Source organism: Arachis ipaensis, chromosome B4 (assembly GCF_059453495.1).
Source record: "Arachis ipaensis isolate K30076 ecotype BB chromosome B4, ASM5945349v1, whole genome shotgun sequence".
Classification (NCBI taxonomy): Eukaryota; Viridiplantae; Streptophyta; class Magnoliopsida; order Fabales; family Fabaceae; genus Arachis; species Arachis ipaensis.
The window spans coordinates 93,862,922-93,935,010 of record NC_142439.1 but is presented as its reverse complement, the minus strand read 5'-3'; the positions used below and the strand labels follow the sequence as shown (position 1 = coordinate 93,935,010).

The window sequence follows — 72,089 nt, the reverse complement described above, 5'->3', positions numbered from 1 at the left end:
CAGCCAGCTTCAAACCAGCTAGCAGTGCTTCGTATTCTGCTTGGTTATTCGAAGCCGGGAACCCGAACTTGAGGGAGAGCTCAACTTGGGTTCCCTGGTTGCTTTCTATTATCACTCCTGCGCCGCTTCTAGTTTTATTTGAAGAACCGTCCACATAGAGATTCCACTCTGTGAGGGTTTCCAGGGCATCTGTGAATTCTGCGATAAAATCGGCCAGATATTGTGACTTAATGGCCGTCCGAGCTTCATATTGGAGGTCGAACTGTGACAACTCGACTGCCCATTGTAGAATTCTACCTGCTAAATCTATTTTCTGCAATATTCCTTTCAAGGGCTGGTTGGTGCGAACTTTGATGGTGTGGGCCTGGAAGTAAGGGCGGAGTCGTCTCGATGTTAGAATGAGAGTGTATACAAATTTTTCTATTTTCTAGTAGTTCAGCTCGGATCCCTGTAGTGCTTTACTGATGAAGTAGACGGGTTGTTGTCTGTCTTCGTCTTCTCTGACTAGTGCTGACGCTACTGCCCGGCTTCCTACTGCGAGATATAATATGAGTGGTTCTCCTTTTTGTGGTCGGGAGAGGATAGGTGGCTGTCCTAAGAACTTTTTAAAGTCTTGGAAGGCTTGCTCACATTCTGTCGTCCACTCGAACTGCCTTCCCTTTCTTAAAGTAGTGTAGAAGGGGAGAGATCTTATCGCGGCTCCTGCTAAGAATCGGGATAGGGCTGCCAATCTCCCGTTGAGTTGCTGCACTTCTTTGACACAAGTTGGGCTCTTCATGTTGAGTATGGCCTGACATTTGTCCGGATTTGCTTCAATTCCTCTTTGTGTGAGCATGAAACCTATGAATTTGCCTGCTTCTACCGCGAAGGTGCATTTTGCTGGGTTGAGTCGCATGTCATGCTTCCTTATGGTGTCGAATACTTGGGCTAGGTCAGACAATAATGTCTCTTCACTTTGTGTTTTTATTAACATGTCGTCGATGTAGACTTCCATGATCTTTCCGATGTGATCCAAGAAGACTTTATTCATTAGCCTCTGATAAGTAGCTCCCGCGTTCTTGAGACCGAAAGGCATCACAACGTAGCAGTAGTTTGCTTTCGGTGTTAGGAACGAGGTCTTTTCTTGATCTGGCGGATACATGGGGATCTGGTTGTATCCCGAGTATGCATCCATAAATGAGAGATATTTATATCCGGAGGAAGCGTCTACCAGAGCGTCGATATTTGGGAGTGGGTAAGGGTCCTTTGGACAAGCCTTGTTGAGATCGGTGTAATCGGTGCACATTCGCCACTTCCCATTTGATTTTTTCACCAAGACAACGTTGGCTAGCCGTAGTGGGTATTTGACTTCTCTTATGAATCCTGCTTCCAGTAGTGCCTGTACTTGTTCTTCCACAGCCTGGGATCGTTCTGGCCCAAGTTTTCTTCGTCTCTGCTGTACCGGTCGAGATCCCGGATAGACCGCCAACTTATGACACATCAGCTTAGGATCTATGCCTGGCATATCTGCGGCTTTCCATGCAAAGAGATCGACATTATCTCGTAGGAACTGTATTAGTAATTCCTTTGAGTCTCCTTTTAGGATTATGCCAATATTGGTTATTTTTTCCGAGGTGTCCCCGATCTGAATCTTTTCTATCTCGCCCTCTGGCTGGGGACGAAGTTCTTCTCGTCGTTGAACTCCGCCCAGCTCGATTGTGTGGAACTCTTCTCCTTTGCCTTTGAGGTTTAGGCTTTCGTTGTAACAACGACGTGCCATTTTTTGATCTGCTTTTATCGTGGCTGTCCCCTTTGGTGTTGGGAATTTCATACATAGGTGTGGGGTCGAAACTATCACGCCGAGTTTGTTGAGTGTTGTCCGACCTATGAGAGCATTGTAAGCCGAACTTACGTCGACCACGATGTAATCTATTTTGAGGGTCCTGGATTGGTTCCCTCTTCCGAAGGTTGTGTGTAGTGGTATGTATCCTAGTGGTCGAACCGGGGTGTCTCCTAGTCCAAACAGACTGTTTGGATATGCTTGAAGTTCTTTTTCCTCCAAGCCGAGTTTATCAAAGGCTGTTTTAAATAAGATGTCGGCAGAACTCCCTTGGTCTATTAAGGTGCGGTGTAGGTTGGCGTTTGCTAATATGATGGTGATGACCATGGGATCGTCGTGTCCTGCGATGATGCCGGATGCGTCCTCTTTAGTGAATGTTATTGCTGGGATGTTGAGTGCTTCCTCATTTCCTTCGACATGATATACTTCTTTGAGATATCTTTTGCGAGAGGATTTGGAGATCCCACCTGCTGTGAATCCACCATGTATCATGTGGACATGTCTTTCTGGTGTCCGAGGTGATCGTTCTGTTCGTTCAGTATCCTCATCTCTTCGTCTCTTTCTTTGATCATCATCTCGAGTGGCCAGGAATCGATCTAACTTTCCTTCTCTCACTAATTTTTCTATGATATTTTTTAAGTCGAAACATTCGTTTGTGGAGTGTCCTCGGACTCGGTGGTATTCGCAATATTCTTTCCGGTTTCCTCCTCCCTTTTTGCCTTTGAGTGGCCGTGCTGGGGGGATTTTTTCTGTATGGCATACTTCTTTGTATATCTCGACCAAGGATGCCCTGAGAGGAGTGTAATTATGGTACTTTTTTATTTTCTCCCCTTGTCGATCTTCTTTCCTCTTGGATTCCTTGTCTCTGTCTCGGTAGAAGGCCCCCGATTTTAAGGTCTCTCCTAACCGAGCGTTTTCTTCCATATTGATGTATTTTTCTGCTCGTTCCTGCACTTCATCCAAGGAGGTCGGGTACTTTTTTGATATAGATTGGTTGAAGGGTCCTTCTTGTAGGCCGTTGATGAGCCCCATGATGGCGGCCTCTGTGGGTAAACTTTGTATTTCCATGCATGTTTTGTTGAATCTCTCCATATAGTTGCGGAGGCTCTCCCGATCTCCTTGTTTGATCCCTAGTAAACTGGGAGCGTGCTTGGCTTTATCTTTCTGAATGGAGAATCTGGCTAGGAATTTTTTAGCTAGGTTGTCAAAGCTTGAGATGGACTTTGGGGGTAGGTTGTCGAACCATCGAATGGTTGTCTTTGTGAGAGTTGTTGGGAAGGCTTTTCAGCGAACAACATCTGGGGTGTCAGTGAGGTACATTCTGCTTCTGAAGTTACTGAGGTGGTGGTTGGGATCCGTGGTGCCATCATACAGGGTCATATCCGGGAGTTTGAAGTCTTTTAAAATTTTGGTTTTCATGATTTCCCTGGTGAACGGGTCTTGCTCTTTGCGTGAGTTTTCTTCAAGATTGGCCCGGGGAGCTTTTAATTTGAGATCGGCTTCTAATTGCTGTAGTTTTTCTTCCAACTCCCGATGTCGCCGCATCTCTCTTTGTAGATCCCTTCCAATTTTCCGTTGTTGTTGAGTTTCTTTTTCCAGTTGTTTTAGGCGATCTAGGAGCGCTTCTATTGCCCCTGAATTTAGTGAGTCGCTGTCTTTGTTGATTTCCGGAGTGTCTTGTAGTGTGACATCCGCATTCTTGTGCGGCGTTTTCTCTTCCAGACCTGAATCGTGGTCGTTGTTATGGTTGTCCGCCATGGTGATGGGTTGATTTCCAGGTTCCCCGGCAACGGCGCCAATGTTCCGAGGGTTACCTGAAACTGGAGGTCGATCTCGGATGAGATCTTCCTTACTAGTCGGAGATAACGTGTCCGGCTGGCCGATGACTGCCGGAGCTGTTGTATCCGACTTGTTGGACTTGCCGCACTGCTGATCCTTGGCCACCGGAGGGTGGGGGTACCTGCAAGAGACTCCGATGCTTAAGTTAACACGGGTATTAAGCAGGTTTTATGTAGAATCAGAGTATGAGTTATACCTGGGTGCTCCAGTGTATTTATAGTAGATGGGGCTGACCTTTCTGATAAGATAATTTAGTTATCTTATCTTATCTTTATCTTTATTTTGGGTGAAGTCAGCTTATCTTCAAAGGAACCGCCTTTATCTCTATAGGCTTGGATTGCCTTTGGATTTGGGTCGTGTTCCTCTATTTGGGCCCTTTTTTGGGCTCTCCTGTTGATTTGGCCGACCTCCTTGAGAAGAGGTTGGGTAGCCTGACCTGAAGAGGTCGGTCGCTTTGTCGCCAGTCATCCCAGGTCGGGTAGCTCGACCCAGGGTATGAACAATACGCGATTAAAAATATACGCAGAGGGTTTGGTTAGACCCTTCCACTTAGTTATAGAATTTGTCATGATTGGGCTAACTTTGAGAGATGATTTGTCAGAATCATAACTTTGATCTAAGGAAGACTCATTAGAGTCTTGGCCAAGGGCATTAATGGCCTTGGAGGAGTGGGTTTGTATACGAGATGTGGATTCACCAGAATTTGTAGGAGTTTCAGGGATAGTACTAAGACGATTTAAAAGTTGATCGATCTTTTGCATGACTTCAGAATCACTAGGTTCTTGTTTCAAAATAGAAGTTGTAAAACTCTGTTTAGCCTTGCTACTCATTTTGAAAGGTTTAAAAAGGAGTTTTTCAATAGTTTTAGAAGTAGAGGCTTCAGGAACATTTTTCAAAGACAAAAGAGATCCTGAAGATGAAAGGTTGTCACCCAAACATTGTAAAAACCTATTAGTGTAATTTGATTGTTCAATGAGATTTTTAATGTCTTTTGGGGCGACAGCTTCATCTTGGTTTTTTTGTTTTAAATGGAGAGGCCATAACTGGGTTATGTCCTTCCGTATTTGAAATAATGAAAGATCCTTTTGGAGGAAACTCGTATCTGATTAAATTTCCATCTTTAACTTTTCAGGTTGAAATAACATTTGCTGATGACGAAATTTTTTTATTTTTAAAAGGATAATTGATATTGTTTTTGTTGGAATAAGCATGAAACCATTCAAAGAAAGGAATATCCATTCTGACCTCATTGAGAAAGCTGTAATATTTTTCTTTAAATGATGAGATTTGAGAAGCTATATATGTATGTAAATACCATTCTCTATGGAGATCATACTCTTTAGAGTAAATATTTTTACGTAGGGCTTCTTTATTTATAACAAATTCTGTGCTATTCATGGGCATCATCATTCATAGAAGAATATGTTGGAGATTGAATAGATTGTTGGTGGACGAAATTGTGATCACATTAATGTAGTACTCTTTGTTATTGTATGGAATCATTATTATGGCTCTTTACTATGTGTGGACACAACTCCGTTCAACTAACCAGCAAGTGTACTGGGTCGTCCAAGTAATAAACCTTACGCGAGTAAAGGTCGATCCCACAGAGATTGTTGGCTTGAAGCAAGCTATGGTCACCTTGTAAATCTCAGTCAGGCGGATTTAAACATGATACTTTATTAGATTAAAATAAACAATAAAAGGGATAGAGATACTTATGTAGATTCATTGGCAGGGATTTCAGATAAGCGAATGGAGATGCTTTTCGTTCCTCTGAACCTCTGCTTTCCTGCTATCTTCATTCAATCAGTCTTACTCCTTTCCATGGCTGGCTGTATGCAAGGGCATCACCGTTGTCAGTGGCTACATCCCCTCCTCTCAGTGAATCATATGCTCACGCACCCTGTCACGGCACGGCTATTCATCTGTCGGTTCTCGATCATGCTGGAATAGGATTCACCCTCCTTTTGCGTCTGTCACTAACGCCCAGCACTCGCGAGTTTGAAGCTCGTCACAGTCATTCAATCATTGAATCCTACTCAGAATACCACAGACAAGGTTTAGACCTTCCGGATTCTCTTGAATGCCGCCATCATTCTAGCTTACGCCACGAAGATTCTGGTTAGGAGATCTAAGAGATACTCATTCTAGCTTAATTCATGTAGAACAGAAGTGTTTGTCAGGCACGCGTTCATAAGGGGGAAGGATGATGAGCGTCACACATAATCATCACCTTCATCACGTTCTTGGGTGCGAATGGATATCTTAGAAGCGAAATAAGAAGAATTGAATAGAAAACAGTAGTACTTTGCATTAATCTTTGAGGAACAGCAGAGCTCCACACCTTAATCTATGGAGTGTAGAAACTCTACCGTATGAAAATACATAAGTGAAGGTCCAGGCATGGCCGAGAGGCCAGCCCCTCTGATCTAAGAACCAGGCGTCCAAAGATGCCTAATACAATAGTAAGAGGTCCTATTTATAATAAACTAGCTACTAGGGTTTACATGAGTAAGTATTTGATGTATAAATCCACTTCCGGGGCCCACTTGGTGTGTGTTTGGGCTGAGCTTAAGTGTTGCACGTGCAGAGGCCATTTGTGGAGTTGAACGCCAGTTTCTGTGCCAGTTTGGGCGTTCAACTCTGGTTTTGGATCCTTTTCTAGCGCTGGACGCCAGATTTGGGCAGAAGGCTGGCGTTGAACGCCAGTTTACGTCGTCAATTCTTAGTCAAAGTATGGACTATTATATATTGCTGGAAAGCCCTGGATGTCTACTTTCCAACGCAATTGGAAGCGCGCCATTTCAAGTTTTGTAGCTCCAGAAAATCCACTTTGAGTGCAGGGAGGTCAGAATCCAACAGCATCAGCAGTCCTTATTCAACCTCTGAATCTGATTTTTGCTCAAGTCCCTCAATTTCAGTCAGAAAATACCTGAAATCACAGAAAAACACACAAACTCATAGTAAAGTCCAGAAATATGAATTTAACATAAAATCTATTAAAAACATCCCTAAAAGTAACTAGATTCTACTAAAAATATACTAAAAACAATGCCAAAAAGCGTATAAATTATCCGCTCATCACAACACCAAACTTAAATTGTTGCTTGTCCCTAAGCAACTGAAAATCAAAATAGGATAAAAAGAATAGAATATACTATAAATTCCAAACTATCAATGAAACATAGCTTCAATCATATGAGCGGGACTTATAGCTTTTTGCCTCTTGAATAGTTTTGGCATCTCACTTTATCCATTGAGGTTCAGAATGATTGGCATCTATAGGAACTCAGAGTTCAGATAGTGTTATTGATTCTCCTAGTTCAGTATGATGATTCTTGAACACAGCTATTTTATGAGTCTTGGCCGTGGCCCTAAGCACTTTGTTTTCCAGTATTACCACCGGATACATAAATGCCACAGACACATAATTGGGTGAACCTTTTCAGATTGTGACTCAGCTTTGCTAAAGTCCCCAATTAGAGGTGTCCAGGGTTCTTAAGCACACTCTTCTTTTGCTTTGGACCTTGACTTTAACCGCTCAGTCTCAAGTTTTCACTTGACACCTACACGCCACAAGCACATGGTTAGGGACAGCTTGGTTTAGCCGCTTAGACCAGGATTTTATTCCTTTAGGCCCTCCTATCCACTGATGCTCAAAGCCTTGGGATCCTTTTTATTTGCCCTTGCCTTTTGGTTTTAAGGGTTATTGGCTTTTTCTGCTTGCTTTTTCTTTTTCTTTCTATTTTTTTTTTCTTCTACATTTTTTTTTCGCCTATTTTTTTTTTCTGCAAGCTTTGTTCTTTGCTGCTTTTTCTTGCTTCAAGAATCATTTTTATGATTTTTCAGATTATCAAATAACATGTCTCCTAGTCATCATTCTTTCAAGAGCCAACATATATAACATTCTTAAACAACAACTTCAAAAGACATATGCACTGTTCAAGCATACATTCAGAAAACAAAAAGCATTGTCACCACATCAATATAATTAAACTGAGTTCAAAGATAAATTCGAAACTCATGTACTTCTTGTTCTTTTGAATTAAAACATTTTTCATTTAAGAGAGGTGATGGATTCATAGGACATTCATATCTTTAAGACAGAGTTACTAACTACTAATGATCATGTAATGAAGACACAAACACAGATAAGCATATAGAAAACGAAAGAACAGAGAAAGTAAGAACAAGGAATGAGTCCACCTTGGTGATGTCCTTGAGCTCTTCTATGTCTCTTCCTTGTCTTTGCTGCTCCTCCTTCATTGCTTTTAGATCTTCTCTGATTTCATGAAGGATGATGGAGTGCTCTTGATGTTCCACCCTTAGTTGCTTCCAATAATTGTGTGGGAGAAAATGTATCCCCTGAGGTATCTCAGGGATCTCTTGATTTGCAGTCAAATGTTCTACCACTGAGCTATAGACCCTTGATGGAAGCTTTTGTCTTCCCTTTCCTCTTTCTAGAGGCTTCTCTGGCCTTAGGTGCCATCAATGGTTATGGAAAAAATAAAAAAGCTATGCTTTTTACCACACCAAACTTAGAATGTTGCTCGCCCTCGAGCAAAAGAAGAAAGAATAGAAGAATAAGAAGCAGATATGGAGGAGATGGAGGGAGATGTGTATTTGGCCATATGGGTGGGATTGGGTGGGAAAGAGATGTTGAATTTTGAAGGAAAGTGGGTGTTTGGATGTGAGTGGTAAAGAGTTAATAGGGAAGAGTGTTTATTGGGAATAGAGGATGATTGAGAAGAGAGAAGAGAGTGAGTGGAGGTAAGTGGGGATCCTGTGGGGTCCACAGATCCTGAGGTGATCCTGTGAGGTCCACAGATCTTGAGGTGTCAAGGCATTTACATCCCTGCACCAATTTAGGCATGTAAAATGCCCTTGCACACAACTCTGGGCGTTCAGCGCCAGGTTGGTGCCCATTTTGGGCGTTCAACGCCCATTTGCTGCCATTTCTGGCGTTGAACGCCAGAACCATGCTTGTTCTGGGCGTTCAACGCCAGGATGCTCCCATTCTGGGCGTTCAGCGCCAGAACTATGCTCTGTTCTGGCGTTTGAACGCCAGACAGATGCTCCTCCAGGGTGTGATTTTTCTTCTGCTGTTTTTTTTTATTCCGTTTTTGATTTTTTTGTTTATTTTGTGACTCCACATGATCATGAACCTAAGAAAACATGAAAAACAATAAAAATAAGAATTAGATAAACATTGGGTTGCCTCCCAACAAGCGCTTCTTTAATGTCAATAGCTTGACAGTGGGCTCTCATGGAGCCTCACAGATGTGCAGAGCTTTGTTGAGACTCTCCAACACCAAACTTAGAGTTTGGATATGGGAGTTCAACACCAAACTTAGAGTTTGGTTGTGGCCTCCCAACACCAAACTTAGAGTTTGACTGTGGGGGCTCTGGTTGACTCTGCTTGGAGAGAAGCTTTTCATGCTTCCTCTCCATGGTTGCAGAGGGAGATCCTTGAGTTTTGAATACAAGGGAGTTCTCATTCCATTGAAGGACTATTTCACCTCTGTCAACATCAATCACAGCTCTTGCTGTGGCCAGGAAAGGTCTTCCTAGGATGATGGATTCATCCTCTTCCTTTCCAGTATCCAGGACTATGAAATCAGCAGGGATGTAAAGGCCCTCAACTTTTACCAATACATCTTCTACGTGTCCATAAGCCTGTCTTCTTGAGCTGTCTGCCATCTCTAGTGAGATTTTAGCAGCTTGCACCCCATAGATTCCCAGTTTCTCTATTACAGAGAGGGGCATGAGGTTTATTCCTGAACCAAGGTCACACAGAGCCTTAAAGATCATGGTGCCTATGGTACAGGGTATTATGAACTTTCCAGGATCCTGTCTCTTCTGAGGCAATGTCAGTTGATCCAGATCACTTAGTTCATTGATGAACAAGGGAGGTTCAACTTCCCAAGCATCAATGCCAAACAATTTGGCATTCAGCTTCATGATTGCACCAAGAAACTTGGCCGTTTGCTCTTTAGTGACATCCTCATTCTCTTCAGAAGAGGAATACTCATCAGAGCTCATGAAGGGCATAAGGAGGTTCAATGGAATCTCTATGGTCTCTAGATGAGCCTCAGAGTCCTTTGGTTCCCCAGAGGGAAGCTCCTTATTGATCACTGGACGTCCCAGGAGGTCTTCCTCCTTGGGATTCACGTCCTCTCCTCTCCTCACAGGTTCGGCCATGGCGCTTATGTCAATGGCCTTGCACTCTCCTTTTGGGTTCTCTTCTGTATTGCTTGGGAGAGTACTAGGAGGGATTTCAGTGATCCTTTTACTCAGCTGGCCCACTTGTGCTTCCAGATTTCTAATGGAAGACCTTGTTTCATTCATGAAACTTACAGTGGCCTTAGATAGATCAGAGACTTGATTTGCTAAATTAGAAGCATTTTGTTCAGAGTTCTCTGTCTGTTGCTGAGTTGATGATGGAAAAGGCTTGCTATTGCTAAACCTGTTTCTTCCACCATTATTAAAGCCTTGTTGGGGCTTTTGATCCTTCCATGAGAAATTTGGATGATTTCTCCATGTTGAGTTATAGGTGTTTCCATAAGGTTCACCTAAGTAATTTACCTCTGCTATTGCAGGGTTCTCAGGATCATAGGCTTCTTCTTCAGAAGATGCCTCTTGAGTACTGTTGGATGCAGCTTGCATTCCATGCAGACTCTGAGAGATCATATTGACTTGCTGAGTCAATATTTTATTCTGAGCCAATATGGCATTCAGAGTACAACCTCAAGAACTCCCTTCTTCATAGGCGTCCCATTGCTTACAGGATTCCTTTCAGAAGTGTACATGAACTGGTTATTAGCAACCATGTCAATGAGTTCTTGAGCTTCTGCAGGCGTTTTCTTTAGGTGAATGGATCCACCTGCAGAGGTATCCAATGACATCTTAGATAGCTCAGATAGACCATCATAGAATATATCCAGGATGGTCCATTCTGAAAGCATGTCAGAAGGACACTTTTTGGTCAACTGTTTGTATCTTTCCCAAGCTTCATAGAGAGATTCACTTTCCTTCTGTCTGAAGGTTTGAACATCAGCTCTAAGCTTGCTCAGCTTTTGAGGAGGAAAGTACTTGGCTAAGAAAGCCGTGACCAGCTTATCCCAAGAGTTCAGGCTATCTTTGGGTTGAGAATCCAACCATAATCTAGCTCTGTCTCTTACAGCAAAAGGGAAAAGCATGAGCCTGTAGACTTCAGGATCTATTCCATTAGTCTTAACAGTATCACATATCTGCAAGAATTCAGTTAAGAACTGAAAAGGATCTTCAGATGGAAGTCCATGAAACTTGCAGTTCTGCTGCATTAGAGAAACAAATTGAGGTTTCAGCTCAAAGTTGTTTGCTCCAATGGCAGGAATGGAGATGCTTCTTCCATGTAAATTGGAATTAGGTGCAGTGAAGTCACCAAGCATCTTCCTTACATTATTATTATTTTCGGCTGCCATCTCCTCTGCCTGTTCGAAAATTTCTGAAAGGTTATCTCTGGATTGTTGTATTTTAGCTTCTCTTAATTTTCTCTTCAGAGTCCTTTCAGGTTCTGGATCTGCTTCCACAAGAATGTTCTTATCCTTGCTCCTGCTCATAAGACAAGGAAGAATGGCCAGAAAAATGATAATAATAATAATAGAGATCCTTTATCCCACAGTATAGGGATCCCTGTGTGAGTGGAAGAAAAGAGGGGGAGATAAAGAATGTGATGTAAAGGAAGAAACACAACTGTGAGGATTGGAATGTGAGATGAGATGTTAGGATATGAATGAATAAATAGAATAGGATGGGAGAGGTATAATTTTCGAAAATTATTTTGAAAAGGAGTTAGTGATTTTTGAAAATTGGTTTTTGAAAATTTGTTAGTCTTTTTCGAAATTTTTTTTTTTTTGAAATAAAATTAAAAATAAAAATAATTAGTTAATTAAAAAGAAATTTTGAAAAAGGGGAGAGATATTTTCGAAATTGAGAGAGAGAGAGTTAGTTAGGTGGTTTTGAAAAAGATAAGAAACAAACAAAAAGTTAGTTAGTTAGTTGAAACAAATTTTGAAAAGATAGGAAGTTAGGAAGTTAGAGAAGATATTTTGAAAAGATATTTTTGAACAAGATAAGATAAGAAGATATTTTGAAAAGATATGATAGGATTAGTTTTGAAAAAGATTTGATTTTTAAAATCACAATTAATGACTTGATTCATAAGAAATCACAAGATATGATTCTAGAACTTAAAGTTTGAATCTTTCTTAACAAGCAAGTAACAAACTTCAAATTTTTGAATCAAAACATTAATTGATTAGTTATTTTCGAAAATTTTATATAAAAATAAGAAAAAGATTTTTGAAAAAGATTTTTGGAATTTTCGAAAATAACTAAGAAATTTGAAAAAGATTTGATTTTTGAAAAAGATTTTGAAAAAGATAAGATTTTCAAATTGAAAATTTGATTTGACTCATAAGAAACAACTTTGATTTTTAAAAATTTTTTGAAAAAGTCAACTCAATTTTTGAATTTGATGAGAGAAAAAGGGAAAGATATTTTTTTTTTGATTTTTTGAATTTTTATGAAAACATGAAAAATATGCAATGCATGAAATTTTTAGATCAAAACAATGAATGCATGCAAGAATGCTATGAATGTCAAGATGAACACCAAGAACACTTTGAATGTCATGATGAACATCAAGAACATATTTTTGAAAAATTTTTAATGCAAAGAAAACATGCAAGACACCAAACTTAGAATTCTTTAATGCTTACGCACTAAGAATTCAAGAATGCATATGAAAAACAACATACAACACAAAACAAAAAATCATCAAGATCAAACAAGAAGACTTACCAAGAACAACTTGAAGATCATGAAGAACACTATTAATGCATGATATTTTCGAAAAAATGCAAGATGCATATGCAATTGACACCAAACTTATAACATGACTCAAGACTCAAACAAGAAACACAAAAATATATTTTTTTTTTTTATGATTTTCTAATTTTTTTGTATTTTTATTTTTATTTATTTATTTATTTATTATTTTTTTTTCGAAAATTATTTAGAAAAAAGAAAAATAAGGATTCAAAATTTTTAATATGAATTCCAGGAATCTTATCCTCTAAAGCTCCAATCAAAGGGTCAGGCATGGCTTAATAGCCAGCCAAGCTTTAGTATGTAACTCAGACATGACACGCCTGACATTCCTTACATTCAACAGCCAATTGGCTAAGAAAGACAAAGAAGCTCTTCTCTTGAGTATAAGAATTGAGACATGGCTTTACAGCCAGTCAGGCTTCAACATGCTTCATGAAACACTAGAATTCATTCTTAAAAATCTTGAATAAAATTTTTGAAAACATTTTTATTTTTTTTTTTTTTTTCGAAAACAGATGAGAGATTTTTGAAAATATTTTTGAAAAATTTTTGAAAATAAAATAAAAAGAAAATTACCTAATCTGAGCAACAAGATGAACCGTCAGTTGTCCAAACTCAAACAATCCCCGGCAACGGCGCCAAAAACTTGGTGGACGAAATTGTGATCACATTAATGTAGTACTCTTTGTTATTGTATGGAATCATTATTATGGCTCTTTACTATGTGTGGACACAACTCCGTTCAACTAACCAGCAAGTGTACTGGGTCGTCCAAGTAATAAACCTTACGCGAGTAAGGGTCGATCCCACAGAGATTGTTGGCTTGAAGCAAGCTATGGTCACCTTGTAAATCTCAGTCAGGCGGATTTAAACATGATACTTTATTAGATTAAAATAAACAATAAAAGGGATAGAGATACTTATGTAGATTCATTGGCAGGGATTTCAGATAAGCAAATGGAGATGCTTTTCGTTCCTCTGAACCTCTGCTTTCCTGCTATCTTCATTCAATCAGTCTTACTCCTTTCCATGGCTGGCTGTATGCAAGGGCATCACCGTTGTCAGTGGCTACATCCCCTCCTCTCAGTGAATCATATGCTCACGCACCCTGTCACGGCACGGCTATTCATCTGTCGGTTCTCGATCATGCTGGAATAGGATTCACCCTCCTTTTGCGTCTGTCACTAACGCCCAGCACTCGCGAGTTTGAAGCTCGTCACAGTCATTCAATCATTGAATCCTACTCAGAATACCACAGACAAGGTTTAGACCTTCCGGATTCTCTTGAATGCCGCCATCATTCTAGCTTACGCCACGAAGATTCTGGTTAGGAGATCTAAGAGATACTCATTCTAGCTTAATTCATGTAGAACAGAAGTGTTTGTCAGGCACGCGTTCATAAGGGGGAAGGATGATGAGCGTCACACATAATCATCACCTTCATCACGTTCTTGGGTGCGAATGGATATCTTAGAAGCGAAATAAGAAGAATTGAATAGAAAACAGTAGTACTTTGCATTAATCTTTGAGGAACAGCAGAGCTCCACACCTTAATCTATGGAGTGTAGAAACTCTACCGTATGAAAATACATAAGTGAAGGTCCAGGCATGGCCGAGAGGCCAGCCCCTCTGATCTAAGAACCAGGCGTCCAAAGATGCCTAATACAATAGTAAGAGGTCCTATTTATAATAAACTAGCTACTAGGGTTTACATGAGTAAGTATTTGATGTATAAATCCACTTCCGGGGCCCACTTGGTGTGTGTTTGGGCTGAGCTTAAGTGTTGCACGTGCAGAGGCCATTTGTGGAGTTGAACGCCAGTTTCTGTGCCAGTTTGGGCGTTCAACTCTGGTTTTGGATCCTTTTCTAGCGCTGGACGCCAGATTTGGGCAGAAGGCTGGCGTTGAACGCCAGTTTACGTCGTCAATTCTTGGTCAAAGTATGGACTATTATATATTGCTGGAAAGCCCTGGATGTCTACTTTCCAACGCAATTGGAAGCGCGCCATTTCGAGTTTTGTAGCTCCAGCAAATCCACTTTGAGTGCAGGGAGGTCAGAATCCAACAGCATCAGCAGTCCTTCTTCAACCTCTGAATCTGATTTTTGCTCAAGTCCCTCAATTTCAGTCAGAAAATACCTGAAATCACAGAAAAACACACAAACTCATAGTAAAGTCCAGAAATATGAATTTAACATAAAATCTATTAAAAACATCCCTAAAAGTAACTAGATTCTACTAAAAATATACTAAAAACAATGCCAAAAAGCGTATAAATTATCCGCTCATCAATTGTAAATCAACATCATCATCAATTTGATAAAATGATTGAGAAATGTTTGAGTTATTTTGTACCCTAGAAATATCAATTCCAGAATTTACAGATCTGGGACTTTTGCTTGAAAAATGAGATTGTGAAGTCACAGAAAAAGATTTTCTTGCTGAAGCAAAATCATTAGATGTTCCTGCTTCAGATCTAGAAGAAAAAGAATTTTGTCTGTCAAAGAAAATCTCTACTTTTTCTGATTCATCCTGTCTTATCTCTCGTAAGAGAGGTGCTTGTCTAGGTTGCGTTGGAATGGCTCGATCAATTGACCACAACTGGGGAAGGTCAATTTCATCCCACTTTATAAGCCTTGGGACCGTGACGTTGGCCTTTGTCATGTCTGTGACGAACAAAGTGGTTTCACGATCTTGGGATTTAAGAAGGACTCTAGAATTACAAGTGTTCATGACCTTGTATTGAATCCTATAGATTAAAGCGGCTGAGATGGATCCTTCCTTCATGTTAAGACCATGAATTCGGATGTTTAGAAAAAGGGAGTCAAGGATGTTGACATCTAACAAACTGACTGTTTTGTTTCGAAAACAGTTGAAGTAAACCGGACCGTGTTCAAGGCTTGTTTCAACTATTCCGATTAAGGAGTCTTGGAAATCATTGTGCCTAATGTCTCTAAGGCACATAAAGATGGAAGCATTAAGACCTTCTCTGATGAGAGGTTTGACAACTACTTGGGCACACCCTATATGAAGATATTTGTAGTGACGGGCATGTTCTTTGACAGATTGTTTGGTTAAAAGATGGAATTCCTCACCGGAGTCAGGTCCTAGAGGAATATTGTTTTCAGCGATTTTGATAATGTAATCCGATTTTCTTTTATTGTCATCAGGGACATATAACTCATATTGAGGGATATTGGGTATTTCCCAATTGTCTATGGCTTGATTGATATCTTCGAAGTGCACTTCTTCTTCGAAGATATTGTGTTTGGGAGAAAGTTCTTCAAGCCGAGTTACTTTCTCAGTAAGAGGATTGTGGGGAGAATGAGGTGAAGAGGTGGAGGAAAAAGGTGAAGAAGATCCCCTAATGCAGAGACGTCTAGAGAGTAAACGGAAGAGATGGGACATAATTTTTAGAAATCTGATATCATTGCCCTCTTCTGGTTCAGAAAGAACATATATATTATTGCTAAACTATCACTCAAATTTTTAGATCTGGGAATTATAACTCTTTTTTTTTTTGAATCTTTAAATCTATAGCCACTAGGAATTCTTATGTTCGGATCTTATCACTGTCAAGAACATCGTCAAATTAGCCTTACTGCCCATCAACAAGGGTCTTACTACTACAGTCCCTTCAAGTGATAAGATTAAACCGCTCATACTTCTAGATTTAAAGAATAGTTTTGTTTGGTATGTACTGAGATCAAGAACATGAACAGTAAATAAGAACATGAATAGTAAACAAAGAATATAACTCACAGATCCATGAACCTTAGAGATAGTTTAATAATAATAAAAGGAGACAAAATTACCCCAAAGTGAAGCTCAATAAAGATCAATGCATATGTGATGGAATTGAAGTTGATACATGAGTATATGTATATATGTAAAAGTGAGATCTTGGGTAGCTAAGCCTGATTTTAGAATCGCTTGGATTGTGTGTGTGTTAAGTAAGAACTTAGGTTAGTCAAAGATTCAAATGATAGCTCACTTGGCCACACATATATCCTCACCCTTACCTTGGCCCCATTACAACCTTCAAAAGCCCTCTTGATATTTGCATATATGCACTAAATATTTGTTAATTGGTTAGATGAAGAACAAACTCTAGAAAGCATGAGTAGAGAAGAATTGAGTGGATTAACCCTAAACACTTGAGCGATTAGAGTGCATATACACATCCGGTGAGGGTTCGATTGCTCAATACCATATGTCCGTCTTTGATCATTGCTTATCTTGCAAGTTTGTGAACTCCTTTGAATAACTCAATTCAATTGTGAATTTGGTTTTGTTTAGCCTTTGATTGTACATACATGATTTCTTGGAGATTTGACTCACTTTGACCACATATATATATATATATATATATATATATATATATATATATATATATATATAGTAATTAGGATAGCTAGATGCATGTAAGTAGCTTGCATTTAAATAGTTGCATTGAATAAATGTTATTACCCCTTTCTTGTCTTTCTTGAGTTTAACATCAGGACATGCTTAGTTTAAGTGTGGGGAGGTTTGATAAACCCCAATTTTGTGGTTTATCTTGTGTTGAATTTATGGAATTTTATCAACTTATCTCACATTTATTCAATGAAATAGCATGCTTTTGTAATTTTCCCTAATTTGTGCTTAAGAGTTAAAAATATGCTTTTTAGACCTTAAAAATAGCTAAATCTAATTCACTTTAATTCTATTCGATGCCTTGATATATTTGTTGAGTGATTTCAGGTTTATAAGGCAATGATTGGATAGAAGAAGTAAAGAGAAAAGCATGCAAAGTGGAGAATTCGTGAAGAAATGAACATTTGGAGGATTCATGGCCACGCGCATGCGTCATCCCCGCGTACATGTGAGAAGGACATTTGCAAGGCCACGAGCACGCTCACACACGTGTACGCATCAGGAGGAAATTTGCCAGCGACGCACACGTATCACAGGACAATCCTCTTTTTTAGCTTCCGTTTCCTTTTCCAGTGTTTTAATAAATGGAAATTCCTGCCAAAATGTTAAAGTCAGTTTCCGCAGTTGCCCTATTCACTAAAATCTTCGAATTAGCCCTGACCGGGCTTTTCAGGTGTGCTAAAATAAGTGGCAGAGAATGCGCTGTGAGGAAGGCCTGGCCTCTTCGGCTTGAAGCCCTCATGTCCTATAGGAAGTGGAAGTAAGAAATCCTATCCATCTTTTTATCGAAAAATATCGAAATCTATAATGAAGAAATCATATCGTGCTTATATATAGCACGCGTGACACTAGTCACGTGACATCATTAAAGGCAACATGCTGGGAGCGATTTCTGAGCTTTCTAGGCCCAAATCCAACTCATTTCTGAGACTATTTGATGCAAAATTCAAGATGGATCAAGGGGGAGCAATTAGATATGTAGGAAGCATGCCTTAGCTTAGTTCTAGAGAGAGAAGCTCCCTTTTCTCTCTAGAAATTAGGGTTCTTAGTTTAGTTTTCTCTTAGATTTAGGTTTAATTACTTATTTTGATTAAGTTTCCTTTACTTTTCCTTGTTGATTTGCTTCAATCTTCTTAGTTTCGCTTGTTAATTTCTCTTTTATGCCTCTTTTTGGTTTATGAACACTTTTGTTGATTTTAATTTCATTTAATGCAATTTCATGTTTTATGTTCTTTTCTTGCTTGTTTGAGTTGTTATTGTTAATTTCTTGCATTTAGTAGTTTTAGATTTTATTATTTCTTGCAATTTACCATGCTTTCTTTTTATGCCTTCCAAGTGTTTGACAAAATGCTTGGTTGGATTTTAGAGTAGATTTTGTGCATTCTTAGCTTGGAAAGAGAAATTAGGTGATCTTGAGTCATTAATACCCAACTTATGTTGGTGATTTAGAGTTGTTAGTTAATATTATTTCTATTGACTCTAATATCTTGCTAATTCAATTAGTAAGTTGATTAGGACTTAAGGATTGAGATTAACTAGTCCTATTTGACTTTCTCTTAATATGAAGATAACATTATACCTTCTTCCTATGTTGGGGATGACGAAATAGGATTAGCTCTTGTTAATTATTGAATGATGATTAATGACTAGGATAGAAAGCCTTGATTCTCAATCCTTCCCATGAATGCCTCTCTTTTTAGTAATTGTTATCTTTAGTTGTTGATTTACTTTTATTGTCATTTAGATTATAGTCTTCTTATATGCAAACCACCCCTTGGACCTCATAACCAATAATACGCATACCTCACTACAATTCCTTTGAGAGACGACCCGAGATCTAATACTCTCGGTATTTTTATTGGTTTGCCTAAGTGACAAACAAAATTAAACTTTGATTGAGGATTCTTTGTCGGTTGGAAACTATACTTCGATGAGATTATTTGTGAAATTCGTAACCGACAATAATCTTTACATCAAGTTTTTGGCGCCGTTGCCGGGGAATTGCAATGTGTGCTTGTTGTTGGTTATTGTTCATATGTGAATATTGTGAATAGCTTGATTTTTAGTTTGTTTGCTAGTTTTTGCTAGTTTTAGGATTTGGTCTTCTTTGTTTCTTATTGGTCTTTGCTTTTATTTTCCATTGCTACTATGAATTCTCATCCCTATGGCTATGAGTTTGGTTCACTATGTTGTAGGAAATGGAAGCTTTTAATGGAAGTTTACATCAAGGATTTGGAAATCAAAGGTGGGAGGAGCCTCAAGCATATAGACAACCTTCTTGGCAACAACCTCCTCCGGTTTCTTATGGGTACAATCCAACTCCTAATACTTACCAATCTAATGGATGTGGTGATCCTCATTGTGGTTGTCAACCACAATCACCACATACATATGATCCCTTCCCTCAATATAGTCCTCAACAACCTTACTCACAAGTCCCATACCACCATTCACCTCCATATGATCCTAACCTATATTCACCATACCAACAACCATATGAGCCATACTTTGAGTCACCACCATTCCAACATCAATAGTCTTAAGAACCATCAATTCCATATACATCACCTCCATATCCTTACCAAGATGAACCACCTTCCAATTATGAACCCTTTTCCCCAAACAATGAACCCTCTCTTATACCACCTCCTTCAAGGGATGAAGCGCTCCGCACCTTCTTGCAAGAACAACAAAGAGATGATTGTTTGCTTAAGGTATTTTTATTGATTTGCTTAAGTGACAAACAAAATTAAACTTTGATTGAGGATTGTTTGTCGGTTGGGAACTATACTTCGACGAGATTATTTGTGAAATTCCTAACCGACGATAATCTTTACATCAGACCACGACGATAACAATGATATACACACTAACCATAGGCACCCACAATTGGTATTCAGTTGCTTATAGTTGAGGATGTGGTACTGGGCTACTTATCTAGTAGGGATGATATGGAATTATGCTACATCGTTGCTAATTATTTATTTCATTTCAATCAGGTCATTCAAAATTATCCTTCAACATGTATTGAACTCACAATTATTATGTTAGAGAAATATGAAAGAAGATGATAGTAATAATGCTCTGATTTTTTCTTAACGTGCAATGTGCTAAATAGTAAATATATTATATCTGCAAAATTAAAATTATATATGTAAACAGATCTGATACACATCCAAACATTATTGTCATCTAAGTTTAACCAAGTAGACTTAACACTAACAAAAACCATTCTCATTAAAAGAACGTGATTATACGCGCAGGCTTTACGTTATTGTCGACGTCTTCTTCTTCGCGTTCCTTCTCCTCCTCCTCCTTCTTCTTCTTCGCGTTCTTTCTTCTTCGCATTCCTTCTTCTTCGCGTATTTTCTCCTTATTGTCATTCTTTTTGTTGCTGCTATTGTTGCTGCATTTTTTTTTTCTTTTCCTCCTTATCTCCTTAGTGATTTTGCAGCATTATATGTTTCTTCTTCTTTTTTGTTTGATTTTTCTTATCTTTTTCTTGGTTTTATTCCTCTCAAGAGAATGAAACAAGAAGAATTATAACAGAATGAAATAAGAAGAAGATGAAGAAGAAAATATGAAAAAAATGGAGAAGAAGAAGCAGTAGAAGATGAGGAGAAAGAGTTTTGAATTATGTAGAATAACGAGACCAAATGCACCTTAATTCACTCAGAAATGAACCAAAATTACATCCAAAATGAACCGAAAATTAAATTACGAATGAACCAAAATTACTTAATGATGACGATATACAAACAAACACGTTTCAAAACAAACAAGACCAAGTGCACCTTATTTAAATCCAGAATGAAACGAAATTGCTTAATGATTGCGTTCGAAAACAGATACATAAACAAAATTAAATTATTAGATATTCACTCAAAAAGGAACCGAAATTACATCCAGAATGAACCAAAAATTAAATTTTGAATGAACCGAAATTACGTAGTGATGACGATACACAAACAAACTCGTTTCAAAACAAACACAGACAAGTCAATTTTGAATAAAAACACATCCAAATCAATTTTGGATTAGATAATGTCATCAATATGGCAAAAATTCGATGATAATGATAACAATAACGAGGATAACGATAATGATGACACGTATTAGAAGAAGACGACAATGACGATAACGACGACGACGACGACGACGATGATGATGATGATGATGATGATGATGGAAGAAAATGATGAAAAGGAAGGAGGAGAAGAAATTCTAATAAGAAAAGAAGGAGAAAGTGGAGGAGGAGGAGGAAGAGTTTCAGATTGTGCAGAACAAGGAGACCAAATGCACCTTAATTCACTCAGAAATAAACCAAAATTATATCCAGAATGAACCATAAATTAAATTCCGAATGAACTGAAATTACTTAATGATTGCGTTCGAAAACAAGGACACAAACAAAATTGAATCATGAACAAAAACTCATCCAAACCTATCAAGTGATTTTGCAGTATTATGCATTTTTTCTTCTTTGTTTTGATTTTTCATGTTTTTATTATTATTAAGAGGGTAAAACAAGAAGAATTATGAGAAGGAAAAACAAGAAGGAGAAGATGAACAAGATAAGAAGAAGAAGAAGAACATGATAAGGAGTTTGAGGATTTTTTTATTCTTGTTTCTTCTTTTTTATTTGATTTTTCTTCTTTTTTTCTTAGTTTTCTTCCTCTCAAGAGAGGATGTGAGGAGGAAGAGTTTTGAATTGTGCAGAACAACGAGACCAAATGCACTTTAATTCACTTAGAAATGAACTGAAATTACATCCAAAATGAACCGAAATTACTTAATGATGTCGATACACAAACAAACTTGTTTCAAAACAAGCAGAGACCAAATACACCTTATTTAAATCTAGAATGAATCGGAATTACTTAATGATTGCGTTCGAAAATAAGCATACAAACAAAATTGAATGATCAGAAATTCACTCAGAAATAAAACTGAAATTACATCTAGAATGAACCGAAAATTAAATTTCGAATGAATCGAAATTATTTAATGATAACGATACACAAACAAACACGTTTCAAAACAAGCATAGACAAAGTCAATTTCAAACAAAAACACATCCAAATCAATTTTGGATCAGACAATGTCATTAATATGGCAAAAATTCGATGATAATGATAGCAATAACGACGATAACGACGATACGTATTAGAAGAACATGACAATGACGATAACGATGATGATCATGATGATGGAGGAAAATGATGAAAAGAAAGGAGGAGGAGAAATTTTAATGAGAAAAGAAGGAAAAAAAGGAGGAGGAGGAGGAGGAGGAAGAGGATGTGGTGTTGGTGACGACGGTAACGAAAGAGAAAAATAATGAAAAAAGAGGAGGAAAAGAAGAAGACGTAGCATCATATGTGAAGAAGAAGAAAAAAGAAGGAAAATAAGAAGAAAGGAAGAAGAAGAAAGTGCGTGTGTGAATTTCAAGAAGAAAAAGAAGAAGAAGTACGAAGGGAGAAGCATAAAAAAAAACGTGTGAATCTAAAAGACTTGATTGGTTTAATCACTTGAATGTAAAACTTTACCGATATACAAATTAATTTAAAAAATTTTACTGAAGGTAAGATTCAAATATCCTAAATTTTCTTAAATGTACATTGGTTTCATTGACAATTACTAGAAAAGTTAATAACAAAGTTACTTTACACTTTACACTTGGAGTACTTTGAAAAATCATTTTATATATATGTATCACCTCAATAGACACAAATAATTAATTAACAAAAGATATTTGATTTTATTCTTAATAAAGTAAACGTTTCAAGCTATTTCTCATCATCATCCATATTTTTACTTTCTTTTAATGATTTTTAAATTTTTACTAACAAGTACACTAAGAATGTTCTAAAAATAGTAAAATACTAAATAAAAATTTAAATAGAAAATATAAGCTTTTTAAGTTGTCATTTGTCAATATATTAAATAGAAAACATTATCATTCTTGATTCCTGTATTATCATTCATTCATTCCTGCATTAAAGCAAGTAAGGTGCAAAATGACAAAATTGGAAAAAATAAAATAAAAAAAAAGCTCACAGCGCAAAGTGAAGTCAATCTTCCAATCTACTTTCCTGCCTTTGCCACAATAATGGTCCGAAAAGGCTCCTCAAAATAATAGCCTCTTCTCAGTCCATTTAACAAAGCCACCCAAATTTCCAATTTTACCCCCTTCCTTCGTTGCTTCCATGATCCTTCTCATCATCATCGCAAAAAGCTTTGAAAAGTTCCTGAATTTCTCAGATACTCTCCCTTGGGGGGGAATAGGGATCTTCCTTTGAAACCCTACTGGCAGTGGGTTCTTCACTTCTTCAGTTTTTCTTGTTTGTTCCTCTTTTTTGGATTGTATTTTTGCTTTTTTTGGCCACCAATCCTATACAAATTTCCCTTTTCCTTTCAAAATTTGAAACTTTGAACTTTTTTGAAACGTTTTGTTGATGGGTGCTTGTTGGAGCAACCGGATTAAGGCTATTAATCCTTCCAACACAGGTCTGCTTCTTGTGTTGACTTCCATCTTCACATTCTTTTGCTTCCTCTTAATACTTTCATAATCCGATGTTCATTTTTCTCTAGATTTTTGGTTCTATGTTGGTTTTGGTTGAAATGGAATATGGGTTTGTGGTAGTTTAGACCTAAAAGGTTTTAACTTTTGTGGACTTTTATGAATTCATGTGCATGTATCGTAGTGTGTGTGGAACATGCATTGAGAATTTGAGATCCTTGCAAGTTAAGATACTATGGTTTTTTCCCCGCTGATTTTGTGATTTATGCTTCACAAAAAAAGGTTTAATATGAGATAATCATTGGATTGTTGAACTCTAGATTCGCGCCTAACTGTAGATTGTAGGTTTTTATCAAATTTCATATTTCCCGTTTGCAAATCTCTAGACAGAATAGTTTTCTTCATATCGTTCCTTTGGGGTAAACGAAAAAATTGTAATTTGAGTTTGAATGTAATTCATTTCAGAATAACATAATAGTAATTTGGGGTTTTATGGAGTCCATGTAAATTTGGTATTATGTCTCAGCTTAGGTTCTTTTCCTTGTTAGTTTTAAGACCAAACATGGTGAGCCTTTTTAAACATTGTCTTTATTGGTATTGGTGATTTGATGTAGGGTTCACTTCTAGAAGTGTCAGCAGGAATGGACATGACATCAGTTCAAGTAGCAGGAACTCCTCTGCCTCCATAATTGTCCCTCCTCGAAGTGAGGGTGAGATATTACAGTCATCTAATTTGAAAAACTTCAGCTACAATGAACTAAGAGCCGCCACAAAGAATTTCCGGCCAGATAGTGTCTTAGGCGAGGGAGGGTTTGGTTCAGTTTTTAAGGGATGGATTGATGAGCATTCACTTGCTGCTACAAAACCAGGCATAGGAATGATCGTTGCCGTGAAGAGGCTTAACCTAGATGGGCTCCAGGGTCACAAGGAATGGTTGGTAAGTATAAATTCTTTTTCTGTTTTGTTTTGTCTCTCATGCTTATTTATTTGGCTCTTCAAATTTTAGCTTGGCAACTGCAAGATTTTCGGATACTCGTTGAGGTTCCTTTTCTGAACCTGTTTTAGGGATTCTGTGGAACTGTATGTTTTCCTTTGATCTTGTGGGCATTTTAGATGGATTTTTATTATCATAATGTAGCTTAACAAATATCTAAACCCGGCTGTGTAATAGTAACTTGTTTTGTGTTGTTGAATTCATAGGCTGAAATCAACTATCTGGGGCAACTTCAGCATCCTAATCTTGTCAAGTTGATAGGATACTGCTTGGAGGATGACCACCGGCTTCTGGTTTATGAATTTATGCCTAAGGGTAGCGTCGAGAATCATCTGTTCAGAAGTTAGTACCGTAAATTTTGTGAAATTTTCAGTTCTTTTAAGTTTCATCATTTTTGTTCCTCATAAAAGTTTTGTTATTACTGATTTTTTTTGGCCAAATATTCATAGCTTAAACTTAATCCCTACTAAGTTCTAATAGTAATGTCACTCGAAATCATTGTTTAATGCAGGAGGTTCCTATTTCCAGCCATTCTCTTGGAATTTGCGAATGAAAATTGCTCTTGGGGCTGCACGAGGTCTTGCTTTTCTTCATAGTCCTGAAGTTCAAGTCATATACCGCGACTTTAAGACTGCAAACATCCTCCTTGATACTGTATGTACATCATTGCAGACTCGAGCATGTCCCGTTGTTGTTTTGGAATATGATGGATTTCATAGTTCTACTAAACTACTTCATTGCATGCTTCTCTGCAGAATTACAATGCCAAACTTTCTGATTTTGGGTTGGCCAGAGATGGTCCAACAGGTGATAGAAGCCATGTCTCTACTCGGGTCATGGGAACACGGGGATATGCGGCGCCAGAGTATCTAGCAACAGGTATCATCTCTCTTGTTCCAAACTGTATTGTTGGGTTTCTGGCACTGATTTTCCATGCAAAAGAAACTCACCTTTTCTCAGCTCATAGATTTTATTTTCACATAATTTTCCATGGCCAATTTTTTGTCAGCTACTGAAATACTCTCAATTGTTTGGTGTTTACTTGTTCCATTTGTAGAGCTTTCAGCATCCTTTCATGTATGTAGTCCCTGAGTCTTCAAGTTTTCTGGAATATTGATTTTCAACGTTCTATGTTGTCACTTTTATGAAGATGCACAATCCCTCTATATTCAGAACATAATCTATTTCAACTTTCAAGTATAATTTATGAAGATTTTTTTTGTCTATTTAGAATTTGTGATTTATGTACTCAGATTTGAGCAGCTTCTACTGTCTTTTTCTTTTGTTTTTTTGCATTCAAAAAAGTAAGTAATGCCTAATGCCTACTGTGTTGTTGTGAGTTAATATTGTATTTTATTTTTTTCATTCTTGGTTGCTAGGTCACCTCACCTCTAAGAGTGATGTGTATAGTTTTGGAGTAGTTCTTCTCGAAATGATATCGGGGAGAAAAGCAATAGACAAGAACCAACCAACTGGAGAGCACAACTTAGTTGAATGGGCCAAGCCTTATCTGTCTAATAAACGCAGAGTTTTTCGTGTAATGGATCCTCGTCTTGAAGGCCAATATTCCCAGAGTCGAGCACAGGCAGCAGCCGCCCTTGCAATGCAATGTCTTGCGGTTGAGCCTAAGGCCAGGCCGAATATGGACGAAGTGGTAAAAGCATTGGAGCAGCTTCAGGAATCAAAAGACTCACACAAAAGAAGCACTAATCCGAAAGAGCATCACACGCGTGGTTCCAGCAATCTCAATGGCCGTCATGCTCCTGGCAAAGGCAGTGCAGATGCTCCCAAAATGGCCTCGGCTTATCCACGGCCCTCAGTTTCTCTTCTTCAGTGATGAAAGAGTTGTCATTTGACGAGAACCAAGCAGAACAAAACCAGCTCGAAGGTTTAGGGGGTGCTAAGGACCATATTTATGTAAGCAATGGAATGTATAGTTTATGTTACTGTGTTAGTCATATGTTGTATTTTGAGTTACATTAGAGTTTTGTTTTTCTGAGTCATTGTTAGGCATATACGAGTCCCATGTGATATGGGAATTATGAATGATGAATCTCTAAGGTGTTCATTACTTTTGGACCCTTGTACAAAACAGTAATGTTACTTTGATTCTTCATTAGAGTTGGGAAAATCAGACATGGTTTCATTTGTAACTTATTCCAACTTGAATTTTTTTGTCGAATTTCGTAACTTCTCAGAATATTGTATAACAACGAAAAGAGTAAAAGAAAATGAAAAAGTGAGAGAATATATGGAAATATACTCTTCATATGCTTTTATTTGTCATTCTTAAATTATGGGTTTTTATTTAAATAAATAAAGAGTTATTATTTCTGAAAGATATTATTTTTAAAAGGGTAATGTTATATGATTAATAAAATTTATTATTTTTTATCAATACTCTAAATCTTAAATGCTAAATTCTAAATTTTAAACTTCATTTCTAATAGTATAAATAAAGAATTTACCTAATATTAATAATAAAAAGTATTTGTCCTAACATTTTTTTAAATGGTGCATTTCGGTGAAAAAAAAAATGTCTTGTTTGCAACCCTTGTTGCAAAATGAGTTTCACATAATTGGACCAATTTTGTATGCCCTTATTATGAAATGTTTTGTAATATGTCAATGCAAAATTATGAAAGCTTATATTCACATACAAATTGCAAGAATACATAGCATACAAAGGTAGGTTTTATTTTATTTTTTATTTTTTCAAAAAATAAGACCTGCAAAATATGTCATTTATTCTCTCTCTACATCTCTGCATGCTTTTAATATGTATGTGAGTTTCTCCCACTATAAAATGGTTTACATTGCATAGTTGCAAAACTTACTTTAACTTTTGGAAGATTTTTAAGTATATCTTGTACCAGTGATTTTTAACCGTTGATCTTAATTATATATATTATATATATTTTTTATAATTAAGATCAACGATTAAAAATAACTGAAATATTTTCCTTAACTTTTACATATGGTTGAAAATATTTAATTTTACTTATTTGTTAAAATTTAAAACCTATATTATGCTCCCTTATATTATATGTGAGTCAAAATTGCATTTCACTTTCCCAAATTGGTAGAACACCGAGAAGAGGAAGCAGCACTTAAATGGTCCACTTTTTCCTTTCGCTTTTTAATTAATTATTACTAATGCAGAAAAAGTCGTCACCGTGTTGACCACTTCAATTCCCAACCACTAAACCCCCTTTTTTGACTCGGCCTTCTCAGTTTCGCTTCTAATCCTAACCAGTAACAACGGACAACGTTGCCAAATTAGTTTAGTTTAGTTTCTTCACACATTCTTTTTTCTTTATCTTTTGAAAAGAAGCTTCCCAGAGGTTGGTTATTGGCATTAGTTACTACCAATACGAATTTGGAAACTTATTTAATATCAAATTAAGAGTAATTTATAACAATCTCTTTATTACTAAGATCAGATGATATTGCAAACTGGTATTATCCATTGTTTTGATAAGAATATATATTATATACTACTGGTGCTTGACCCCAAAATATTAGGTAACAAGGACAAGTTTAACGGTGTACCAGAGAAATGAATATCACCTTATTTATTAATTGTATAATAATGGATGAACCGAATATATAATGTTGTACTAGAGAACTGAATATGACTTCGCTCCTAAGTCCTAACACATTAATTTTTTTTTTTTTGGGAAAATATCACAACAAAAACGGGAGTGTTGATTAAGTATTTATCATGAAAACAAAAATTAAACCTAAAATTAGTTTCCATTCTTAACCCAACCTAATTAAGTCGACGTTTGTGTTTAACACATTGAAAAGTTTGGTGTTAATTAAGGTTATTTTCTTGTTGAAAGAGACTCGGCATATTTTGTATCCTCAAATCAATAATGCTGGTGATGGTGCTACATCTTCTTGCTTCCACTTTCAATATTTGACATTAGGTCTTGAAAAGTCTTTTAGCTACCCTTTTACTTAGCTTTGAGTTTTGAACTAGGTAAATGCCCCCGATGCGCGGATTGTTTTACCAAACATATAATATTTAACTGTATATATATTTGTAAAGAGTATTTACACATTTTTATTTTTTAGTACTCATATAATTTTAAAATAATCTAATAAATAAAAAAAATAAAATTCTAATTTTTAATTTAACAAATTATTTTAAAAAGTTCCTATCTAATGTATCTTTTAAAAAACAAATTCTATGTAATATTTTACAATGTCAATTTTGGAAAATAGCAAGGTGTAGCAACCAATTTATATTTAAATTAACCTAATTTTATAAAAAAAAACAATGAATAATTTTATTATCCAAATCAATAAATTTATTTGTAAAACCACGTAAGTAATACCTTTTTTCTTATATAAAATATTTAGAATCTATTTTATTATATAAAAATTGGGTTTTGTATTTAATGATAAAGACATATTTTTGAGAGTATTTTCTAATTTATTTCTTTTAACTCATTAAATATAATTTATTACAATGGCTTAATTATATCAACTAATTAATTTGATTAGATATTTAAGCATCACATAATTTAATATTATATATCAATTAATTCAATATAATTGTTAGAGTATAATTATGATCAATTAGATCAATTAGCATTATTCAATATATCTGAATATTTATTATAGCCTTTATAGGATATCACATCTTTATTATTTTGAATCTTTTATCACCTATAAATACCCTTCTATATTGTATCATTTTACACAACTTGAATACTCACAAACATTTTTTTACTACTCCCTCTTCCCTGTCTAACATGGTATCAGATCCATGGTATCCTCCTTGAGGAGGATAAGTACAAGGAGGATAACTTGCACTTCCTTCCGACAGTTTCATCTGCGCATCCTTGTGGCAGTTTCGTCTGCGCTTTCTTTCGGCAGTTTCGTCTGCGCTTCTTTCTGGCAGTTCCGTCTGCATTTCCTTCCAGCAGTTTCATCTGCACCCGTTCTATCAGTTTATGCATTTTTTTTATTTAGTTGTTTCAAATAAGTTTCACAGAGGAGAGATGTTAGAGTATAATTAGGATCAATTAGCATTATTTAACATATCTAAATATTTATTATAGGATATTACGTCTTTATTATTTTAATTCTCTTAGCACCTATAAATCCTCTTTTATATTGTATCATTCAACACAACTTAAATACACACAAACATTTTCTCTAATACTCTCTCTCTTACCGTTTCTAATAATAATGAATACAATTTAATTTAGTTAAAAGTTCATTGTTTTATAATATATATATATATATATATATATATATATATATATATATATAAACATGACAGAATAAAATTGTAAAAATAATCTTTTTATCACTTTGGATATTTTAACTCTTTTTTTTCTTTGCGTGTAATTTCATTTTGCGTTAAACTTTGTTTAATTAATAATGAAATATACTCATGTTAATTCTATCATATAATAGTTTGTTTTTCTCCTATGTATTTTGATTTATATAGTTACTATTGATCTTGCTGTTTTCGTTTTTCTGAATTGTCTTTATTTTTTTATGAGTTGATAATTTAAATAAAAAAGTAAAGAAAAGAAAAAAAATGATAGCCAAAGACGGATGCTAGAAACCTAAAGTAGCAACATCATTTCTCAGCATTATTATTAATACGAACTTTATTTATTTTTTCTAACATTCTTTGATATGAGCTTCATTTCTTTTTCTTTATTATTATTAATGATTTTATTATTTTTTCTCTAATTATAAATCTCCTTATAATAATTCTTTGATAGAATATTTTTTTGGTCTAATAGATTTTTTTCCTTATTTTTTGTGAAAAATAATTTATATTAGGAAAAAAAAAGATACAAATTAAATTTTAAAATTCAAATTTAAATAAGATGTGTAAAGGGTAGCTATTGAATTCATTTGGTGGATTTAAACTTTTTGTATTATCGTCATTGAAAATTTCAAATACTATTATAAAATTCTAAATATTTTTTATCTTATTGTTCTTAAATTATATATTATACCGTGTATTTGAAGAGTTTTATATTTTTTAAATAAGTGTGACATTATATACTTTTTGATAAAAGGGATAATAAAGTTGAAGTGAGTAACAAAATTGATTATATAATAAGATACAAATTTTTAGAATTTCTAACACAATTGACAAATTTTTAGTTTCAAAATAAATTTTTATTCTATTTTTTATCTTTTATTTATTTTTTATAATTTTTTCTTGATTTTCTTAATTAATTATGATTGTAATAATTCATCACAAATTTATGTTTTGTAGATAAAATTTATCAATCATAAAATACAGAAAACTTAACCAAAAAAATTAAAAAATATTGATTAATCACAAAATAAAAAAAATATGAATTGTAATTTAATTATGTTGTAAAATACAAATTGAGGCTATTTAAAATTAGTTTTTTTTTTATCATTAATGTTATCTTAAACTATAATAAGGTAAAAAGTAAAAATTGTATATAATAATTTAATTTAATTATTTATACTACCAAAATTATTTTTTATTATATTTCATTCAGTTTTATTCATTAGTAATCTTTAATTGTCTATTTTAAATAAAAATTTGAATGGATTGAATTGATTTTTTTCAAATTAGTAATATAATTATTGTGATATTTGCTTTGTTCAGTAATATTTTTTAATTTATTTAATCTGATTAATCATCTCTTTCTTATTTTATGCTAATTTAACTAATTAAAGTTAATAAATTTTAGTTATTTTAATTCTTACAATTTTTTATTCTAATAATGTATTTCAATTAATAATAATAATAATAATAATAATAATAATAATAATAATAATAATAATAATAATAATAATAATAATAATTTCATTTTAAAGTGACGTTTTATTTCTAATATATATAATATGTCTAATTGTAGAAAATTTACTATTTCTTTATATGATTAAATTAAATTAGATATATTTATATTCAATTTATTAGATTACTTAATTATAATTAATTATATTAAAGATTAGATTAAGATTATGATAGATTATCATTATTTTATTATTTTTTATTTTGATATTAATTCAGATATTTAGTTTTTTATTATTATTTTTTTATTTTCTTATTCTATATGTTTATTTACATAAATCTTGATAAATTACATAAGTTCCTTTTATTCCTCTTTTATATATACATAAAATTTATTAAATTATTTCTCTTCCGTCTAATACTTTTATTTCTCTTCTATTTATATTTCTTTCCTTCAATATTTTATTGGTTCTTATTTTTTAAAATTTTACTTTAATTTGTGTATTTATTCTTATTACACCTAACATTTTTTATTTATGTGTAATATACATTCTTATATATGTTATAGAAATATGATTGAATTCCATTAACTTGCCAAATTTTTTTTAAAAATCTAAAGTTAAAGCACAAAAATATATTTATAGATATTTTACTTTTTTAACTAAAAATGTAATTTTTTTGCCATATTTATTGAAATCTTAAGTTAAATATGAATATTGATATTTAAAATAGAATAAATATATTTTAAATTTTTTGCATCTAAAATAAAATTCTATCAATGTTAGAATTATTTAGATAGATAAGTAATAGTGAATATAGAATTATTTAGGATGGATAGAATTAAGTACATCTTTTTATTAAAAATATGAATGTAAAAATATTATATTCAATTCTGAATAGTCAACCTCTCATTGAACCATTATATGTTCAAAAGATTTTTGAAGAAATGAAATAATTTTAGGTATATAATTTTTTGTAAAAATTTAATTAATTCAAGATATTTATTGTCGTTGATTAAAAAAGTAAATTGAAATGACAATTTAATATTTTTATACTCTTAAAATATTATTTATTTATTTTTCTATCATTCTTTATCATTCAATGATCATATTAATATAATTTAATTCAATAAAATTATTTATCATCATTTGATTGAACAAAAATTCTATTTTATCTGAAAATTTTAGGATTTCTCAACCTCAAGATCATCCATATTAAATTATTAAAAAAATATAACTGAGAGCACGGAAGCGTCTCTTCATTCGAGAGCATGATTGAGATCAAAGAGCTTGACTCTTGTGGTTCTTTGATCTTCGTCAACCGAAACTTTCTGTATCTCTGATCGGGCTGAATCACAACTCCACTGTGGGAAAAGAGCTACAGAGACAAATTTGATGTGGTGGAGACCAAAATCCTGAAGTCATTATTTATATTTGAGTGTAACACTCATTAAACCATAAAACTCAAATAAAATAGTATCTATGGTTTTAATCTCATTTATCCAAATCAAAAGTAATAATGACTTATTTAATTCAATATTTATGATAATAAATGAGATCATCGTTATATAAGTCATTTAATGTGAAATTACTTAATTTATGATTATAATTAATATATGTATTTTCCATAAATATATTAAGAAATAATAATTTCCTAACAATCTTCCATGTGGGCTATACATATATATTTTCCTGAGATAATCACATCTTATAAATTTTATGCGCACATCTGAATGTTATTTCTCTTATTACTTTAATAATATGGTCTATCTCATATATTAATTACGAAATTATCATAATTTTTATCACATTAGTGTCACAACGAAACCACGATGATCGCCATACTAAAATACTCAACCACATAGATCAAATTTAGATGAGAAAATTCAAAAATTACATGAAAAAATAATCTCATGCCTACCTATTTTCAACTAGTCCAACTTGAATAAAAAATTATTTTATTCGGTGACAGAAAGGAGGCGACGGGCTCAACAACGACGGTAACGGGATAAGCAGCGATGGCGACATGAGTTGTGAAGGAAGATGGGAGCTGTGAAGGGATAGGCGGCGATGGGCTCAGCAACAACAATGACGGGACCTATGAGGTTATTTTATGAAGAAGCTGAGAAGAAGACTCTAGGTGAGGATGACGGAATTTCTCTTGCATGGCTATAGAGTATGGACTAAAGTTGTGAATCACTGAATCTGTGATGTGAGACAAATCCTAATTTCTAAAAAGTATTTAAATGTATATATCCAGGACGAGTACACCCTAAACTTGATAATGCCCTGTCTTAAGCAAAATCTACCTCGACTCGGGTCAGGTTATTACCCTCCCCAACCAGGTATGGATGGGTCGGGTACTCGCGTATTCGGGTACTCCTGCCAAGTCTAATCACGTATTGATGCTTCATTTATTAAGGGTTTACCGCTAGCCAACAGATTGTTACACATACAAGACGAGATTCTAACTCCTAAAAGTTATTTAAGCGGACGAGTGAGATGATCACTCAACAAACTCAAATTGATTAAGACAAATACTAATTATTTTTAATATTTTAATATTAAAAATTCCGAGAGTTTGATTTTAATTATAATTTTATAAAATATTTATAATAATAATTACTATATATATTTTATTTAATTTTTTAATAAAACTTTTTATATAATTTTATGGATTATTCCGTACAAAGTATGGGAACATACACTAGTTAATGTAAAAAACATAAATATATTTTTGGCTTCCTATTTTATCAGTGCTTTGTATATATTTAATTAAAGGGTGTTGCTACACATCCAAGTATTTTTTTTCATCCAAGTTTATCCAAGTAGGTCCAACACCAACAAAAACCACTCTCATTAAAAGAGCGTCAATAACACGCGCTTTTTCTTCTTCTCTTCCCCCGCGCTTCTTCTTCTTTCAAATTCACGCATACCTCCTCCTCCTCCTCTTCCTCCTCTTCCTCCTCCTCCTCTTCGCGCACGCAGATTCTTCTTCTGCTTCTCCTCCTCCTTCTCTTCTTCTTCTTCTTCGTCTCCTCTTTCGTTATCCTCATCACCAACAACACCAATATTTTGCTAATAGATTTTTTTTCAATCGAATTGAATGAAATGAAATCGCTAAATTGAATTGAATTGAACTGAATGGACGCAGGTGTTCTGAATTGAATTGACTTGATAATTCCTAAATTATAGACACAGGTCTTTTGAATTTGATTTTATATAATGGATAATGTTCCGTTCATTTAGTACTATAAAATTGTTTCACCTTAATAACGTGTTCGGTTCATTACGTAGAAAGCTGTTTTGAATTTGATTTTATATAATAGATAATGTTCCATTCATTTAGTACTATACAACTGTTTCATCTTAATAATGTGTTCGGTTCATTATGTAGAAAGCTATTCTGAATTTGATTTTATATAATGGATAATATTCCATTCATTTAGTACTATACAATTGTTTCACCTTAATAACGTGTTTAGTTCATTATGAATTGAATTGAATTGAATGGACGTAGGTGTTCTGAATTGAATTGAATTGATAATCTCTAAATTGTAGACACAGATGTTTTGAATTTAATTTTATATAATGGATAATATTCCGTTCATTTAATATTATACAATTGTTTCACCTTAATAACATGTTCGGTTCATTATGCAGAAAGCTGTTTTGAATTTGATTTTATATAATGGATAATATTCTGTTCATTTAGTACTATACAATTGTTTCACCTTAATAACGTATTTGGTTCATTATGCAGAAAGCTGTTCTGAATTTGATTTTATATAATGGATAATGTTCCGTTCATTTAGTACTATACAATTGTTTTACCTTAATAATATGTTCGGTTCATTATGAATTGAATTGAATTGAATTGATAATCTCTAAGAGGAGGAGAAGAAAGAGGAGGAGAAGAAGAAGGAAAGAAGAAAAACCTGCGTGTGCAAATTTGGAAGAAGAAGAAGAAGAAGAAGAAGAAGAAGAAGGAGAAGAAGAAGAAGGGAAGAAGAAGAACCTGCGCAAATTTGGAAGAAGAAGAAGAAGAAGAAGAAGAAGAAGAAGAAATACGAGGAGGAGAAGGAGAAGGAGAAAAAAACGGAGAAGGAGCGCGTGATTTAAAATGTTGTTACAATAACTTGGATAAACTTGAATAAGGATTTTGCTTGTGGATGTAGAGTTTTATTCTTAGTTAAAATCTATTAATTATGTAAATTTCCTATTAAGTATACAAAAATAAATGCCATTTAAAAAAAATATCAAATTTATCTATACTATATTGTCATTCACAAAATATTCAAAATTCTAAAAATTGGTTTATAGTTAAATTCAAAACACATTAAATAAAAGACAAAAAAATTAAGTTCAACATATCTCACTATTTATGTAATTACATAAATCTGTCACTTAAAAATCTATATTTTAAGTGATTTCCTTTAACTAACTAATGTAAAAGGAAAAACCTGAAAATTTTATATAATTTAGTAATCAAATATTTATTAAAAAATATTTTATGAAATTGCAAAATTACTTCTATAATACTTAAATACAATTCATTTTCTCTTCTTGCGCTTAACAAAAAGATACAATCTCAAAAATCATGTTTGATTTATATTGTAAAATAATATTTGAATTATTATCTGCCATGATAATAGTTAAGATGGTTTTATTTATTGGTTTAATTTTTTCATAAAAAAAAGTTATACAATATCTAAAAATAAAAAGACAAAAGTACTCCTTAAAAATTTAGTAATAATATACACCACCATCATCAACTACACAAATCTTAAAATTTAAAAAAAAAATAAAAAATAAAAATCAATTATATATAAGATCAAATATTATTTTTTCATTCTTAAAAAAAGATCATTATTAATAACAAAAAAATAATAATTATAAGAAAAAATAATGAATTAGTGAAAAGAAAAAAAATTTGTTATGATCCAATTTTCACATGTGTCTTGAATCTCTATACCTATTAGACAGAATTCACAAAAAAATCATATAATCAAATTTAAATCTTTAATAACAATAAAAAATGCATATTAACCATTCTATGTATCATTTTATTTTAATAATTAAATTTTTACAACTGTTATACAGAAAATCATCAAATCACATTTCCAAGACACCTATATCTTCCTAGTTATAAGATACAATATCAAAATAAATTAAAAAAATAAAATAAATAAAATATTATTTAAATAAACTTTTAAATGCCAATAAAACTCTCTAGAGTTCATATCTGTAACCAAATAATATTATTCTTTTATATTCTAGAATACTACTCCTATTATGCGCAGATTGCGTACCTATTCAATAGTAATTTATGTTGTACATTTAATTCTAAATAAAAAGTAAATTTATATTTCAACTGGGACCCAAAAATGTTACTATCTACCACTATTCATTGAATGCAAGTAAATTTTATAAACAAATATAATATCTTTTTGGCTCCCAATTCTATTAATACTATACTATTATCTTTACAAATATTACGAACTCACATAGTTAGACGCCTAATAAGAACTCCATCTTATTTTACACTGCCACTAAAATGCATCTTTTTTTTTTATTTTCATTTTTGATATTAGTCACAGATTTAATGAAATACAACAATCAAGTAAACAAAATAAACATAAAGTGATGACATATTGAACTGAAATAAGATGCATAAAGTATAAATTAACAGAAAAGACTATTTTTTTAAGAAAAAAAGTAAAAAAGATCTGGCCATAATATGTTATACAGATGCATACAGAAACAAAACCATTTTTTTCTATAATCTTTCAACATTTTCTTCTAACACTTAAAATACTACCAAAAAATGTTGAAGATCAAGCACAAAAAAATGAACAAAACCTAGACCTTTAACAATTTTCAAAAATTCTAACTTTAATAATGAGTGAATATATAATGTCACATACAAAACAGAACAATATAAGTTTGTAAGATATATATAGGAAGCAGATTGAAGATTAAATAAAGTTCACTATCATACTTTAGTTGACATATTATCTCTCCCAAAGTCTTTATTACTACAGGAACATCTCCTGATAGCTAAATTTAAGATAAATGTCGATTAAAATTTAATTGCAAAATAAGATAATTCAAAGGAAGCCGCTAGAGCAAAATAGAAAAAAAAATTTACAAAACTTGAACAAAAGTGAGCATGCATAGGTGTTAAAAGTTTTCAATATACGAATCTTAAAATTACAATGAAACTATCTCATCAAAGCATCACATATTTAAGCTGCAAAAAAAAAAAAAAAAAACGGCTCCATGTTCATCAAACTTTGATTTAATTAAAGCAAAACCTTTCCTAGTTCTTATCAATAGTTTCAAATGAAGTATATATTTTTATACTTAGCAAAATAAACTGTAAGCTTCAATTTCATGTTTAAAACAAACCAAAATAGATAAAAAAATGGACAGCAAAAGAAAACAAATTATTTATTATATCATCATGAAAACAAATCAAACCATGACAAAGACAACTCAGAAACCACCTCCCCTAGGCAAAAAGTATAAAAATATCCATGTTAAGTGATTTCCAAAAGAGCAAATCTAAATAGAGAACACTAAACATCAAATAAGATCTCATATGAAAGGACTAAAATATAGTATACATTCATGGTGCTGAGTGTGAGTGGTGCTGGTATGAGTGCCCAAGGTATAAGTTGTAATAAATTTGAAAGAATCCCCTAAAAACCTGAAATTTATCAGCAGGCACAATAAAATGAGTATCAGTTATCATAGAGCAATAAGAGTAGTTGCAAACCCATGCAAAATCATTTGAAGGAGCAACCATTTTTTACAAACCTATAGTATACATTACTGTTTCAGCATCCATTTCTGGTATCCATAAAGAAAGAAAGAAAGAAAATTAATGGTTCAAAATGAAACATTGGCATTAATTCCTCCTCAAAGTTCACATAAACAAATACACAAACTTCTTATGAGCAAATAGTTTATCACAAATTAATCACGAATAATTATGAATAGTTGCACACATATATTGCAACTCCCTAAAAGAGAAAAGAAAAATCTCAGCAATGACTTCAGAATTCAAAGTAAGCATAGGAAGGTAGTTTTTGGCTTAGTCTAGACCTTGAAACAAAAAAGCAACAATTTTCTTAATTATTGAAACAAAACAACTACCAAGTACAGCAGAAATTCAAAATCTTATGCATAGGCAACAATGTTAAAGAATATAAGAAAAATGATACCTATAATCATGTAAGAAATTATGACTTTAGTAGAAAATATATTCTAGAGCAAAAATATTAAATTGATCAGTAAAAAGAAATCATGTATATTTTCTTCACATCCTAGTTTGCCTTCTTATATTACATAGATTTTGAGAGTGAAAAATAAATAAATAAATAAATAAGTAATAAAGAGAGAGCAAAACCGAGAAACAAATCCAAATCAAGTATTGGACAAAGGTCAACAATAGTGAATGATAACAGTATCATACTCACACATAACCTCATTAGATAAAATCACAAAAAGCTATTTACATCAAAATGTAGCAGTTTGCAACAAAAACTTAATCCCACGAAAGACAGTAAAATTTGAAATGAAAAATTTCCAACTTCTAAAACAAAGATATAAGGAAAGGATATATAGTATAGTTAAAACACCATATTTTATTTTCAAGCCTAGTGGGTCAAGTAAAAGCATTTAGACTCCTAAAAGCAGCATTTTTTAGAATCTGTTTTTCCTCTGTTTGTAGTAAAAATGCCAAATGAAAATCTTTAGTTTAGAAGGGATGATTTTCTTTTGAAGCAATACAGTTCTTATGAACCCATATAATGATTCTTCTTCACACAAACAAAAGCATACTACATAAGTGCATATGAAAGAACCTATCTCTTTAACACCTTGAGTACTTATTGTTAAGAGTTCATATATATACACACTAAATCAATTCTTTGCCATCACATACATAAACATTTAAATATTATTGGAATAAGTGAGTTTTAAAAATTACTAAAAGCCTAAATACAATAAGAAAATAAGTAACAAGACACCAAACATTATAAGATTGCAACCAATACCAAACTTACCACCCTGATTTTTACATAATTATCATTATGTTCTATTTTAGTGTTGATAGTAATAAATGTCTTGCTTTATGTTTAAAGATAATATGAAAATCATTATGCATTTCAAATAAAAATCCTTAATTTCTCAAAATCCCATAATAATAATAACACTAATACTGATCTATGGTTGAAAATTACATAAATTAAAAGACAAAATATGTAAAAAAATTAAAAGTAATGTTCATACCTGATGATTGTTAGGAGGAATAGATTGTGTTGCAAACCAATGTTGAGCCTATTTTATCGCCTTTGTTCTATATTTTAGCACATCACTAACTCTAAGCGAAAAACAATGAATGTCTTTAATTTGAATCCTTGGTTAGCTTAGACTAGTGAGAGTGTACATGAATTAAGTGTGGAGAAATTGGGTTGGGAACATTTGGTTTGGGAATTGGATATTTTATATTTTTTGTTAAAATGTGAAAAAAAATAGTTCGGCGCATATTCTTGCATTCAATACCTTAATCATATGCATTAATCTCTTGTTTATATATGTACTATCCACCATACATACAAGAAGGAAGCAAAAGAAAAATAAAAAGAAAAATAAAAAAAAAGAAAAAAAGAAAAGAAAAACAAAAAGAAGAAAAAGTAAAAGAGAAAAAGAAAGCAATAAAAAGGGGACAAAATGCCCTAGAGTAAGTGGTGATAGCAATGCATATGTATTATACTCAAAATTGGGATGCATGAATATGTGACAAAAGATAGTCAATGGGTAGTTAGGTTTTTCATTTTGATTACATGGATTGTCTTAGGTTAGGTGGAAAGTTTAGGTTAATCAAGGATTCAAATTTTAGTCCACTTGACCAAATACATTCCTACCTTGACCCTAACCCCATTACAACCTATGAAAAGACCTCTTGATATGTGTATTCATGCATTGAATATATGTTGATTGGTAGAAGAAGAACAAGCCTTAGAAAGCAAGATTAGTAGAGAATTGAGAGAATCAACCCTTAAACACTTGAGCGATTAGAGCGGATACACATCCGGTGAGGGTTCGATGCTCAATTCCTTGTTCCCGCCTTTCATGAGCTTTCTTCTTGCAAGTCTATTTGTACTTTATTTTGAGATTTAAATTAGTGTAATTTAGTTCATATTTGTTCTTGGAAGATTGATTTACTTTTAACCAAGTAGGTATAATCATTTTTCATTTAGCTGCATTCATATAGATAGGTTGCGTTTAATAAATCCTACCATTCCTCTTCAATCCTTTATAGATTCTCTTGAGTTTAGCATGAGGACATGCTAATGTGTAAGTGTGGGGAGATTGATAAACCACTATTTTATGGTATACTTTAGATTGAATTAAGTGGATTTTGTCAACTATTCTCACACTTATTCATATAAATTGCATGGTTTTGTGAATCTTTCCTAATTTGTACTTAAGAATGAAAACGTGCTTCCTAGGCCTTTAAATTTCTAATTTTTAACTCTCTCTTATTACCATTTGATGCCGTGATATGTTTGTTAAGTGTTTTCAGGGTTATAGGGGAAGAATGGTTTAGATGATGGAAATGAAGCATGCAAAAGTGGAAGGAACACAAGAAATTAAGGATTTGAGAAGCTGATCCCGACGAGTACGCGTGGTTGACGCGTGTGCGTGACCAGGAGCATCGTCCACCGATGCGTATGCGTGATTGAAGCGTACGCGTGACCTTGTACAAAGTTCGATAGCGTCATGTGCCTGATTAAAGAGAAAATACTGGGGGCAATTTCTGAGTTGATTTTTGGCCCAGTTTTGAGCCTAATTTGAGGATAAGAGGCTGAGAGTGAAGGAGAATGGCATCAATGACTCACCACACACTTTAGTTTTAGTTTTAGTTTGAATTCTTGAGAGAGAAACACTCACTTCTCTCTAGGTTTTAGTGTCTCAATTCAATTTCATTTGGATCCTTTGGTTAGATCTGTGTTAATTCCAATTTTAGATTGCTTTAATTTGTAATTTCCCTCCTCTAAATTCATTTAGTGTTCTTGTCATTCTAGTTATTTTGGATCTTGAATTTGGATCTTGTTGAGATTGATTTCTATTAATGCATTGAGGAATTTCATGTTCATTGTTGTTAATTGCTTTGTTATTGTTAGTTGTTTGTACTGGATAGCTTTAATTTGAATTATCTTCTCAATTTTATAATGTCTTTCATTCTTGCTCACCAAGTGTTTGAGGAAATGTCACTTATGGCTATGCAGTAGATTTTTACTCTTGGCTTGGGGGTTGAGCAATTGAAAACTCTTGAATTGTCAAAGTCTTTTATTGATTGATAATTGGAAGTTGCTAGTTGACTTGAATTCCACCAAAGCTAGTCTTTCACTAGGATTTGACTAAGATGTGTAGATTAGAGTCAATTATACCACTTGACTTTCCTTCATTGTTAGAGGCTAATTAAGTGGGAGCAATGGACAATTCTTATCACAATTGATGATGATAATGAGGATAGGAATTTCAATTCTCACCCTAGCCAAGATTTTTACATTGTTTGATTATTAATCGTTAATTGCTTTTATTTCTAGTTGTTTACCTTTCTTGCACTCAACTCCTAAAATCCCAAGGAACCCCTAACCAATGATGTGCATCTTATGTCAACTCCTAGGAAAAACGACCTGGGATTCCACTCCCGGTTATTGATTTTATTGTTGTGACACACTTTCTAACTTTGACTAAAGGATTGATTGTTGGTTTAGACTATGCTTATAACGGAATTCTTTTAGTAAATTCTATACCAACATTTGTCCTCACATCAATATTGTTATTCATCTCTGCTGCTCAATGGAAGCAGATTCGGAGCCTCTGCCACCATCTTCTGTTTTTTTGCTAGACGCTCTCCTAACTACAACACCAATCACCGCCATTTTTTATCTTCTCTGCCGATTATTGCTTCCAACACCAGTGAGCTCCTTCTACTTCTGCCTCAATCATAGAGAGAGAGAGAGAGAGAGAGAGAGAGAGAGAGAGATAAAAGAAATCAAGTAATGATCTTATTTTTAAAATCTAAATTTAAATTTTTTCAGTATAACTTTCATTTCAATTTTCAAAATCTGTTCCAAAAACGGAAAGATAGCGCTTAAAATCAATTTTTTCTTGCTTTCAAAATTCAAAATCTGAACTCTTGTTTGATTTTCTATTATGCCACTTGTCATGCAAATAAACGCACCACTTGTCGAGTAAATAAATTGGACACTTGTCGAGCAATAAATCAAGCTCTAGTTATGTTTTATATATTAATAGATAGATAAATAGATAGATATTCTCAAATTCTTTTTTGGCTGTGGTATGATCAGGCTTCTTTACATGAATAGTGAATACGCAACTAAAGTTTTTATTGGTTTATAAACACTTTAATGTGTTAAATATGTTAATCATGGATACTAAAATTAGCTATCAAAATTAATTATTAATATAAAATACATATTAGAATATAAAATATATATTAAAAATATTAAATAATATATATTTTTATATAAATACATAATAATTAATTTTAATATATAAATATATAAATAATTTACATAATTAAATCCTCAACACTTGGTTAAATTAAAAGAGGATAAATCTATCTTATTCTCAAAATATAATTTAAGAAGATACAATAATTTTGGTTTGCATCGGAGGAATCACTTGATCAAACATCAAAAGCTTTAATTTATAAGTAATTTTTATAGATACTTTTTAGTTAATCCTCTCTTAATTAACATAATTTATTCTATGTGAAATGACAATTTCTAATTGTTTATGATATGACCGTTATACATTGATTATAGAGCTATAACTCGGCCATGAATGCTATAGCTCGGCCGCATACATTACAAGATCGGCTATTAAAAACCATACCAAAATGCCAGGTATGATTTTACTCCCCAATCAAAATACAATTATTTGGACATACAACGGTCATTCCCGACCTCTTAATAAAAGGGAATGGTAAGAAGTTTAGTCCATATCATATTTTTTCAAGAAAGAACTTATTACTCACTTACTTACTTGAGCGTTGGAGTGCCTTTTGCAGGTACCCACCCCCTTGTTTTTTCCATTGTCGACGTATACCTTATCTCAGTAGAAGAGCTCACCAACATTCACTGAAGGACGAGCTATACATCGGCAGAACCAGGTGATAAACCCCATTTGGAGGGTTTATCTTGTGTTGAATTTAGAGGATTTTATAACCTTTTAACCCACATTTATCCAATGAAATAGCATGGTTTTATAATTTCTCCTTTAATTGTGCTTAAGAGTAAAAACATGCTTTCTAGGTCTTTAATTAGCTAAAATTAATTCACCTTTGATTCCATTAGATGCCTTGATATGTTTGTTAAGTGATTTCAGATTTAGGAGGCAAAGATTGGATCAAGGGAATGAAGGAAAAGCATGTATAAATGGAGAACTCATGAAGAAATGAAGGAATCGCAAAAGCTGTCAAGCCGACCTCTTCGCACTTAAACGACCATAACTTGAGCTACAGAGGTCCAAATGATGCAGTTCTAGTTGCGTTGGAAAGCTAACATCCGGGGCTTCAAAATGATATAAGATTTGTTATGGTTGCATTTTGCATAGGGACGCGCACGCGCACGGTACGCGTACACGTCCATGGGCACACACAATTCACTTAGTCAAACACGTGGCCAGCGATTTTAGAAGCCTTGTGGGTCCAATCCAACTCATTTCTGATGCTATTTAAGCCAATGATTGAAGGGGAATTAACATACTTTCACACATTAGTTTAGTTTAGTTTAATTTTTGGAGGGAAAGTTAGTTTTAGAGAGAGAAGCTCTCACTTCTCTCTAAGATTAGAATTAGGATTAGGTTTAGTTCTTAGATCTAGGTTTTGATTCATGCTCTCTACTTCTTCTTCTTCTCAATTCTTTGTTGTTGCATTTATGATTTCTCTATTCTTTTGTTGTAATTTCCTTTATGTTGTTTCCATGCTTTATTGTAGATCTACTCTTGTTCCTTCTATTTTCTTTCAATTCAATTAGAGGTAATTCATAATAATTGTGTTCCTTTTGATTGTTGTTGTTAATTCATTGCCATAATTATTGTTAGATTCTATTTTTGTTGTCAATTTACTTTGCTTTCCTTTTATGCCTTCCAAGTGTTTGATAAAATGCTTGGTTGGATTTTAGTGTAGATTTTATTCCTTTTGGCTTTAGTAGAGTAATTAGTGACGCTTGAGTTTTCTAATTCCTTTGTTGATTGATAATTAGAAGTTTCTAATTGATTTGGATACCACTAACGCTAGTCATTCTCTTGGGAGTTGGCTAGGACTTGTGGAATCAAGTTGATTCATCCACTTGACTTTCCTCTATGATTAGAGGTTAACTAAGTGGTAGCAATGGATAATTATGGTCACAATTGAGGAGGATAACTAGGATAGGACTTCTAATTCTCATAACCTTGCCAAGAGCTTTCTAGTTGTTAGTTTATTTTCATTGCCATTTACTTTTGATGCCTCTTGTCCCAAAAACCCCAAAACATACTCCATAACCAATAACAAGACACTTTATTGCAATTCCTAGGGAGAACGACCCGAGGTTTAAATACTTCGGTTTATAGATTTTAGGGGTTTGTACTTGTGACAAACAAATTTTTGTATGAAAGGACTATTGCTTGGTTTAGAAACTATATTACAACGAGACTTATTGTGAATTCTAAACCACACAAGAGTCTAATCATCAAAATGACGCCGTTGCCGGGGAATTGCAATGGTGTTGTGTTATTGGTTATTGTATATATGTGAATATTGTGAATAACTTGATTTTTGGATTGTTTGTTAGTTTTTGCTAGCTTTAGGATTTTGTTTCATTATTTCTTATTAGCTTTTATCTTTTATTTTCTCTTGTCACCATGAATTCTCACTTTGGCTATGAGTTTGGTTCTAATTGTGTTGTAGGAAATGTAAACTTCAATGACCACATGCATCAAGGATGGAACCAACAAAGATGGGAGGAGTCTCAAGGAATTGATCACTCCTATTGGCAACAACCTCCGGATACTTATAGGTATAATTCACATCCTAGTGCATGTCAATTCAATGGATATGGTGAATCCTTTTATGACAATCAGTTACCACCATCATATGCCTATGATTCTTATCCTCAACATAAACCTCAACCATCCTCACAAGCCTTTTCATACCAACCACCTTCTTGTGACCCATATCCATTATATAACCAATCACCTATACCATATTCCCATAACCATTATGAGCAAGAACCTTTAGAACCACCACAATCATATCATGACTACTACCGAGAACCACCTCAATGCACACCATCTCCATACCCTTACCAAGAAGAACCACCTTCCTACTATGAACCCTCTCTCCAAAATGATGAACCCTCTTATTCACCCCAAGTCCCAATAGATGATTCTCTCACCTTGCTACTTCAAGGACAAGCGGATATGCAAAGGAACACCCTAGAGTTTGTGACTAACTTGACCAAGGTAGTGCATACTTTAGCCTACCAATGCTTAAATACTCAAGGTGCTTCTGTGGCCACATATGAAAAAGCAAAAGAAGAGCAAAGTATGAAGGAGAAATTGGAAAATCCGGTGGAGAAGAAGGAAGAGTCGAATTTTGTGTTAGAACAATTGGAGGAGCCTATGATTGTTGAAGAAAAGGAAGAAGTGGTTGAAGATTTAGGAGATGTTGAAAGTCCATGGGAATGTAGCATCATGAAGCACTCTTCCAAGAAGCTTGATGTTGATGTTGAGGAGGGTGCGCAACCTCTAAGGCATATCATACTTGGAGACTTGGAAGAAGTTTATCAAGAGATGGATTCAATCATGGATGAATTTCTATCTACAAGTGAATCCTCTCCCATTATTGGACATGAAGTTGAAATTATAGAAGAATGTGCACAACCTCCCATACCCTTGGTGAGCAATGAGAAAGAGAGCGAATCGGAAGAAAGGTTTATGGACAAGTAGAGGACATATTAGTAAAGGTTGAAGGCCTTTACATCCCTACTGATTTCATAATCCTAGATACTGGGAAGGATGAGGATGAATCCATCATCCTTGGAAGACCCTTCCTAGCCACAGCAAGAGCTGTGATTGATGTTGACAGAGGTGAACTAGTCCTTCAATTGAATGAGGACTCCCTTGTGTTTAAAACTCAAGGACATCCTTCTGTAAACATGGAAAAAAGGCACAGTAAGCTTCTCTCAGTACAGAGTCAACTAAAGCCCCCACAGTCAAACTCTAAGTTTGGTGTTGGGAGACCTTAGCCAAAATCTAAGTTTGGTGTTGAACTCCCATATCCAAACTCTAAGTTTGGTGTTGGGAGTCTATAAAATTGACCTGATCACCTGTGTGGCTCCATGAGAGCCCACTGTCAAGCTATTGACATTAAAGAAGCGCTTGTTGGGAGGCAACCCAATTTTTATTTATCTAATTTTATTTTTATTTTATTGTTCTTTCATGTTTTATTAGGTTCATGATCATGTGGAGTCACAAAATAAATAGAAAAATCAAAAACAGAATCAAAAACAGCAGAAGAAAAATCACACCCTGGAGGAAGGGCTTACTGGCGTTTAAACGCCAGTAAGGAGCATCTGACTGGCGTTCAACGCCAGAACAGAGCATGGATCTAGCGTTGAACGCCCAAAACAAGCAGCATCCTGGTGTTCAGACGCCAGGAATGCACACTGAGGAAAGCTGGCGCTGAACGCCAGAAACAAGCATAGAACTGGCGTTCAACGCTAGAAACATGCTGCATCTGGGCGCTGAACGCCCAGAACAAGCATCAATTTGGCGTTTAAACACCAGAATTACATGCAAAGGCATTCTACATGCCTAATTGGTGCAAGGATGTAAATCCTTGCCACCTCAGGATCTGTGGATCCCACAGGATCATCTCAGCATCTGTGGACCCCACAGGATCCCCACCTACCTCCACTCATACTCTTCCCTCTTCTCAATGTTCATTCTCTCTTCCCAATAAACAGCTTTCCCCAAAACCCTTCACCAATCACATCAAGCTCTCTTCCCTATCACCCATTCACCACTCACATCCATCCACTCTTCCCCATAAACCTACCTCATAAACCCCACCTACCTTCAAAATTCAAAATCACTTTCCCACCCAAACCCTCCCCATATGGCCGAACCTTAACCCCTCTCCCTCCACTATATAAACCCCTCCATTCTTCTTCATTTTCACACAACACAACCCTCTCTTCCTCTTCTTGGCCGAAACACAACCTCTCTCCCTCTCTTCCATTTCTTCTTCTTCTTCTTCATCTCTTCTTTCTTCTCTTGCTCGAGGGCGAGCATTATTCTAAGTTTGGTGTGGTAAAAGCATAAGCTTTTTGTTTTTCCATTACCATTGATGGCACCTAAGACCGGAGAATCCTCTAGAAAAGGGAAATGGAAGACAAAAGCTTCCACCTCCGAGTCATGGGAGATGGAAAGATTCATCTCCAAACCCCATCAAGACCACTTCTATGATGTTGTGGCCAAGAAGAAGGTGATCCCCGAGGTCCCTTTCAAACTCAAGAGAAATGAGTATCCGGAAATCCGACATGAAATCCAAAGAAGAGGTTGGGAAGTTCTAACAAACCCCATCCAACAAGTCAGAATTCTAATGGTTTAAGAGTTCTATGCTAATGCATGGATCACTAGGAACCATGATCAAAGTAAGAACCCGAACCCAAAGAATTATCTCACCATGGTTCGGGGGAATTACTTAGATTTTAGTCCGAAAAATGTGAGGTTGGCGTTCAACTTGCCAATGATGGAAGAGAACGCACGCCCCTACACAAGAAGAGTCAATTTTGATCAAAGGTTGGACCAAGTTCTCATGGACATATGTGTGGAAGGAGCTCAATGGAAGATTGACTCAAAAGGCAAACCGGTTCAACTAAGAAGACTGAACTTTAAGCCTGTAGCTAGAGGATGGTTGGAGTTCATTCAACGATCAATCATTCCCACTAGCAACCGGTCTGAAGTTACTATAGACCGGGCCATCATGATCCATAGCATCATGATTGGAGAAGAGGTGGAGGTTCATGAGATTATACCTCAAGAACTTTACAAGGTGGCTGACAAGTCCTCCACTATGGTAAGGTTAGCTTTTTCCCACCTCATTTGTCATCTATGCAATTCAGCTGGAATTGACATAGAGGGAGATATCCTCATTGATGAGGACAAGCCCATCACTAAGAAAAGGATGGAGCAAACAAGAGAGCCTATTCATGGATCTCAAGAGATGCATGAAGAAGGTCATCACCAAGAAATCCCTGAGATGCCTCAAGGGATGCACTTTCCTCCACAGAATTTTTGGGAGCAAATTAACACCTCCCTAGGAGAATTAAGTTCCAACATGGGACAATTAAGGGTGGAACATCAAGAGCACTCCATCATCCTTCACGAAATTAGAGAAGATCAAAGAGCTATGAGGGAGGAGCAACAGAGACAAGGAAGAGACATAGAAGAGCTCAAAGACATCATTGGTTCCTCAAGGAGAAAACGCCACCATCACTAAGGTGGACTCATTCCTTGTTCTTAAATTTTCTGTTTTTCGTTTTTATATTAAATGTTTATCTATATTTGTGTTTTATTACATGATCATTAGTGTCTAAGTGTCTATGCCTTAAAGTAGTGAATATGAATCCATCACCTCTCTTAAATGAAAAATATTTTTAATTCAAAAGAACAAGAAGTACATGAGTTTCGAGTTTATCCTTGAACTTAGTTTAATTATATTGATGTGGTGACAATACTTTTTGTTTTCTGAATGAATGCTTGAACAGTGCATATGTCTTTTGAAGTTGTTGTTTATGAATGTTAAATATGTTGGCTCTTGAAAGAATGATGACAAGGAGAAATGTTATTTGATAATCTGAAAAATCATAAAAATGATTCTTGAAGTAAGAAAAAGCAGTGAATACAAAAAGCTTGCAGAAAAAAAAAGGGAAAGAAAAAGCAAGCAGAAAAAGCCAAAAGCTCTTAAAACCAAAAGGCAAGAGCAAAATGCCAATAGCCCTTAAAACTAAAAGGCAAGGGTAATAAAAAAGATCCCAAGGCTTTGAGAATCAGTGGATAGGAGGGCCTAAAGGAATAAAATCCTGGCCTAAGCGGCTAAACCAAGCTGTCCCTAACCATGTGCTTGTGGCGTGAAGGTGTCAAGTGAAAACTTGAGACTGAGCGGTTAAAGTCAAGGTCCAAAGCAAAAGAAGAGTGTGCTTAAGAAACCTGGACACCTCTAATTGGGGCCTTTAGCAAAGCTGAGTCACAATCTGAAAAGGTTCACCCAATTATGTGTCTGTGGCATTTATGTATCCGGTGGTAATACTGGAAAACAAAGTGCTTAGGGCCACGGCCAAGACTCATAAAGTAGCTATGTTCAAGAATCAACATACTAATCTAGGAGAATCAATAACACTATCTGAACTTTGAGTTCCTATAGATGCCAATCATTCTGAATCTCAATGGATAAAGTGAGATGCCAAAACTATTCAAGAGGCAAAAAGCTACAAGTCCAGCTCATCTGATTGGAGCTATGTTTCATTGATAGTTTGGAATTTATAGTATATTCTCTTTTTTTTATCCTATTTGATTTTCAGTTGCTTGGGGACAAGCAACAATTTAAGTTTGGTGTTGTGATGAGCGGATAATTTATACGCTTTTTGGCATTATTTTTAGTATGTTTTTAGTAGGATCTAGTTACTTTTAGGGATATTTTTATTAGTTTTTATGTTAAATTCACATTTCTGGACTTTACTATGAGTTTGTGTGTTTTTCTATGATTTCAGGTAATTTCTGGCTGAAATTGAGGGACTTGAGCAAAAATCAGATTCAGAAGTTGAAGAAGGACTGCTGATGCTGTTGGATTCTGACCTCCCTACACTCAAAGTGGATTTTCTGGAGCTAAAGAACTCAAAATGGCGTGCTTTCAATTGCGTTGGAAAGTAGACATCCAGGGCTTTCCAGAAATATATAATAGTCCATACTTTGGCCGAGTTTAGATGACGCAAAAGGGCGTTGAACGCCAGTTCTACGCTGCAGTCTGGAGTTAAACGCCATAAACACGTCACGAACCAGAGTTGAACGCCAAAAACACGTTACAACTTGGCGTTCAACTCCAGAAGAAGCCTCTGCACGTGTAAACTTCAAGCTCAGCCCAAGCACACACCAAGTGGGCCTCGGAAGTGGATTTATGCATCAATTACTTACTTCTGTAAACCCTAGTAGCTAGTTTAGTATAAATAGAACTTTTTACTATTGTATTTAGGATCTTTTGATCAGTTTTATGCTATCATAGACTTTCATGGGGGCTGGCCATTCGGCCATGCCTGGACCACTATCACTTATGTATTTTCAACGGTAGAGTTTCTACACTCCATAGATTAAAGTGTGGAGCTCTGCTGTTCCTCATGATTTAATGCAAAGTACTACTGTTTTTCTATTCAATTCAACTTATTCCGCTTCTAAGATATCCATTCGCACCCAAGAACATGATGAATGTGATGATTATGTGACGCTCATCAACATTCTCACTTATGAACGCGTGCCTGACAAACACTTCCGTTCTACATGCAAATAAGCTAGAATGAGTATCTCTTAGATATCTAATACAGAGGACCGAGTCTGAGATATTAGAATCTTCGTGGTATAAGTTAGAACCTATGGATGGCCATTCCTGAGATCCAGAAAGTCTAAACCTTGTCTGTGGTATTCCGAGTAGGATCTGGGAAGGGATGGCTGTGACGAACTTCAAACTCGCGAGTGCTGGGCGTAGTGACAGACGCAAAAGGAGGGTGAACCCTATTCCAGTATGATCGAGAACCTCAGATGATTAGCCGTGTCGTGACAGAGCATTTGGACTTTTTTCACAGAGAGGATGGGATGTAGCCATTGACAACAGTGATGCCTTACATAAAGCTTGCCATGGAAAGGAGTAGGAAGGATTGGATGAAGACAGCAGGAAAGCAGAGGCTCAGAGGAACGAAAGCATCTCTATACACTTATCTGAAATTCTCACCAATGAATTACATAAGTATTTCTATTTTTATTTTCTGTTTATTTATTATTATTATTCGAAAACTCCATAACCATTTGATATTCGCCTGACTGAGATTTACAAGGTGACCATAGCTTGCTTCAAGCCGACAATCTCCGTGGGATCGACCCTTACTCACGTAAGGTTTTATTACTTGGACGACCCAGTGCACTTGCTGGTTAGTTGTATCGAAGTTGTGACAAATCATGAATTAAGATTAGAGCACCAAGTTTTTGGAGCCATTACCAGGGATCACAATTTCGTGCACCAGACCACCCCTTCCTAAGTCACCATCATACACAACATTTAAGTGGGTAAAATTCTTATCCCTAAGCTTTACTTTCTCACTTGAATATGGTTTAATTGAAAATGATCGTCAACTTAGAGTTCTTTGTGGAGTTAAAAATAGACGAGAGTTGTGTAGTGGTTGAAAATGTCATTCTAAGCTCATGATGGTTGCAAGCTCAAAATTCAAGAGCAATGGTTGGTGTGGAACTAAATTGCATAGGTTTAGGAAGTTGTTTGGAACCTTCTATGAGAATTCTAAGGTCATGCCTCCCGGATGGAATATTGATGACCAACTTAAGGACGGGTGTCAAAACAAAGTGTGGGATCCCGGATCGCCCAAGGAAAATCAAATTTGGGAGCCCATGGTTTGTGAAGAACTCCATCAAAGCTTGAAGATATTAACTTTGAAGAATGGAGCTTATTGGAGATTCAAGCATTGGTGGATGTTAAAAGATAGCTTCAAGCACAAGCCTCCTTGATAAGAAGCTCCCCATAAGTCCAACTTAAGGACAATAAATAAAAGTGCTAGGTGGGAGACACCCCACCATGGTAAACTCTTTCCATTCTCTTGTATGTATACTTAATAAGTGATTTGAGTTGCCATCATAGGTAGTTTTCTTCTTTAATATACTCTTATACATTTTTTTTGATTGATAGGTTGTTATAGTGTGTTTTGATTAGTTTAGATTGTTGTTAAAGTAGGTTACTTGAAGTGCAAGTTGTGTTTACTTTGACTTTGAAAATTTTTTCAAAAAACTTAAAGATTTTTGTTAAATTTGAATTTTGGTTGCTTTAAAGTGTTTATAGGTTAGGAGAGTGTCAAATTCTATTTCTGTGCTTCTAAAAAAAAAAGAGCGCCATGCGCGCGTACGCGTGCATTAAGCATTTTCGCCAATCCGCGTGCACGCGTCATGTGCGCGTACGTGTGGATTGAGAAATTCCACCTCAAGCCAAAACCCGAGAGTTGTGCGAACGCTACGCGCGAATTGTGCCTTTGGCACAAAACCACTGACGCGTATGCGTACATGACGCATACGCGTCACTCTCGAAAAAAAAAATAAAAAAAAGAAGCCATCGACGCGCGCGCGCCATGCGCGCGTACGCGTCGATTTGCACCCTTTTTTTCCTCCTTTCTCCTTTCTCCTTTCTTCTTCTTTCTTCTTTTCTTCTTCTTTCTTTCTACCTTTCTTCTTCCTCTCTTGAAAAAAAAATTATTTTTAATAAATAAATAAATAAATAAAATACTAAAAAAATTTTTTCTTTCTCTTTTCTTCCATTTTCTTTTATTGCATTTGCTTACTTTCATTCATTGCATTTTAATTTTGATTTTATAGCTTGTTGCAATTTTCTTTTTTTAAGTTTCTTATTTTAATAATGGTATTGAATTTTCCTATTCAATTGTTGAGAATTTTTTGCATTATTTTGGTGCCTCTTGACTTGTTTGATATTGTTGGGTGATGAAACTTTTACATCAATGCTTCATCTTGTATGACTCTTGTGTCTTTGTGCATTGATATGACCTAATATTATTTTTCATAACCCACTCTTTCTTGTTTGAACTTGATGCTCAATATGCTCTTCATGCTTTGACTTTACTCTTGCATCAAGTACTAGTTAATATGCCATTAGCTTATATTGATTTCTCACTTACATCGTAGCTAACATGTAGTGTGAACCATACTCTTATTTGGCATTAGCCCCCACCTATGTTCTCTTTGCTTTGATATCTTTGTTATAGGCTTAATTTTCTTTCTTTTTCTCTCCCTTTAGGTTGGCCACCAAGAAAGGAGGAAAAGGAAAAGCTTTTAAATGGGGCCATAAACAAGTCATCCACACAATCTTTTGAGGAAGCTCATCAATTGTAGCCACCCATCCCCATTACTCTTCTTTGCTTGCACCGAGGACGGTGCAATCTTCAAGTATGGGGAGGTCGTCCGACCGGTCGGCGATTTTGGGTGACAAGTTTCTAATCTCAACACCTTTGCATTTCATTTTTTTTTAGTTTTTTTTTTATTTTACTTTCATTTTCTTATTTTTGCATATATATACACAATAAGCTTAGTCAAAATAATGAGATTTTTCAATATTTCTATCTATAGGGCACCTCAATTGATTTAAGTAAAAACTTTTCATTAAACTTGCTTGAACTATATATATATCATGGAACATGATTTTTGAGCTAAAAACACAAGCTTGTGAGATTTGAGCCTAATGGTATGGTTACATCTTATAACCATTTATTTTTCTTCTTGTGTGCATTATTCTCTTTCTATGATTGCAATCTTTGATTTGTTCGATTCTTTATATCCATTATTTTTTGTATTCATGCATTTATATGATTGAGGCCATCATTTCATTTAGCTCACTTACCCAAATAGCCTTACCTTTTATGATCCATTTTTAGCCAACTTTGAGCCTACGATTAACCCACTTGTTCTTAATTTAGCACATTACAAGCCTTAAAGAGAAAAACAATAAATGTCCTTTATTTGGATCTTTGATTAGCTTAGGGTAGTGTGTGTGTGTGTCATTTAAGTGTGGGAAATCTTGGGACATTGGGTGAATAAAAGGGTAGTTTTATATTCTTGTTGTAAATATTGGGAATTGGGTACATGCTCATGTGTAATGAATGTAAGACCTTATGCATTGATGATCTTGTATATAGAAAGAAAAATGAGAAAAAGAAAAAGAAAAAAAAACAATATGGAAAAGAAAAAAAATAGAAAAAGAAAGAAACAAAGAAAAAGAAAGAAATAAAAGGGGACAAAAGGCCCCAAAGCAAAGCTCAATAAGGGTCAATGCATAAGTGTTGTGAAATGAAAAGGAATACATGAGTATGTGAAAAAGTGAGAAAAATGGGTAGTTAGGTTAGCTTTGAAATTGTATAGGATGTCATAGGTTAGGTGGGAAGTTTAAGCTTATCAAAGATTCAAATTTCAAGCTCACTTGACCAAATATGCATCCTTACCTTGACCCTAGCCCCATTACAACCAAAAGAAAAGACCTCATGATACTTGTATGCATGCATAAAATAAATGTTGATTGTTAGAAGAAAAACAAATCTTAGAAAGCATGAAATAAGGGAGAATTGAGTGAATCAACCCTAAAACACTTGAGCGAATAGAGTGCAAACACATCTGTGAGGGTTTGATGCTCAATTACATGTTTTCCACCTATGATCATCACTCCTCATGCAAGTTTGTAAAAATATTTAATAACTCAATTCAATTGTGGATTAGACTTGCTAGTCCTTAGCCCTTGTGCATATATGCTTCTTGGGAATTGATTTATTTTGACCAAGCAATTGCATTCATGTAGATAGTTGCATATAGGTAGATTGCATTTAGTTTGATTTCATTGAATAAATATTGATATCCTTTGCTTTATCTTGGTTTAAGCATGAGGACATGCTTGGTTTAAGTGTGGGGAGGTTGATAAACCCCATTTGGAGGGTTTATCTTGTGTTGAATTTAGAGAATTTTATAACCTTTTAACCCACATTTATCCAATGAAATAGCATGGTTTTATAACTTCTCCTTTAATTGTGCTTAAGAGTGAAAACATGCTTTCTAGGTCTTTAATTAGCTAAAATTAATTCACCTTTGATTCCATTAGATTCCTTGATATGTTTGTTAAGTGATTTCAGATTTAGAAGGCAAAGATTGGATCAAGGGAATGAAGGAAAAACATGTATAAATGGAGAACTCATGAAGAAATGAAGGGATCGCAAAAGCTATCAAGCCGACCTCTTTGTACTTAAACGACCATAACCTGAACTACAGAGGTCCAAATGATGCGGTTCTAGTTAGGTTGGAAAGCTAACATCCGGGGCTTCGAAATGATATAAGATTTGCTATGGTGGAATTTCGCATAGGGACGTGAACGCGTACGGTACGCGTACGCGACCATGGGTGCACACAATTCACTTAGTCAAACACGTGGCCAGCAATTTTAGAAGCCTTGTGGGCCCAATCCAACTCATTTTTGATGCTATTTAAGCCAAGAATTGAAGGGGAATTAACATACTTACACGCATTAGTTTAGCTTAGTTTAATTTTTGGAGGGAAAGTTAGTTTTAGAGAGAGAAGCTCTCACTTCTCTCTAGGATTAGAATTAGGATTAGGTTTAGTTCTTAGATCTAGGTTTTGATTTATGCTCTCTACTTCTTCTTCTTCTCAATTCTTTGTTGTTGCATTTATGATTCCTCTATTCTTTTGTTGTAATTTCCTTTACGTTGTTTCCATGCTTTATTGTAGATCTACTCTTGTTCTTTCTATTTTCTTTCAATTCAATTAGAGGTAATTCATAATAATTGTGTTCCTTTTGATTGTTGTTGTTAATTCATTGCCATAATTGTTGTTATATTTTATTTTTGTTGTCAATTTACTTTGCTTTCCTTTTATGCCTTCCAAGTGTTTGATAAAATGCTTGGTTGGATTTTAGTGTAGATTTTATTCCTCTTGGCTTTGGTAGAGTAATTAGTGACGCTTGAGTTTTCTAATTCCTTTGTTGATTGATAATTAGAAGTTGTTAATTGATTTGGATACCACTAACGCTAGTCATTCCCTTGGGAGTTGGCTAGGACTTGTGGAATCAAGTTGATTCATCCACTTGACTTTCCTCCATTATTAGAGGTTAATTAAGTGGTAGCAATGGATAATTGTGGTCACAATTGAGGAGGATAACTAGGATAGGACTTCTAATTCTCACAACCTTGCCAAGAGCTTTCTAGTTGTTAGTTTATTTTCATTGTCATTTACTTTTCATGCCTCTTATCCCAAAAACCCCAAAATATACTCCATAACCAATAACAAGACACTTTATTGCAATTTCTAGGGAGAACGACCTGAGGTTTAAATACTTCGGTTTATAGATTTTAGGGGTTTGTACTTGTGACAAACAAATTTTTGTATGAAAGGACTATTGCTTGGTTTAGAAACTATATTACAACGAGACTTATTGTGAATTCTAAACCACACAAGAGTCTAATCATCACCAGGTAAGAACAATTGGCACCACCGTGGGGCCGAAGATATAAAACTTTTCCTTATCTCTTTTATCAGCCTCAGAGCTTTCTTTATCCATCCATGGCTGATCTACCTCCACCAACGCCCTCTGAACTCCTTCGGATGGTAACTGAGCTGCAATATGCAAATCAATGCACGGCGGAGGAAAATCAAAGGATGGCAAACCATATAGCCGAGCTGACTAGTGCCCAGATTGAAAACAATGGTGATCGCACCGAAGAAGTGAAGGATGAAGAGCACGAATTCGATCCAATGCACGTTTCTGAAACTCCTCGGCACAAGAAAGCTCGACAAGAAAATGAAGACAATGAACATGGCAATGCTGTAGGACCCTTCACTGTTGACATCATGAATTTTCAAATGCCCAGAAGATTTACTTTGCCGTGACCCTAACTTCTTATAATGGGTTGGGAGACCCAAAGAAGCACATCAAGAAATTCTGATCAATAACGATAGTAAACGGTGCTTCTGACCCTGTTTTATGTTGTTGCTTTCCTACTTTTTTAGATGGTCCCACACTTGATTGGTTTTGTTCTTTGCCTGCAGATTCTATCTCACGCTTTCAGGAGCTCGCGAAGCAATTTGAAGATCATTTCGCGGCATGTTCAATCTACCTTCACGATTCTGACTATTTGAACACCATTAAGCAAGGACAACATGAAAGTCTGAAGGACTATATTACTCATTTCACCAAGGTGGCTATGACCATTCCGGACCTCCACCCCAAGGTACATCTACATGCCATAAAAAGTGGGCTATGCCCCAGAAAATTTCAGGAGACAATCACAGTTGCCAAGCCAAAAATCTTGGCCGAGTTTCGAGAGAAGGCTAAAGGCCAAATGGAAATTGAAGAATTAAGACAAGCTAGGAAGTCCGACAAAAAACTTGGCCAATAAAAAAGATGACAAAGGACGAGACAATAAGAGGCCTCCACGATTAATGCCCCGATACGATTCTTATACACAGTTCAACACTAAACGGGAGGACATCATCAAAGAAATTCTGAACTCCAAACTCATTAAACCTCCTCAGAAGGCTGGAACCTACCCAGAGGCAAAGAATGTTGACAAAACCAAATACTGCACTTTCCACTAGAAGCACGGACATACAACCGATGAATGTGTCATTGCCAAAAATTTGCTTGAGATTAGCTCGGCAAGGACATCTCGATAAGTATATTGGAGGCCAAATCCAGAAGTGAAACACCTAGAACTTTGACTTATCTCTAGTAGGTCAATCTTCTCAAGACAAATACAAAGCTCGTACGACTCAACCTAATGAACCCCGTGGCGTGATCAACTGCATCTCCGGAGGCTTCGTCGGATAGGGACAAACGAGTTTTGCTCGCAAGTGCACATACCGGGCCATGCTCGCAGTAGAGAACGCAACCAGTGATCATCAACCAACGCCAAACATACCAAAGATGACTTTCTAACCATTCGACTTTAATTCAACTGAGCTTAATTTGGATGACCCAGTCGTCATTTCCCTTCAACTGGGAGACCTAATAGTTTGGAAGGTACTATTAGACCCTAGAAGCAGTGCTGATGTCCTATTTTATTCTACATTCCAGAAGATGAAGTTAAGCAACAACATACTCTAACCGTCCACTGGTGACCTCGTTGGCTTCTCAGGCGAACGAGTACCTGTCCTGGGTTCAGTGTGGTTACAAACCACACTCGGTGAGCATCCCCTATCTAAAACACAAGATATCCAATATCTTGTGGTAGACTGTTTTAGTCTGTATAATTTCATACTTGGTAGACATTTTTAAATAAATTTGGTGCAATTGTATGTACAGTTCCACTTTGTGTGAAGTTCCATGTGTAGGACAATCTTGTTGCCACAGTTCATAGTGAGCACCGTGAAGCTCGGCATTGTTATAACACAAATCTAAAGCTTCCAAGCAGAGACAGAGGAGCACAAGTCAATGCCGTCCACATGTCAATTGACCAACCTCCATTGGCCGAGCTAGACCCCCGTGCTGAGTTTCAAGACTGACCTACACCAAACGAGGAACTAACGAAAGTAAGCTTAACTAACGATCAAACAAAATTCACTTTTGTAGGATCAATAATTCATGGAGGCAAAAGGGGAAAGCTCGTTCACCTCCTCCAATAAAATGCCGACCTTTTCGTCTGGATATTAGCAGATATGCCAGGGATTGACCCATCAGTAATATCTCATAGGCTAGCTCTAAACCTGGCGGCCCAACCTATAGCCCAGAAAAAATGCAACCTCGGCATGGAAAAAAAAGGAAAGCATCGATGGAAGAAACCAAAAAGCTCATTGATGCAAACTTCATCCGAGAAATCAGATTCACAACATGGTTAGCTAATATTGTTATGGTAAAGTAACATAATGGTAAATGGCGCATGTGTGTCGACTTTACTGATTTAAATAAAGCATGCCCTAAAGATGCATACCCCTACCTTCTATTGATGCTTTAGTTGACAACTCTTTTGGTTTTGGTACTTTGAGTTTCATGGATGTATATTCTAGTTATAACTAGATCCTTATGCATCCGTTAGAACAAGAAAAAATAGATTTCATAACAGAATATGGTAATTATTTCTATAACGTTATGCCTTTCAGCCTTACGAATACAGGGGTTACATACCAAAGACTCATGGACAGGGTGTTCGCCAAACAAATTGGTCTGAACATTGAAGTATATGTTGCCCATATGGTCGCTAAAACAAAGATTAGAAAATCTCACGTGGCTAACCTCGAAGAAATCTTCGGACAAGTCCGAAAATTCAACATGAGACTACATCCTGAAAAATGTGCTTTTGGAGTACAGGGAGGCAAATTCCTCGAATTTATGCTGACTAGACAAGGCATAGAAGCAAACGCAGAAAAATTCCTGGCTGTACTTGACATGCATAACCCACAAACGATAAAAGAAGTTCAGCGAATGACAAGGAGACTAGCCGTTTTGTCCATATTTTTACCCTGCTTAGTGAAAGAACTGAAGATTGATGGTTTAGAAGTTATAATAAATACTCGTTGTAAGTATAGTTACTAAACTAAGCAATCAACATTTCTTACAAACATTTTGGTTGTCACAAGTAACAAACCCCTTTAAAATTGATAACCGAGTATTTAAACCTCGGGTCGTCTTCTCAAAGAATTGCAGGGAAGTATGTTCTTATTATTGGTTATGAAGATTGTAAATTGGGGGGTTTTGGAAGTAAGGAGGGAATATGTTATATGACAAGTAAAATAAAATAATAATAATAAAATCTCTTGGCAAGGTATAAGAAATTGGAAGTCCAGACTTAGTTATCCTTATCAATAATAATGAAAGTTGAATCTTAATTCCACTTAGTTGACCTTTACTAAAGCAAAGGAAAGTCAAGGGACTAATTAGTTTGATCTTCGAATCCTATTTATTTCCTAAGAAAAGGTTGGAATTATTGAAGTTCAGTTCAATTAGCAAAGATAACAGTTATCAATTATGTTGAGATAAGATAACTCCTGAGTTACTGCTTTCTTAACCAAGACCAAAAGAGGAAAAGTAAATCTACCGGAATAAAAATGCCTTCAGATGTAACAGTAACATAAATTAAAGGGAGCAATCATAAGTCTGAAATATCTCAAAATATATTAAATAGAAAATCAATCTAAACATAAAGAGACATAAACAAAATTGAGAAAATAAATAAAAAGAACATTGAACCTGGGATTGAGAGTCACTTCTAAAACTAAGAGAAGTCCTAAATCCTAATCCTAAGAGAGAAGAGAGAACCTCTCTCTCTAAAAACTATATCTACTCCTAAAATTGTGAATGTGAAAGCCTCTCTATGAATGGATACATTCCCCCACTTTATAGCCTCTAATCTGTGTTTTCTGGGCCGCAAACTGGGACGGAAACAGCCCAGAATTCGCTGGTTGCGAATTCAAACACGCTGAATTTTCGTCACTGCAATGCGGCCGCATGGAGCATGCGGTCGCATTGCCTAGCATCAGGAAAACAATGGCATATTATATATCAAATCGAAGCTCCGAACGTTAGCTTTCCAACTCAACTGGAACCGCGTCGTTTGGACCTCTGTTGCTAAAGTTATAGCCGTTTGAGTGCGAAGAGGTCAGGCTGGACAGCTTAGCAATTTCTCCAACTTCTTGTATTCCTTCCACTTTTGCATGCTTCTTTTCCATCCTCTAAGCCATTCCTGCCTTGTAATATCTGAAATGACTTAACACACATATCAAGGCATCTAATGGTAATGAGGGAGGATTAATATTAGTAATTTAAAGGCCAGAGAAGCATGTTTTTAATCAAAGCACATAATCAGGAAGACAAATGTAAAATCATGCAAATAGTATGAATAAGTGGGTAAAGAGTTGATAAAATCCACTCAATTAAGCACAAGATAAACCATAAAATAGTGGTTTATCAACCTCCCCACACTTAAACATTAGCATGTCCTCATGCTAAGCTCAAGAGAAACTATAAAGAATGAAGAGGAGTGGTATGAAATGCAACCTATCTATATGAATGCAACTACATGCAAAATGTTTCTACCTACTTGGTTAAAAGTAAATAAGCTCTTCAAGACAAACATAAATCAGATTTCACTAATTCAAATCATACAATAAAAATCAAATAAACTTGTAAGAAGACAGCTCATGAAAGCAGGGAACATAGAATCAAGCATTGAACCCTCACTGGTAGTGTATATCACTCTAATCTCTCAAGTGTATAGGGTTATTCACTCTACTCTTCTCTAGTCATGCTTTCTAAACCTTGTTCTTCATCTAACTAATCAACATTATTTAGTATACCAATGCAAACATCATGAGGTCTTTTCAAGGTTGTAATGGGGCTGAGGTAAAGGTAAGGGTATATGTATGGCCAAGTGAGCTTTATAAAGTGAATCCTTGATTAGTCTAAGATCTCACCTAACATATACATACTTTATATAATTTTAAAATACTTTACCTAGCTACCCAAATTTTTTCCACTTTTGTATTACATGCTCATGTATCAAACTTATTTTTGAATTTTGTCCCATGTGTATTGATTCTTTTTATTTTGCATTTGGGACAATATTATTTTTCTTCTCTTTTCTTTTCTTCTCTTTTTTTTTGTATCCCCTTATTTAATTGCTTAATATATTTTTTTTTTCAATGCACATGGTGATTTAATTATTTTGATTTCACATGAGCATGCTTTCCAAAATTTTATTTTGAATTATTTTATTCTTTTTAACTTTCTACCCTTTGTTTTTATCATCCATGTTCCCAATAGGTTTCCCACACTTAAACAATACACACTTTCTATCTTAAGCTAACCAAGGATTCAACTTGGGATTTTTATTTTGTTTTTCTGCTTAAGGCTAGTATTGTGGTTTATAGAATAAGAGGGGATTTAAAGGCTCAAGGGGGCTAACAAGGGTGATGTGAAAGGTAGGCTAATTTGGGATAAGTGAGTAAAAATTCAAATAATGGCCTCAATCATATGCAAGCATATAAATACACTAAATAATAGACATATAGAATGGAACAAAGCAAAGATTGTAATCATAAAGAAGAAAACACGCAAGAATAAAAATTTATGGTTAAATAATGTAACCATGTAAATAAGTTCAAATCTCACAGGTTGTGTGTTCTTTAGCTCAAAAACCATGTTCCAATTACAACTTCGAACAAGTTTTAACATAAATTTTTTTTTCAATTTAAATTAGTGAAAATTTTCAAAGATAGGGACTTAAAAGAATTTTATTACTTTAACCAAGTAGTGACTAAATGCATAAAATCAAACAAATATGCAAATGCAATAACTAATTTAACAAAGAAAATTTAAACATTGGTGTTAAAACAGAAAGGTACTAACCCATGGAGATCGGTATCGACCTCCCCACACTTAAAGATTGCACCGTCCTCGGTGCATGCTAAGATGTGCAAGTGGACGGGTGGCTTCAACTGATGCTTTTCTCTATAGATTGTGCAGATTGACTTGCCTGTCTCTCCATGTAAACGTCTTCCGGTTCTCTTCCGGGTGGCCATCCTGAAAGAAAAAGGGAAGAAGAGTAACCCAGAAATAAAGATAGGAAAATAAATACAGTATGGGTGGTTTAATGCCAAATAATAAGGGTCTCAATTACATGGTAGCTACAACATGCAAGTGAGAAAACAATAGAAGACATGGCATGCCAGTGGTACAAGATTTGAAACAATGGGAAAGAGGGTGTGGGTAATGCAAAATAGTGTAAGTACATATCAATGCAAAAGGAATATCAGTATTATAAAAATTAGCATTGACATCTGAATAATAATACCCAATTAGAATAAAACAAGTCATGAAGCACCAAAATAATACCAGAAAAGATATAACAGTTGAATAAGAACATTTGAACACCAATGGTAAAATAATAAATTTAAAAAAGAAAAATAAAAATATGCAATGAATGAAAGTATGCAAATAAATAAAATAAAATAAAAGATAAGAAGAATGAGAAGGGAAAGAAATAAAGTAAGAAAGAAGGGAGGGAGGAAAAATTAGGATTGGGGGAGAAAAGATAAGATATTTGGCAAATTAGGATAAGATGTGCGGCGCAAGCGACGCGGACGCGTGGGGCACGCGGTCGCGTGACACGTTTTGTGCTACTGGCGCGAGGGCAGCCTCGCGCTCGCACAACTCTCTGTTCAAAATCTTATTTTGCCAAATTTTTGGGTGACGCGATCGCGTGGGTGACGCGATCGTGCGAGTGGCCACTTAGTAGGATGTGACGCGGTCGCGTGGGTGACGCGTTCGTGTGGCAGGGCTTGTGTTGCTAGCACGGGTCCAGCCCAATTCCAGCTCAACTTTCGTCCATACACCCTTGTTACGTCGATTTACAGGGCCACGCGGTCGCGTGGGTGACGCGGACGCGTAGGGAAGCTATTTTGCAAATGACGCGGCTTCATCAGCGACGTGGTCGCGTGGATCAATTTGTGCCATTAGCGCGCCTCCAGCCACGCTTTCGCGTGACTCTCTGTTCAACCTCATTTTCTTCCAAACGCACATACGACGCGGACGCGTCGGCGACGCTATCGCGTCGCGTGCGAAGATCTCTCTCTTTTTTTTAATGCATGAAAAATGCAGAATGCAATGCTAATATGAATGTTATGCAAAACTCCAGGTTCAATAAAATAAAACTCGAAAACAAATAAAACTAAATAAAAATGAAAAAGGGACGATCATACCACGGTGGGTTGTCTCCCACCTAGCACTTTTAGTTAAAGTCCTTAAGTTGGACATCTGGTGAGCTCCCTGTTATGGTGGCTTGTGCTTGAACTCATCCAGGAATCTCCACCAATGTTTGTAATTCCAATGGCTTCCGGGATCCCAAACTAGGCGCAGAAAGCCTTCGAGTAAGTTAAAGCAAGTGACAAGGCCCCAAGAGTGTTGATTTCTAGACTGGATTCTGGGGTCCCAAATCTTACTTTTGCACCCATCTTCTTGTTGATCATCATGATTCCATCCGGGTAGCAAGCAATCTGAATTCTCACTAAAGTGTCCAAATAACTTCCTAGACCCATTCAATTGAGCTCTATACCAACCTCTGCGTTTAAACTTAAAGCTTCCAACCATGGTGAACCTTGCAGGACAATTCTTACCACTGGCCATCTTCCTCTTACTCTTAATGTTACAAAGAGCTCTAAGTTGACCATCCGTCTCCAGTAGCCCATATTCAAGTGTAATTAGAAAGCTAAGGGATATGAATTTTACCCACTTGAATGTTGTGAAGGATGATGGCAACTTAGGGGGAGGTGTTTTTAATGAAATTGCAAGCTCCACTCCCTTGTGCTCTTCTCTGATAATTACCACCTCTTTGCAAGCTTCTTCAATTTCAACCTCTTCCTCTTGGTAGCTTTCTTCCAATTCAATCACCTCTTCATTGCTTTCCAAGGGCATGGAAGGTTGTGCTTCTTCTTCTTGAATCTCCATCTCTTGATCAACCTCTTCCAAGTCTTCAACTGTGATATGCCTTGGAGGTTGTACACCCTCCTCAGCATCAATTTCAATCGCCTTGGAAGGAGGTTTTATAACCTGACTTTCCCATGGAGGTTCAGCATCTCCTAAGTGTTCAACCACTTCTTCCTCTGCAACTATTATGGCTTCCTCCACTTGTTCCAATACAAAGCCATGTTCCTCATTGTCCAGCGAAGTTTCTAGTGTTTCCTTCATACTTTGCTCTTCTTTTGATTCTCCACATGTAGCCATGAGAGTTCTTTGAGTGCTCATATATTGGGAAGCTATTATATTTATTAACTCGCCGAAGGCGGCCACGAAATTTTGCACACTCTTATTCATCCTTTCTTGCCTTTGAAGAATAACACGAAGTCTGTCATCCATTGGAGGTTGGGGTGGATGTGAGGATTCATTGGTTGGGAGAGAGGATTCATAATAGGAAGGTGGTTCATCTTGATAATGATATAGAGATGGTGAATATTGAGGTGGTGGTTCTGTGTATGGTTCATTTGGCTCATAAGGTGGTTGGTATGGTGGATGTGGGTTAGGGTCATATGGAGGTGAATGGTGGAAAGGGGCTTGTGAGTATGGTGGTCCAAAGTCATGTTGAGGAAAGGGTTCATAGGCATATGGTGGTGGTTGTTGATAGTCCATTGGAGGTGGTTGTTGCCATGAAGGTTGATCAAATCCTTGTGGCTCCTCCCATCTTTGATTGTTCCAGCCTTGATACCTGTTCACATTGTAATTTCTTCTTCCTGCAACATAATTGTAACCAGACTCATAGCCAAAGGGGTGAGAGTTCATAGTAGCAAATAAAAATTAAAAACAAAAATAAAAACAAATTTAAATTAAAAGGTTATTTAAATTTTGAATTTTAAATTTTTGAATTTTGAATTTTTGAAATTTGAAATTTTGAAATTTGATTTTTCAAATAAGATAAGATAAAATAAAAATTTTAAAATAAAAACCAATAACCTTTTAACTTAAGAAAAATCAAAAATAAAAACAAAAATAAAAACAAATAAACAAGCAAAAATAAAATATTTACAATAACTAATAATAAGGCACACGTTTGCAAATCCCTGGCAACGGCGCCATTTTGAAAGAACTGAAGATTGATGGTTTAGAAGTTATAATAAATACTCGTTGTAAGTATAGTTACTAAACCAAGCAATCAACCTTTCTTACAAACGTTTTGGTTGTCACAAGTAACAAACCCCTTTGAAATTGATAACCGAGTATTTAAACCTCGGGTCGTCTTCTCAAGGAATTGCAGGGAAGTATGTTCTTATTATTGGTTATGAAGATTGTAAATTGGGGGTTTTGGAAGTAAGGAGGGAATATGTTATATGACAAGTAAAATAAAATAATAATAATAAAATCTCTTAGCAAGGTATAAGAAATTGGAAGTCCAGACTTAGTTATCCTTATCAATAATAATGAAAGTTGAATCTTAATTCCACTTAGTTGACCTTTACTAAAGCAAAGGAAAGTCAAGGGACTAATTAGTTTGATCTTCGAATCCTATTTATTTCCTAAGAAAAGGTTGGGATTATTGAAGTTCAGTTCAATTAGCAAAGATAACAGTTATCAATTATGTTGAGATAAGATAACTCCTGAGTTACTGCTTTCTTAACCAAGACCAAAAGGGGAAAAGTAAATCTACCGGATTAAAAATGCCTTCAGATGTAACAGTAACATAAATTAAAGGGAGCAATCATAAGTCTGAAATACCTCAAAATATATTAAATAGAAAATCAATCTAAACATAAAGAGACATAAACAAAATTGAGAAAACAAATAAAAAGAACATTGAACCTGAGATTGAGAGTCACTCCTAAAACTAAGAGAAGTCCTAAATCCTAATCCTAAGAGAGAGGAGAGAACCTCTCTCTCTAAAAACTACATCTACTCCTAAAATTGTGAATGTGAAAGCCTCTCTATGAATGGATGCATTCTCCCACTTTATAGCCTCTAATCTGTTTTTTCTGGGCCACAAACTGGGTCAGAAACAGCCCAGAATTCGCTGGTTGCGAATTCAAACACGCTGAATTTTTGTCACTGCAACGCGGCCGCATGGAGCACGCGGTCGCATCACCTAGCTTCAGGGAAACAATGGCATATTATATATCAAATCGAAGCTCCGGACGTTAGCTTTCCAACGCAACTGGAACCGCGTTGTTTGGACCTCTATTGGTAAAGTTAAAGCCGTTTGAGTGCGAAGAGGTCAGGCTGGACAGCTTAGCAATTTCTCCAACTTCTTGTATTCCTTCCACTTTTGCATGCTTCTTTTCCATCCTCTAAGCCATTCTTGCCCTGTAATCTCTGAAATCACTTAACACACATATCAAGGCATCTAATGGTAATGAGGGGGGATTAATATTAGTAATTTAAAGGCCAGAGAAGCATGTTTTTAATCAAAGCACATAATCAGGAAGGCAAATGTAAAACCATGCAAATAGTATGAATAAGTGGGTAAAGAGTTGATAAAATCCACTCAATTAAGCACAAGATAAACCATAAAATAGTGGTTTATTAACCTCCCCACACTTAAACATTAGCATGTCGTCATGCTAAGCTCAAGAGAAACTATAAAGAATGAAGAGGAGTGGTATGAAATGCAACCTATCTATATGAATGCAACTACATGCAAAATGTTTCTACCTACTTGGTTAAAAGTAAATAAGCTCTTCAAGACAAATATAAATCAGATTTCACTAATTCAAATCATACAATAAAAAGCAAATAAACTTGTAAGAAGACAGCTCATGAAAGCAGGGAACATAGAATCAAGCATTGAACCCTCACTGGTAGTGTATATCACTCTAATCTCTCAAGTGTATAGGGTTATTCACTCTACTCTTCTCTAGTCATGCTTTCTAAACCTTGTTCTTCATCTAACTAATCAACATTATTTAGTATACCAATGCAAACATCATGAGGTCTTTTTAAGGTTGTAATGGGGCTGAGGTAAAGGTAAGGGTATATGTATGGCCAAGTGATCTTTATAAAGTGAATCCTTGATTAGTCTAAGATCTCACCTAACATATACATACTTTATATAATTTTAAAATACTTTACCTAGCTACCTAAATTTTTTTCACTTTTGTATTACATGCTCATGTATCAAACTTATTTTTGAATTTTGTCCCATGTGCATTGATTCTTTTTATTTTGCATTTGGGACAATATTATTTTTCTTCTCTTTTCTTTTCTTCTCTTTTTTTTTTGTATCCCCTTATTTAATTGCTTAATATATTTTTTTTTTCAATGCACATGGTGATGTAATTATTTTGATTTCACATGAGCATGCTTTCCAAAATTTTATTTTGAATTATTTTATTCTTTTTAACTTTCTACCCTTTGTTTTTATCATCCATGTTCCCAATAGGTTTCCCACACTTAAACAATACACACTTTCTATCTTAAGCTAACCAAGGATTCAACTTGGGATTTTTATTTTGTTTTTCTGCTTAAGGCTAGTATTGTGGTTTATAGAATAAGAGGGGATTTAAAGGCTCAAGGGGGCTAACAAGGGTGATGTGAAAGGTAGGCTAATTTGGGATAAGTGAGTAAAAATTCAAATAATGGCCTCAATCATGTGCAAGCATATAAATACACTAAATAATAGACATATAGAATGGAACAAAGCAAAGATTGCAATCATAAAGAAGAAAACACGCAAGAATAAAAATTTATGGTTAAATAATGTAACCATGTAAATAAGCTCAAATCTCACAGGTTGTGTGTTCTTTAGCTCAAAAACCATGTTCCAATTACAACTTCGAACAAGTTTTAACATAAATTTTTTTTTTCAATTTAAATTAGTGAAATTTTTCAAAGATAGGGTCTTAAAAGAATTTTATTACTTTAACCAAGTAGTGACTAAATGCATAAAATCAAACAAATATGCAAATACAATAACTAATTCAACAAAGAAAATTTAAACATTGGTGTTGAAACAGAAAGGTACTAACCTATGGAGATCGGTATCGACCTCCCCACACTTAAAGATTGCACCGTCCTCGGTGCATGCTAAGATGTGCAAGTGGATGGGTGGCTTCAACTGATGCTTTTCTCTATAGATTGTGCAGATTGACTTGCCTGTCTCCCCATGTAAACGTCTTCCGGTTCTCTTCCGGGTGGCCATCCTGAAAGAAAAAGGGAAGAAGAGTAACCCAGAAATAAAGATAGGAAAATAAATACAGTATGGGTGGGTTAATGCCAAATAATAAGGGTCTCAATTACATGGTAGCTACAACATGCAAGTGAGAAAACAATAGAAGCCATGGCATGCCAGTGGTACAACATGCAAGTGAGAAAACAATAGAAGCTTGTCCTCAAAGATACTCCGTGTAGGATTCTTCTGGCCGAACTAAGAAACTGATTGCCAGCAAAAGGTAAAAACATGCACAAATTGTCAAAAACATGCTTTGATAATTCATCTACCAGCCGAACTATTACATAATTCGGAGGTATGCTGGCTATTCTACCAATTGGGGGGGGGGGGTACAGATATCCTCGACCCTATCTTGGTCGCACCAGGCCAAGTAAAATATTGGGTCATCGCCATGAACTATTTTTCCAAATAGGTTGAAAATCAAGCAACACTTCTCCTCAGTGGAGCATTCGTAGACAAACGGATTAGCTGAGACAGCAAACAAAGTCGTCCACCACGCCTTGAAAAAAAAGCTAGATAATGCCAAAGGACAGTGGGCAGAGCCTATACTAGAAATACTATGGGGATACAACACCACCACCCACTCTAAAACTAAAGAAACTCCTTTTCGTGTGGTCTATGGCTCCAAAGTAATGAACCCATTGGAGATCTCTCAATCATCATTAAGAACACAAGCAACTAAACATGATGATGCTCGTCGCACCGAGCTAGACTTAATCGAAGAAATCCGAGATATAACATCTATTGAACACCGAGCAATACAACAGAGCATTGCTTAAAGATATAATAAAAGAGATAACCTTCGCTCATTCAAGCTCGGAGATTTGGTGCTCAAAAAGACCGAGCTAGCCAGACATCCCCCATTCCACGGGTAGCTTACAGCTAAGTGGGAAGGCCCATTCAGAATTCTAGAAGTCCTCATAAAAGGAAATTATAAACTCGAAACCTTGGATGGTACTATATTACCTAATTCTTGGAATATTTCTTCTTTAAAACTATAGCTAAAAAGATAGGACAGGCTTGTACTCCTTTTCCTACTCACAATATTTTTTCTCAAAAAGGGGTCTTACTTGGAGAGGTGTTAACGAGGCAAGCCTACTTGCACCTTTATAATAAAAGGTCATCTAATACATTATTATCATTGGATAATGGCCAAACTATAGTTGTTTCTTCTATTCCTTTTGCAACTTATCTATAGCAACTTTTAATGCAAAATTAGAAAAAAGTCACAGTAAACCGAACAATTGAACAAATCTATCAATTAGCATTATGCACTCAAACCAAAGTCGCATCGTTTTCACATGCACAAACAGAAAACATTAACAAATCACAACAAAGGTGGACAAACAAGCGATTCTCACAAAAATCTATCCGAAATTGGGGAACAAATTAAAAGCGGCAAGCCTAGATACTTGCCAAATCAGACGATCTCAGTTTACAATCTAACCCTTATGTAACACGGGCATACATAACAAAAGGCAACTTCGACCTATTTCAGATTATCAACTTCAAAAAAACAAACCAGCTATTTGTTCAAGGGAACACAGATTACAAAAAGTAAACAAATTCCATGACAGAATCAGCATACTAGTACCAAGTTTTCAAAATAACATTATCTATTACAAAAGCCAAAATGGCAAATAACCATAAGTTAGACTATTTGACCCAAAACTCACTTCAGATTTTTACCTTCTTCTTCTACAACTTCATCATCATCCACAAGTGTACCATCACGAACAACCTTACCAGGCTCCATTTGTGCGAAGTCTACATCTGGAGCAATAAACTTTGCCTGCGTTACTGCCTGTTCAAAAATCTCTGCGAATGCATCAAGAATCTCAATCTCTTTGCTCTTCTCCATCTCTTTCATTTTAATAGTTACCTCAATAACTTGATCCCTCATATGCAAAAGCTCTTCATGTTGTTTCCTTACTGCCTCCATGCTTTTCTCATGTAGATTCTTCTCTAATTTCAAATCCTCCTCCTTAGTGGCCAATCTCTTCCTCATTTCTTCTATGGCTATTTCTTTTAAATCCAGCTGCTCTTTCAAATCGAGCAGTTCAACACTCTTCTCCAAAAGCTTCTTATGCTGAACTTCCCGGCTACCAGAAGGGCACCTCTTGATCATCAGCTTGTACCTTTCCCAGGCTTCATAGAGGAACTCACCATCTCTCTGCCTGAAGATCTAAACATCCACCCTTAACTTAGTCAGCTTCTGTGGTGGGAAGATTTTGGATAGAAATCTATTGACCACCTTGTCCCAAGTGACCAGGCTCTCCTTGGAATGAGAATCAAGCCACTGCTTTGCTCTATCCCTCACAACAAATGGAAAGAGCATGAGCTTGTAGACCTCAGGATTCACTCTATTTGATTTCACAGTGTCACAGATATGCAAAAACTTAGAGATGAATTGATTTAGATTTTCCTGCGGGAGTCTATGATACTAACAGTTTTGCTGCACTAGAGCGATCAGCTGCGGCTTAAGCTCAAAGTTATTTGCACCAATGGCAGGTACAGCTATACTGCGCCCATTGAAGTCAGGAGTGGGTACAATGTATGAATTTAGCACTCCTAGCTTGGTCATTTCCATTCGAATTCCCACCAATAACATTAACAACGTTATTAAGATTGTTGGGATCCATGGCTTCCTTCTCAAGAGTGTCCCTGAGATTCTCACAAGCTCTATAAGCTCTACTTTGTTACAAATGCCGCCTCAAGGTCCTCTCAGGTTCAGGATCAAAATTAAGAAGGGGGCTCTTTATCCCTGTTCTTGCTCATAAACAAACAGAAAACAAAGGAAAGTGGGAATCTTTATGCCAGAGTGCAGAGAATTCCCAGTGAGGTAACCTGTGTAAAAGAAATAAAATAAAACAACAAAATAACTAAAGTAGTAAAATTTCAAAAATTATAAGCAAAATTGGAATGAAAATTTCAAAATTTATAAAAAAAATAAATAGGAAAATTAAAATAAAAATAACTAGGTGACACCAAACTTAATTTCAGAAATTAAAGAAAAATAAATGCTATAAAATTCGAAAATTAAAGGACAAAAATTAATTAGAATTAAATCTAAAACGCCTAATCTAAGCAATCAAACAACTAATAGTTGTCAATCACAGTCAATCCCCGACAACGGTGCCAAAAACTTGGTGCGAAATTTAAAGTCCACAAACTAACCAGCAAGTGCACCGGATCGTACCAAGTAATACCTCAGGTGAGTGAGGGTCGATCCCACGAGGATTGATGGATCAAGCAACAATGATTAAGTGATTGGCTTAGTCAGACAAGCAGAAAATTATATTTAGGAGTTC

At 35.2% G+C, this 72,089-nt stretch overlaps 1 protein-coding gene and 1 pseudogene across 1 annotated transcript; both read left to right on the top strand.

The window, feature by feature from the left end:
- Window positions 1–22,934: 22,934 nt before the first annotated feature.
- On the top strand, window positions 22,935–26,616 carry LOC107639429 (putative serine/threonine-protein kinase PBL11). The gene is made up of 6 exons (XM_088483307.1): window positions 22,935–23,456; window positions 24,084–24,406; window positions 24,670–24,805; window positions 24,975–25,117; window positions 25,219–25,342; window positions 25,843–26,616. The coding sequence occupies exons 1-6, from the start codon at window positions 23,405–23,407 to the stop codon at window positions 26,298–26,300; spliced, it is 1,236 nt and encodes a 411-aa protein (XP_088339433.1). The 5' UTR covers window positions 22,935–23,404; the 3' UTR covers window positions 26,301–26,616.
- LOC148568403 (uncharacterized) lies at window positions 26,300–58,639 on the top strand (annotated as a pseudogene).
- The last annotated feature ends 13,450 nt before the right edge of the window (window positions 58,640–72,089 follow it).

Coding starts and splice junctions, on each gene's coding strand:
- LOC107639429 (XM_088483307.1), top strand. CDS start 23,405: ATGGGTGCTTGTTGGAGCAACCGGATTAAGGCTATTAATCCTTCCAAC. Junction 24,407..24,669: donor AGGGTCACAAGGAATGGTTG/GTAAGTATAAAT, acceptor TTGAATTCATAG/GCTGAAATCAACTATCTGGG. Junction 24,806..24,974: donor CGAGAATCATCTGTTCAGAA/GTTAGTACCGTA, acceptor TGTTTAATGCAG/GAGGTTCCTATTTCCAGCCA.